The sequence below is a fragment of the Colobus angolensis genome, unplaced genomic scaffold, assembly GCF_000951035.1.
Source record: "Colobus angolensis palliatus isolate OR3802 unplaced genomic scaffold, Cang.pa_1.0 Scaffold273, whole genome shotgun sequence".
Taxonomy (NCBI): domain Eukaryota; kingdom Metazoa; phylum Chordata; class Mammalia; order Primates; family Cercopithecidae; genus Colobus; species Colobus angolensis.
In genome coordinates this window covers 1,588,914-1,658,245 of record NW_012115966.1, presented here as the reverse complement: position 1 = coordinate 1,658,245, position 69,332 = coordinate 1,588,914, and the positions used below count along the sequence as shown (strand labels likewise).

Here is a 69,332-nt window from a genome sequence, read left to right as displayed (position 1 = left end):
GCAATGTTTCTCAGGGCTGCTTCGAGCGGGATTAGGGGTGGTGTGGGAACCTAGAGTGGGAGAGATTAAGCTGAAGGAAGATTTTGTGGTAAGGGGCGATATTGTGGGGTTGTCAGAAGGAATATTTGTCCTATAGAATGATTGGTGATGGCCTGGATACAGTTTTATATGAATTGAGAAACTAAACAGAAGACACAAGGTCTGAATAAAGGAAGGAGAAAAACAGGTATTAAAGGACTAAGAATTGAGAGGACCCAGGATCCAATCAGAGTGCCTAAGGGAGTTTAGCATGATTATTTGCTTGGTTGGTGAGTTTTTGGGCTCTATCCTTGAGTTTTTTTATGTTGTCATACACCAGGCTAGATTGATTTAGGTAAAAACAACACTCTTCGTTTAAAAATATACAGAATCCCCTTTTTTAAGCAGTGAGTAAGTTGAGGCCTTGGTGATTTTGGAGGAAAGAGAAATGCAAAGCCAGCAATTGTTTGTTAAAGAAGGATTAGAAACAGCTAGGAGAGAGTGAGATTGATAGTGTGGTGGAGATAACTGGGGAGAGGTAAAGAGTGGCATAAGAACAGGAACAAGAATAAGAGTGAGTATAAAAGGAAAGAATAGGACTTCATCAGGGTGAAAGTATTGGAGTGTGCCTTGCAACTGAAGATCTGTCTACTTCAAGAGAGACTTAAGGGTGGTGGTTTGAGGTAAAACCAGGAGATATCATTTATGATGGTTTGGAGGAAAGGTGCAAACTGGCAGTGTAAACAAGGGCAGGGCATTTACAAGCAGTTGAGTATGGTAACTATGAATTTGCATGGAGAGAAGATAGTAGGGATGACAAGTTTTGGGGGCACAGTCCAAGTTGGGCTGGTGTCTGGAATGAAACTGGGGCCTAATAAAAAGGAGCATCCATATAGGAGCTTAAATGGGCTGTACCCTGTAGCATCCTGAGGACAGGTCCGAATTCTGAGAGGAGCAAGTGGTAAAAGTATTGTCCAGTCCTTTTTAAGTTGGAAGCTGAGCTTGGTAAGGTATGTCTTTAAAAGACCATTAGTCTGTTTTACCTTTCCTGAAGATTGAGGATGGTAAGGGGTATGAAGATTTCACTGAATACCAAGAGCCTGATCAACTTCTTGGGTGATTTGACTAATAAAGATTGGTTTGTTATTGGACTGTTTAGAGGTGGGAAGGCCAAACCTAGGAATTATATCTGACAGATGGGAAGATCTGACAGATGGGAAGAAATGACTGCAGTGGTCTTCTCAGACTCTGTGGGAAAGGCCTCTACCCATTCAATGAAAGTGTCTACCCAGACCAAGAGATATTTTAGTATCCTGACTTGGGGCATGTGAGTAAAGTCAATTTGCCAGTCCTGGGCAAGGGCAAATTCTCGACCTTGATGTGTAGGGCAGGGAGGAGTAAATTCCTGAGGAGTAGTACAATAGCAGATGGACCACTGAGAAGTGATTTTTTGAGGATAGATTTTTACGATGGAAAGGAAATGAGGGGTTTTAAGAGATGGGCTAGTGGCTTGTAACCTACATGGAAGAGGTTATGAAATGACAACAGAATAGAATGGGCCTGTGAGGCTGGAAGGAGACATTTTCCTTGGTCCAAGAACCATTTGCCTTCTGTGGGAAGAGATCGATAGGTGGAAGTTTCAAGGGGAGAGTAGGTGGGAGTGACTGATGAGAAAGAGAAAAACTGGCCATGAGGGACAGAAGTTAGGATGCTAGCTGTTTCTTTAGCTACCTTATCAGCATAAGTGCTGCCCTGAGCGATGGGATCTGATGCCTTTTGATGGCCCTTGCAGTGAATGCCTCCAGCTTCCTTTGGAAGTAAAGCGGCCTCGAGTTTTTTTAAAGAGGTATTAATGATGGAGGACCCTTGCATAGCAAAACCTCTTTCAGCCCATGTAACAGCATGGTGGTGCAGGATATGGAAGGCATATTTAGAATCAGTATAAATATTGATGTGTAGTACCTTTGCAAGAGTGAGGGCCCAATTCAGGCAATTAGTTTGACTTGCTGAGAGATAGTGGATGGGGGCAGAGTGGTAGCCTCAAGGATAGATGTGGAAGATTCTATAGCATAGCCTGCCTTTGCTGGTGAGTGGCAATTAGGCCTAGTGTAACTGCCATCAATAAACCAAGTGTGATCAGGGTGAGGAACAGGAAAGAAGGAAATATGGGGAAATGGAGTGAATGTCAGGTAGATCAGAGAGATACAGTCATGGGGGTCAGGTGTGGTATCAGGAATAACGTGGGAGCCAGCCTAAACAGTAAGGTCAAGTTGTTTGAACAGAAAGGCTACAGGGCATGGTCCTGGCTCTTGTGTAAGAATTCTGACTGCATAGCCCTGCACTTCGGCTGTGTGTAATGAGAAAGGGTTGGGATGAGTTAGGGAAAGCTAGTGTGGGAGCAGTTTCCAGGGCTGTTTTTAAGGAACAGAAAGAGGAGTGGGGAAATGATTTAGGATCTAAGGGGTCAGCTAGGTTTCCTTTTGTGAGTTTATATAATGGTTTAGTCAGGATGGTAAAACTAGGTATCCAAAGGTGAAAGTACCTAACCATGCCTAGGAAGGAAAGGAGTTGTTGCTTTGTAGAAGGGGTTGGAGTTTGGGAGATTAGTCGCACACAATCAGCAGGGAGAGCACGTGTGTTTTTCTGAAGAATTATATTGAGATAGGTAATGGATGAGGAAGAAATTTAGGCTTTGGAGGGGAATGCGTGATGACCTTTTGAGAATAGATGCTGGAGGAGCAGAAGGATGTTCTGTTGGGAAGATTTGCACGAGGGGCTATAAAGTAGAAGGTTGTTAAAATATTCAGTAAGATGAGAAGCAGATGGATAGAAAGAAAGTAAATAATGAGAAAGGGCTTTGCTGAAGTAACAGGGGCTGTCCATGAAGGCTTGTTGTGGCAGTACAGGCCAGGTAAGTTGCTAAGACTGATGGTGTCAGGGTCAGACTAAGTGAAAGCAAAGACAGGCTGGGATGAACGGTGTAAAGGAATAGTAAAGAAAGCATGTTTGAGATTTAGAACAGAGTAATGGGTTGTGGAGGGGTTGTGGAGGTAGGTATTGAGGCTAGGAGAGTATACGGGTTTGGCACTATGGGGTGGATAGGCAAGACAATTTGGTTGATAAGGTGCAGATCCTGAACTAACCTGTAAGACTTGTCTGGTTTTGGACAGGTAAAATGGGGGAATTGTAAAGACAGTTTATAGGCTTTAGAAGCCTGTGCTGTAGCAGGCAAGTGATAACAGGCTTTAACTTTTTTAAAGCCTGCTGTGGGGTGGGATATTCACGTTGAATGGGGTAAGGGTGATTAGGTTTTAATGGGATGATAAGAGGTGCCACCATGATCAGCCACCAAGGTAGGAGTAGATGTGTCTCATACTTGTGGATTAAGGTGGGGAGATACAAAAGGAGGATGTGAAGGAGGCTTTGAACTGGATAAAAGGGTGGCAGTGAGGTGTGGCTGTAGTCTAGGAATAGTCAGGGAAGCAGATAATTTAGTTAAAATGCCTAGACCTAACAAGGGAACTGGGCAGGTTGCGGTAACTAAAAAGGAGTGCATAAAAGAATACTGTCTAAGTTAGCTCCAGAGTTGGGGAGTTTTAAGAGGTTTAGAAACCTGGCCGTCAATATCTACAACAGTTATAGAGGCAAGGGAAACAGGCCCTTGAAAAGAAGGTAATGTGGAGTGTGAAGCCTCTTATTGATTAAGAAGGGGATGGACTTACCCTCCACTGTTAAGAAGTACCCAAAGTGTCCATGATGGCCCAGCAGGCTTCCGAGGTGATTGGGCAACATCAGTCTTCAGCTGCTAAGCTGAGAAGATCTGGGAAGGAGTCAGTCAGAGAGCCTTGGGCCAGAGTTCCAGGGGCTCTGGGAGTGTCTGCCAGGTGAGTTGGACAGTCCGATTTCCAGTGGGGTCCCGCACAGATGGGACATGGCTTAAGAGGAATCCCAGGTCATGTGCATTCCTTGACCCAGTGGCCAGATTTCCAGCACTTGAAGCAAGATCCTGGGGAAGGAGCTCCAGAAGGGAATGCCTGACTGCTGTGGCTTAGGCGTTTTGAAGTTCTTGTGTGCTAGTGATGTGGCTGGGGTTTCTCTCACAGCAGAGACAAGTAATTGCAACTCTTCTCTATTATTGTACACATTGAAAGTGAGGTGAATTAAGTCCTATTGTAGAGTTTGAGGGCTGGAATCTAATTTTTGGAGCTTTATTTAATGTCGGGAGCAGCCTGAGTAATAAAATGCATATTGAGAATAAGATGGCCTTCTGGCCCCTCTGGGGTATAGTGTCTAAGGGTTGTTGCCAAACAGGCTGTGAACTGGACTGGGCTTTTATATTTGATGAAAAAGAGCCTAAATGCTAACTGATTTGGGAGAGGTCGGATAAAGAAAAAGGAACATTAACTTCGACTATGCCTTCAACTCCAGCCACCTCTTTAAGAGGAAATTGTTGGGCAGGTGGGGGATAGCCATAGTCACAGAATGAAACTGAATGGACTGGGTGTGAGGAGGGGAGGTGATAAAAGGGTTATAGGGTGGAAGAGCAGAAGCTGAGGAAGAATTGGAGCCTGATTCAGCCTGGTGGGGAACGACCTGAGGAGGAGCAGTCTGGGGATGAGGGGAGATTTGGGAAGAGTTGCATTGGGAACAGATACTAGGGAGGGACCGATGTGTAAAAGAATGCCTGGACATCAGGCACCTCAGACCATTTGCCCATTTTGTGACAAGAATTATCTAGATCTTGTAGGATGGAGAAATTGAAAGTGCTGTTTTCTGGCTATTTGGAACCATTGTCGAGTTTGTATTGGGGTCAAGTGGTATTGCAGAAGAAAATAAAGGCATTTAGGTTTTAGGTCATATGTGAGTTGAAGAGGTTTTGAGTTTTTGAGAACACAAGCTAAGGGAGAAGAAGGAGGAATGGAGGGTGGAAGGTTGCCTATAGTGAAGGAGACAAACCTAGAGAAAGAGAGGGTAGAGACCCGGAGAGAAGAGGTGGAGGGTACTTGCCCCCCAGGGGAGGTGGTGCTTGCCACCCAGGGGAGGTGGTACTTGCCACCAAGGCAAAGGCTCAAGGCAGGCATACCCGTGGTGATCAGACACCTCTGAAACGTGGGTGAATAATCAGGCAGGCATCCCTGCAGTGATTCAACACCAAGGGAAGACTGTCTTCCCGAGTCCATGACTGGCAGCGGAGTTTTGGGTTCACAGATAAAACACATCTCCTTAGTTTACCAGAAAGGGAAAGGAACTGAAATTAAGGGAAGGGAGAGATTGAAGGGTGGTGCCAAAATCGAAAGGAGAAAGAGGTTGAGGGATAGTGAAAGAGGCTGGAGAAGAGAGTAAAAAGAGGCTGCTTACCCAATTTAAAATTGGTGAGATGTTCTTTGGGCTGGTTGGTCTGAGGAGCAGAGATCATAGTTGGATCTTTCTCATGGAGCAAAGAACAGGAGGACAGGGGACTGATCTCCCAAGGGAGGTCCCCCGATCCAAGTCACAGCTCCAAATGTCACATGCAACCATGTGAAGAGACCACCAAATAGGCTTTGTGTGAGCAATAAAGCTTTTTAATCGCCTGGGTGCAGGTGGGCTGAGTCTGAAAAGAGAGTCAACAAAGGGAGTTAGGAGTGGGACAGTTTTATAGGATTTGGGTAGATAGTGGAAAATTACAGTCAAAGGGTGTTGTTCACTTGTGAACAGGGGCGGGGATCATGAGGTGCTCAGCGGGGGAGCTTCTGAGCCAGGAGAGGGAATTTCACAAGGTAATGTCATCAGTTAAGGCAGGAACCAGCCATTTTCCCTTCTTTTGTAGTTCTTCAGTTGCCTCAGGCCATCTGGATGTGTATGTGCAGGCTTGGGCTCAGAGGCCTGACAGTTTAGATAGCTAAATGTACATCATGTGGTACAAAGAGAATGTACGGTGAGCTAGAGGAAAATTAAAAATGGATTTATTTGCCAATTGAACATAAAATTATAGAAACTTATCATTGGATTGTCTAAGGAGACCAATTTTATTTAGATAGGAACTATTTATTTTTTTTTTTAACTGGATCTCTGAGTTCTGGGCAGAACCCACACTGAATCCTGGGTCTTCAAAAAGGGAGAATTATTATGAGGCTAGAACATGCGATGCTTTTATAGTACACTTAAAATTTTTTTTTTAGTCAAAGACATATCTAAGTGTCTAAACTACATTCTTCCTTAACTCAAGAGTAGCCTCAGTTACAGTAAATATTTTAGTTAAAAAATCAGGTGAAACAAAATTCAGTCAACTCAGAAGAAAAAAACTTTTGCTCAAAAAATACAAGGTCCTAGAAGAGAAAAACAAAACAAAAAGGCCTTTAAAATACATATATGCACTCATGCACACATACACACACATATCTTGGATGATAGCTTTTAATTAAGCTGACATTTAACCATTAAGCTCCTTTTTAAAAAATATTTTTAAATCTCATTACTGTATTTCAGCTAGGACAAATTGCTGCTATTTCAGAAGTACCAAGTATCAAACCAGCAAGGGCTTGATTTAGGAACCAAATGTGTCACAGTAGAAAAAAAGAAGGCAGAACCTTAGCTATCGAACTGCAATGTGGGGGACAGCCAATTCTTTCAATTTGGCCTGGCTGGCAAAAAGGTGGCCTTGTTATGTAATAAAGTCCCTTTAGTAGTCAAAATAAAAAATCTTTCCTCTTTTTTTATTTCCTTTTATCTTTCCTGTTTTTTTGTTTCTTTTTGCTGGCCATTTTTCTACCCTCACCATATCTAACCATTTTTTTTTTGAGATGGAGTCTCACTCTGTTGCCAGACTGGAGTGCAGTGGCATGATCTCGGCTCACTGCAACCTCTGCCTCCCAGGTTCAAGCAATTCTCCTGCCTCAGCCTCCTGAGTAGCTAGGACTACAGGTGTGCACCACTACACCCAGGTAATTTTTGTATTTTTGGTAGAGATGGGGGTCTCACCATGTTGGCCAGGATGGTCTTGATCTCTTGACCTTGTGATCTGCCTGCCTCAGCCTCCCAAAGTGCTGGGATTATAGGTGTGAGTGATCATGCCTGGCCCATACCACCTTTGTGCGTGTGTATGGGTATTTTAGCCACTTCGGAGGCTTGTTACCCATATTTTGGAGTTTCCCTTTGGATTTGACCCAAGTCAGGATATGTGTTGGACCCAAAATGTGCTGCTTGCAGACCTAGCTTTTCAGGGCCATTACACCCTGAACCAGTTTGGTCTACCAAACTGTGTTGCAGCTACCTGGCACAGTGTGCCAGGGGCTCAAGGTGCGGGCAGGGTCAGCTCCTTATATGCACCTGCTGGCTGAGATTAGACCCTAAGTATGTTCTCCTGAGGAGAAAATCTATTTGAAGCCACTGCAGGTCTTAGGGAGTGTTTCTCCCAGATGCGCTTATATGATCTCAGTTGCCTGCGAATGCCCCGAAAGGCTAAGGGGAGCAAGGTGCTCTTATTTCTTCAGAATGGAAGATTCCACACTCATGAGCTACAGTATTTGAAGTTGGTCAAATCTGGTAAGGAAAGGACCGAGACACATATGAAAAAAAAAAAAAAAAAACAACAAGACAGAAACAAACAACAAAATAGTTAAGCAAAACTAACAATGATCACACAAATTATATGATTTCTGAATGCTCTAAGTGTAAGCAGAAATTAACACCAGCTGGTTGTTAATGCTAACTTTAGTCATTTAAAAATAATTTGCCAGACAGAATCCCAAACCAGTTTCTTACTTAATGATGTGTCTCAGGCTGTAGACTGCTGTCTACAATCCTAGAAGCAGGAAAAAGACTCATCTTCCCTGTTAGAAGCTAGCTCAAACTCCATTAAGGAGTTTCCTGCCTTCCATTATCATGGAAGCAGGAAAACTTGCCTTCCTTGTTGGAAGCAAGTAAAATTCCAAAGAAAAGAGGAGTTGTACAGGAAAATAAACTTTAGATCTCGACCAAATTTTTGGAAACCAGGGATTCTCTGCAGGGGATGCCCTCAGACCTCAGCAAATTGTCCTGTTGGTTTGAGCCATAAAGTTAGCTCATGCTGGTACCAAGCACCAATAGGAGATTTGTCAAAGGTCAGGGGCATCTCCACCCAGAATCTCTTCATGGTTACCAAAATGTAAACCCAGAAAATCTGAGACAGATCTCAGTTAATTTAGAAAGTCTATTTTGCCAAGGTTGAGGGTGTGTGTCTGTGACACAGCCTCAGGAAGCCCTGATGATATGTGCCCCAGGTGGTCAGGGCGCAGCTTAGTTTTACACATTTTAGGGCGACATGAGATGTTAATCAATATATGTAAGTTGTACATTGGTTCCGTCCAGAAAGGTGGGGACAACTCAAAGCAGAGGGGAGGGAGTTGGGCGTCCAGGTCACAGGTAAGTGAGAGACAAATGATTGCCTTCTTTTGAGTTTCTGATAGGCCTTTCCAAAGGAGGCAATCAGAATATGCATCTATTTCAATGAGCAGAGGGATGGCTTTGAATAGAATGGGAGGCAGGTTTACCCTAAGCAGTTTCCAGCTTGAATTTTCTTTTTAGCTTACTGATTTTGGGGGCCCAAGATACTTTCCTTTCACAAACTCATATAACCTACTCTCCAGCCTCAGTGTCTTGCTGATCCTCTGAGACCTCCCTGAACATGAACTTCAGTTCTGACTCCAAACACTTCTACCTGAACTCTCTCCGTTTTAAGAACGGGGCATTTTGTTTTTCTGAGTTCTCTCAGTCAAAACAAAGAGGAATTTTTTAAAGTTCCTTGAGGACATTAGGCACTTACGTATCAAGCAAACTCTTCTTTTTTTCTTCCAGTTCTCAGTAAATGACAGGAATCAGTGCATAGTTGTGAGTGCCTATTTTGTGTCAGACTCTGTGCAAGCACTAAATATAAAATTTTGCATAAGACATAGTCTCTGCTCTCAGACAACTTATAATTTAGCAGCAGAGACTAACATCTAAATGAACAATGAGTTGTGTGTTAAGTCCCGATCAAGGAAAGCATTGTACCCTGTGGGAACAAAAATTTAAAATACGTGCATTTAAATTAGCCTGTGGGAGGTAGAGAAATGTCAGTCAGGATAAACCAAAAAAGCTTAATACACGCTTTTTTCTTACTTACCCTTGATATCGGATGTGATCAACAGGGGCCCTGCTCTTTGTAGTCTGTTAGAGACCTAGGCTGATGGAGGCTTTAACATGGCACCTGCTCTGAGTCTAGACCACTGCGGTGGTCAGATACGGTGACTTACTCACTGGCTCTTAAAACTTCTACCTGGAAAATGTGTGTAATTTCTATTTGTGTTTAATTGGCCAAACAAGTCAGGAGACGACACTTAAGTTAAAGAGTGTCATGAAGCTTTCCCAATGGGAAAACAATCAGAAATCTTTGGTGACCATCACCACAGGGATTATCAGATGCGACTTCAAATCTGATTTGAAGGCTAAGGGAGGTGGGGGAAAAGCAAGAGGCAGAGGGGACAACATGTATTAAAGTGTGAAAATATAAAAGTGAATGTGGTGCTTTTTGGCAATTTATATTTATAAATTTATGTAACATTTATCTGTTTCAAGTGCTCTAAAATATATATATTTTTTGAGACAGAGTCTTGCTGTGTCAGCTAGGCTGGAGTGCAGTGGCATGATCTCGGCTCACAGCAATCTCTGCCTCCCAGATTCAAGTGATTCCCTTGTCTCAGCCTCCTGAGTAGCTGGGATTACAGGCATGCATCACCATGCCTAGCTAATTTTTTTTATTTCTAGTAGAGATGGGGTTTTGCCATGTTGACCAGGCTGGTCTTGAACCCCTGATCTTAAGTGATCCACCTGCCTCCACCTCCCAAAGTGCTGGGATTACAGGTGTGAGCCACCACACCTGGCCCAAGTGCTCTAGAAATATTGACTTCATTCTCATTGTAGCAGGACAAGCCGCAGACAAGAACCCCTCAGGCACTGAGTTGTAGAAGGAAAACGCTTTATTCAGTTGGGAGCATCAGCAGACTCATGTCTCCAAAAACCAAGCTCCTCGAGTGAGCAATTTCTGTCCCTTTTAAGGGTTTATGACTCTAAGGGGGTCTCTGTGAGAGGATCATGATCGATTGAGCAAGTAGGGGGTACGTGACTGGGGGCTGCATGTGCCGGTAATCAGAACAGAACAGAACAGGACAGGGATTTTCACAGTGCTTTTCCATACAATGTCTGGAATCTATAGATAACAGAACCAGTTAGGTCAGGGGTTAACTACCAGGCCCGGAATGCAGTGCCGGGCTGTCTGACTACTGATTTCTTTTCTGTCTTTTCTTTAAGGCAGAAACTTTTTCTTTGAGGCAGAAATTGGGCATAAGACAATATGAGGGGTGGTCTCCTCCCTTATTGCCCCATTTTGAGAACTTCACTCATTAGTGGGAGTTCTCACTTTCATCCTCATTACCCATGTCTTCTTGCAAGACAGATCAATAGTGATTCATATAGTACACTTGTGCTGAAGCATTTTGGTGGACTAAGGTAGTGATGAAGCTTTTCATCATTTGAAGAAGTACAGGTAGCAAACAAGGGAGCAGTAAAGAGGTTCCTATTACTATTATAACTCCTATTATAAGAGTTTTAAATCCTCCTAGTGCTGGGAACCATTTTCCAAACATGGTCCCAGGATCAAATCTATGCCACACTTGCACGGGCACATGTGCCAGGTTTGTCATATCTCTAACTATGTCTTCAACTACTTGACCTTGATCATCTATGTGTAGACAGCAATTAGTAAGGTTAAATTTCCCACAGACCCATCCTTCAGCTGCTAGCAAGTAGTCAAGAGACAATCTATTTTGATAGATAGCATTTCTCATCTGAGTTTCTTGCTGGGCCAGAATAGTCAAGGCTCTGCCAGTTTTATTAGTGATTATTTCTGAGACAGCTTGTAACTGTATGATTTGGTTGAGCATGTAAATGGGAGTCTGGTATCCCCAAGAGCCATCTTGTGCCCAAGTAGCAGGCCCATAATATTGTATGATTCTCTCAGGGGGACATTCATCATCTTTCCAATTTCCTATAGCTATGCTTTGCTTTTTGTGGGAAGCATAGACAGGGAAGCCCGGGAGCTCGCCTATTTTTATGGGCAGTAGGAAGAAAGATGGTTTAATAGTGCCAATAACACAACTACTTGCCCACTGGTCAGGTAATTTGGTGTAAGCTCTATGCCCACATATCCAGTATAATCCAGTGGGGGCTGTCCAGTCCCGACAGGACTCTGGGTGGGTCCACATGGTTTGCAACTTTGGGAATTTACTAAGCGGATCTCTTTCAGTGTGGTTTGAACTCCACCAAGGGGCTGTTTTTGTAGTACTATACAGTTTTTGCCCAAGGTAGCTGAGTCTTCCTACAGGAAGGGTGAAGTCCTTCCTCACCCTTGCAGTATTGTCTAATAATTGAGGTTTTTCAGGTCCCAGAAGTTGCCAGTCTCTTAATTTATTTTAAAAACAGTAGTCATAGGGGGCTCAGATGGATTATAGCACACATCAGGCTGGTCACTTCCTGGGCTACATACCTTGTATAGCATTATACAAGTAAGTTCCTTTTAGAGTCCCATTACACTTGTAATAACCATAAAATAATAGGACTGTAGCAACCTTTTGTTCTACCTCAATGACTTGATGTATATACTGGGAACAGTCCTCAGTCTGAGGAAGGTCAGTTGAAGTCCTTACTGTACAAGTCCAAATTTCAAGGAAAATGAATCCCATGATAATTCTTCTCATGCTTCAGCTGTGCATGGACCAGTCAGCTTCCAGGTGTGACTGGAGCGGGGCTTGTCATCCTCCTCAGAGTCACTTTGCAGGGGTTGTCCAGGCTCGGTTTTGCCTCCCAGGTTTCAGTGGCTACAGGTTTCACATAGCTGTGGTGGATCCAGGATGGGATTTTTTCTACCTTTACAGCCGTGGGGGTGGTCAGGATGATGGTTTGATGTCCTTTCCACCGTGGCCGCAAAGAGACTACATTCTAGTCCCTGGTCCACAGGTGATCACCTGGAGAGAAAGGGTGAACTGGGGAGAATAATCTAATGGGACCCCTCTCATTTACCCAAGTTGAGATTGTCTGTGTAAATTTTCCCAACGCCTGTAGCTGTCACTGTAACTCAATTTCACCTGACTCTCAGGGAGTGTCTGGAGTCCCCATAGTATAGAAGGAGGCCTATGATACAGTATTTCATAAGGTGAGTATCCTGTTTTCTTAGAAGGGGTGCATCTAATTTTAAACAATACCATAGGAAGGGCCTGTATCCATTTTAATCCTGTTTCCTGACATACTTTCCCTAAACTAATTTTGATGGTTTGATTCATTCGCTCCACCTTTCCGCAACTCTGAGGTCAGTAGGCAGCATGTAGCTTCCAAGTGATTCCTAATGCCTTTGCTGTCTTCTGTACCAAGTCAGCCACAAATGCTGGCCTGTTATCTGAGCCGATTCATAAGGGCATTCCAAACCTAGGAATAAGATCTTGAAGAAGCACACGAGTTGCTTTGTAGGCCTTTTCAGTTTGTGTTGGATAAGCCTCCACCCACCCAGAGTAAGTACACACAAGAACCAGCAAACACTTGTTACCTCCACATTTCAGCATTTCTGTGAAATCTACCTGAAGATCCTCAAAAGGAGCTGCTCCATAAGCTTGTATGCCGGGTGGAACAGTGGGACCTTGCCTCACATTGTGCTGTTGGCAAGTAATGCACCGCTGTGCTACTGCTTTGGCAAGGGCTGGCTAGTGTGAGACGTAGAAGTACCAGCCTAACAACTTTTCAACTGACTCTTGACCTAGATGAGTGGTTTCATGCACGGCCAGTATGATTGTGGTTCCCACCAACTGTGGCACAGCTACCCTCCCATCTAGCAGTCTGATCCATCCTTCTTTTATTACTTGGCCCACTTCTGCATGGAATGTCTTTTTCTTCCTTAGAATAGTTAGGTACCAGGTCAGGTGTTTGACGGAGTAAGGGGCCTGCTACTGATGCCCATTAAGGGGTAGATGCTGCTTTTCGAGCTTCTGAGTCAGTTCAAGAATTTCCTAAGGCCACTGAGGTGGAGTCTCGCTGAAGTCCCCTGCAGTGCATGACTGTCCACCTTCTGAGGTTTCCACACTGCCTCTAATAATTGTAGAATTTCTTGTTGATATTTTATGTCCTTTCCCCCAGAGTTTAACAGGCCCTTTTCCTTATATAATGCTCCATGCACTTGGAGGATTAGAAAGGCATATCGAGAGTCAGTGTAGATGTTTACAGTCTTACCTTCACTGAGTTCTAGAGCCTGAGTTAAAGCAATGAGCTCAGCCTTCTGGGGTGAAGTGCTCTGTGGCAATGGTTTGGCTTCAATGACAACATCCAAAGTTACCACCGCATATCCTGCACATCTTTCTCCTTGTGGGTTGATGAAGCTGCTCCTGTCCATGTATAACTCCCAGTCTACTGATGCCTATGGCTGGTCCCAAAGGTCGGGTCTGCTAGAATAAACTGAGTCCAACACTTCTACAGTTATGTTCGAACAGGCTCTCTGATACTGGAAGCAGAGTGGTGGGATTTAGGGTGTTACAGACTTCAGTGATTATGCGGGGATTTTCACATAGCAAGCTTTGGTACTTGGTTAATCTAGCATTTGTTAGGCAATGATGTCCTTTGGTATTCATCAAAGTTACCACAGCATGGGGGACTTTTATATTCAGGTTTTGCCCAAGGGTTAGCTTATCTACTTCTTGTGCTAACAGGGCCATCACTGCCAGGGCGCTTAGACATGGGGGCCAGCCTTTGGAAACCCCATCTAGTTGTTTTGAGAGACACACCACTGGCCTTGGCCAGGGCCCTACAGTCTGGGTTAAAACTCCAACTGCCATTTTTTTCTCTTTCTGACATATTGAGTGTAAAGGGCTTTGCCAAATCTGGTAGTCCTAGGGCTGGGGCCGACGTAAGTTTTTCCTTTAACTCACAAAAGCCTTGCTGTTGTAGAGGCCCCCATTCAAAGGGCTCCCAGTCACCCCCCTTTGTAACCCTGTACAAAGGCTTGGCTAGTACTGCAGTTTGGAATCCATAATCCACAAAACCTCACAGCTGCTAGGAATTCCCTTACTTGTCTTCTGGTTTTAGGTTCCAGTAGGCTGTAGGTGACCTGCTTTCTTTCTGACCCCAGGCTACACTCCCCTTTCCGAATAGTGAATCCGAGGTAGTGTACCTGCTATCTGCAGATCTGAGCTTTCTTCCTGGACACCTTATACCCACAGTCCTCCAGGCACCAAAGCAGGGCATCCATCCCTTTTGTGCACCCGACTGCCATGGAGTGTCCCAGCAGAAGGTCGTCCACTTACTGGAGCAAGACGCAGCCTAGGTCTTTAGCAGGCAACTTTTGCAGGTCTCAAGTCAGGGCCTCCCTGAAGATAGTAGGGGAGTTCTTGATCCCTTGGGGAAGCCAGGTCCAACTGTACTGAGTAGTGACACCTGACTCTGGATCTTCCCACTGAAACACAAACAGCTTCTGGCTCTGAGGAGCTAGTCTGATGCTAAAGAAGGCATCTTTTAAGTCCAGACAGGTAAACCAGCTGTCCTCAGTCAGCAGCAACCCTAACAATTCGTAAGGCTTAGGAACTGTTGGGTGCAGAGTCACTGTAGCTTGGTTGACCAAGCACAAGTCCTGTACTGGCCGTTAGTGCTTGGGGGACAGGCAGGAGTGGGGTGTTCCATGGAGACTGGCAAGGGACTATAATTCCAAAGGCTTTTAAGTGCCTGAGATGAACCTGGATTCCTTCTAGAGCTTCTCTGGGAACTGGATACTGCTTTTGTCTAATTGACTGGGCCCCAGGTTTAACTTCTATGAGTACGGGGACTTGGTTGACTGCCAGTCCCGGAGGATTATCCTCCACCCATACTCGGGGCCATCACTTAGCTAGAGCTGGTTTTATCTCTTGGCCTAGTTCGGTTAGAAAAAGTCTCCATTCTTTTTCCCGGGGGACCACAAGGGCCATGATAACTCCTATTTCTGGTAACTTTAGCTGTAAAGAGCCCTGTTTTGTAAAGGAGATGGTGGTTCTCAGCTTGCTAAGCAATTCATTTCCCAGCAAAGGCAAGGGACAGTCAGGCATGTATAAGAACTGGTGAACTATTTCATGTCCCCCCACCGAGCAGGTCCGCAGTAGACAGAAAGCCTGCTTAGTGGAAACTCCTGTTGCTTCGATTATATCTACAGTTTTCTTGGATAAGGGGGCAACCAGGATGGTCACTACTGAATGTTCAGCACCAGTATCAACCAAAAACTTAATGTCCTTGTTCCCAATTGTAATCCTGACCGTGGGCTCCTTGGGGGCACTTAAGTGTAGAGGACTACCTGCTCACAAATGAGATGTTCCTGATAAGTCCTGCTCTTGCAAACAAAGCAGGGCGTTCCTTCCCTGCAAACAGGGAGGACAAAAGAGCCAGCTGCAAACAGCAGACCCTGAGGGCTGGTTTATGTGTAAACATCTTGAAAATCCAGAAAATCAGGGAAAGGTCAGAAAAACAACAATGTGTCTTATGACTTGGCAACATTCCACAAATGACTGTATAAAATAAAGTAGAGCGTGTCGTTCGGGGCGGCCGCCATGTTTGTCTCGTCCTGTGTTGTCTTGTGTGTTCATTCCTTTGTTTAGGAAACACGCGGACCCAACACTTAAGCCCAGTCCCCTTCAGTCTAATAGCCCTTCAGCCAGATTGTACAAAACTCCCTTGTCTTTATCTGAGGTGTTTTGCTCAGAATCACCTTGCTTTTCCTTCAGTTGAGGACACTTATCTTTCCAATGTCCTATTTCCTTACAATAGGCACATTGGTTACAATGCAAGTGTGGGCTATTAGATTGCTTGTTCTTCCCAGAGTCCCTCTTTCCCTCTCCTTTTGGGGGGAATTCCCCTAATGGCCGTGGCCAGTAAGTCAGCGTTTCTCCTGGCCTGGCATTCACCTTCCTTCACGACTTTCTCTGCAGCTTATTGCATCTCTATTCACTAACATTTGATTGGCTATTTCCAGTAACTGTGGGGTATTCATACCCTCAAACCCAGCCTGTTTCTGCAATTTTCTCCTGCTGTCTTCCACGCTTTGACTAACTAAGGCCATGTTAATCATGAGCTGATTTTCAGGGCTATTTGGATCAAAAGGAGTGTACATATGGTAAGCCTCACACAGTCTTTCATAGAATTGCACTGGACTCTCTTTTCCTTGGATGACCTCAGAGACCTTATTTACATTTGTAGTCTTTTGAGCCCCTTTCTTTAGACCTTCTGTCAATGCCTCATGGTACCATCTTAGCCCCTCTATGTCTGGTCCCTCATTTGGGTCCCACTGGGGGTCTGTTCCTGGCAGCTGAATTCTTATATATTCTTGGGGGTTTTGGTAATCTGCTGAGACATGCTCCTGTAGCCACTTAGTTGACGCCTGGAGCACCCTTCACCTTTCATCTGTATTAAAGAGGTACATGAACAGCTGGTGGCAATCAGCCCAAGTAGGATTATGAGTCTGTATAATAGTTTAGAGCAAGTCAATTAAAGTTTGAGGCTTTTCAGTGTAAGATGGAGTATTATTTTTCCAATTGAGGTCAGCAGAGGAGAAAGGTTGATACACAAAGGCATGCCTTTCCACCAGGTATCTGTCCTCATCTACCCCAGTATATTGCTGTTCTCTCAGGGGCATTTGGATTCCACTTGGGCCATAAGTGAGCTGCCAAGGGAGGAGTTTCTCCCACGGCTTCACTTCCTCTTTTGTCTACTCTGGGTGGTCTAGGAGTGTGGATATCTGGTGGAGATGTAGGTACTGTGGAACCAGGAGTGGGAAGCCCTTGCTCTCGATAAGTAGGGGTCACTGCTGGTACCAATTCCTGCCATGATTCTTCTTTTGTGGTGTGTGTGGTGTGAGTATGGTGTTTAGTCTCAAGGAAATATGGGTCAGGCACAAAGTAAGCCCACCCCACTAGGAACTAAGTTGGTTCAGACAGGACTTTTGGCACTGACTTCCCTCAGCAGGTGGAGCGAGAACCTTCTTTAACTAACTGTCCCTTTGATACTAGTACTGCTGCTGCCTGTCCTCTTAAACACTGTGGGGGATCTAAAACTAGCTGTAACCAAGAATCTATATACGGGAACTGATCTGGGTGCCCTGGCTTACAGGTTACGCTGTGCAATGTCTTCGAGACAAGGGACCTGTCCAGGCTTCCTTCTGATGGCCAACTCACCTCTAATGCTAGCCAGTATATCTCACACAAAATTCTAAGTTTTCCTGGTGTCATAGTAACTCCATAGTCTCCCTTAAATTCCTTTTTGAAAATTTTCAACATAGTTCCTAGTGGGGTGGGCTTACTTTGTGCCTGACCCATGTTTCCTTGAGACAAAACACCACACTCACACCACATGCATACCACAAAACAAAGAATGGGTAAAGAGGAACACACACACTTTTACAGTTTACACCAAACCAGAATCAAAACCAAAATCAGAGTATCAAGAAATCCAAGTCAGGTCAAAACCAAAACCAAAGTATCAAGCAATCCAAGTCAAGTCAAAAACAAAAACCAACGTGCTGGTACAGGCACATCATGGGTGATCAGGCCACGCTTCCACTCAAATGGCGTGGGCAAGTTCCAAAGACCAGTCTTACCAAGTTTCAGATGTCTGGACCCCGAGTGCCAGTTCCTTCCCAGTGTTTAGCCACTGCGTTGATCCTCCATGGGGGCCTGTCATGTGCTTCTCTGGTGAGGTGTTCCACTGGGGCAATTTCCTGCCCTCAGGGAGCACTCTCAGGATCTGCATCTTTCAAGCTGGCTGGAGTTCCCCACAGGGATGCTCCACAGGGTAGCCTAAGCTGCCTAAGGAGCTGCCTCAACCATCCATCAATCACCTCAATTCCTGGTCAGAAAACAAAGAAATGTAGCAGGATGAGCTGCAGACAAGAACCCCTCAGACACCGAGTTGTGGAAGGAAAGGGCTTTATTCAGCTGGGAGCACTGGTGGACTCACGTCTCCAAAAACCAAGCTTCCCAAGTGAGCAATTCCTGTCCCTTTTAAGGGCTTACAACTGTAAGGGGGTCCATGTGAGAGGATAGTGATCGATCGAGCAAGCAGGGGGTATGTGACGTGACTGGGGGCTACAGGCACCAATAATCAGAACGGAAAAGAACAGCACAGGGATTTTCACATTGCTTTTCCATACAATGTCTGGACTCTATAGATAACAGAACTAGTTAGATCAGGGGTTGATCTTTAACTACCAGGCCTGGAATGCAGTGCCAGGCTGTCTGACTACTGATTTCATTTCTGTCTTTTCTTTAACTCCTACTTTTTCTTTGAGGCAGAAATTGGGCATAAGACAATATGAGGGGTGGTCTCCTCCCTTATCATAACAACCTTGTGAGAGAGGGTTCATTTAACAAAGAAGACATTGAGCACAGGAGGCCACCATTTACCTGGGGCAAAGCCAGGATCTGAACCCAGATGGCCTGGCTCTGGAGTCCATGCTCCTGAGCACCATATAGTGCTGCTCCCTTGGAAATTCATAAAGGGAGGACTGGACCCAGTGCTCCAGGGCAGCAGGGGGAGGGCACATGCCAAGGATGCCTCTGAAAAGGGAGCAGAGGTGAGGTTGTGAAGGTAAGCCTGAGAAGACAGTTCCCCACCCCGCCCTGAGGTCTTAGAAGCCACTAAACATCTTTAAGCAGGGGAGTGATGTGAACAAATTTACACATTAGAAAAATCACCCACTGAATTTTATTTCTTCCCTTCCCCCACCAACCATCTGAACTTCCTAAGTCCTCTTTTTCTGTGTGGCTCATTTGCTCCACCTGTACTGCAGTTGCAGGATAAGGAATGTGCAATTTCTATACACAGTCCAAGTGTTTTCATAAGTGCTTCTTAAACTGGCTTTAAAGGCAGATCTGTGTCCATGACTACACCTGTCCCTCTCTCCCTACAGTGAACAACTGAAACAGTGAAACAACTCTAAAACAAACTTTCCTTTAATCACATAAGCTATTTCTTTCTCAATTAGAAATGCCCAGTTGCTCAACCTGCAACAATGAATACAAATGAGTTTTCCTAACACTTTGGGGAACTGCTCCACCAAATCTAATGCACCTGTTTCAAGTTTTCTTTTAAGCCCTTCTGATGCTACTTGTATAAACCCATCACTATTGTGCCTCTGTGCTTTGGATGTGCTCCCAGCCACCCCCCTACATCTGCCACTTGCTTGAAGGCAGCCATTGTGACAGCATTCTTTTCTTGGCCCATATTAGAGTTAGAACTGGGAGCTTATTGAGAACTGGGGATCCACCTCTCTTGTGGAAAGGGTCTGTTCCTCTCAGTGTTCCCTGTTCCCTGCTTTCTGGGCCAGTAAGGTCCAGGTTTTACATAACTGTTGAGTGGATTTTCACTAACATAATAATTTAAAAAAATTGAAACATGTGATTTGCCTATGTGATCTATCTGGAATTCATGTGAAATACATTTCACCTGCAGACCTGAGTTTTTTAAACTTCTCCCTTGCAAATTGCTCATTCCCTACCTTGCTGCTTTCTCTTATTATCTGTCTTTCCCGGGATTTTTTTCTCATAGGACTGCAGGACCAATCTCCTGTTTCCTTCCTTCTTCTCTTGTGGTGAGCAGACTCTAAGATGGCCCTCATGATCCCACCTCCTAGTACTCATGCCCTTGAGTGTGGGTGGGGCCAGTGACTTGCTTCTAATAGAATAAGAACAGGTGATGGGATGTCACTGCTGTGATTAGATTACATAGGACTGTAGTGTTCCTTCTTCCAGGAGACGCCTTTACTAGCTTTGGTGAAATGGGTGGCCATGTTGAGGAGGCCCCTTTTGCAAGGAGCTGAAGGTGGCTCTAGCTGACAGCCAATGATAAGTGGAGGACCTCTGTCCCACAGGAAACAAAGAACTGATGCTATCAATAATTACACAAACTTGGAGGCAGATCTTTCCCCCACTGAGCCTGGGGGTGAGATCAAAGCTCTGGCTGACCCACTGAGTGTAGTTTTCAGATGAGACCCTGAGCAGAGGACCCAGTTCAGCTGTGCCCAGACTCCTAATCCACAAAACTTGGAGACCATAAACATGTATTGTTTTAGGCTGCTACATCTGTGGGAATAGTTTAGAAGTCTTCCTTTGCCCCTGGAGTATGCAAGGTTCAGGCTCTTGTCCCATGACCATGAAAAATTAGGCACATGGACGTGGAAAGTGAGTAGGGCAGAGTAGAATCTACTGGGAAAAAGGAAAGCTCTCAGCAAAGACAGGGGTCTTGAAAGCAGGTTGTCAGTAAGACATCTGTGTTCTGTGTCTTTTATGTGGCAGAAGCCAGGAAGTCTTCTGTGGGTTTTGCCCAGATGGGAGAGGTAACATTTTCTCCTTGGGGTACTACAGCTGCGCATGCCTAAGGTTTGCCAAAGTGACTCCATCTTGGTTATTACCCATGAGTGCCTAAGCAAAACCCATGGGGGTGCTAAAACCACAAGGCTAATGTCATGTTTAATGACATTATAATGAGCTGGGTTAAATTAGGGAAATTTAGGTTGATTTATTGTGCCTGCACCAAAGTTGGGATGGTCACTTCTGAGCGACATCCTAGCTTAAGGGTAAGTTCTTACATTTTTCCTGTTAACTGTAGAGGCAGTATAGGGGCTGTCCCACGGTTGTTCTTGTGAACATAATTCCTTTCTATCCCTTCTCCTGAGACCCTCCCTCTCTATGTGCCTATCCATCCCTTAACTACCTCCTCTCTCAATAGTGTTACACAGCAATAAATAATGCATTCCCTTTTTGATTTCTGGTCATAGCACCGATCTAGCCCCAGGGACATCCTCAATTTCTCTGGCCTCCCTTAAATACACAAGGCCTTTCCTTAAAGCATACCACTCTCTCACACTATGAAAATTATATCAATAGTTATCAGAATGAAAAACTTCTGAGCTTTATACTTCTTCTGGCCAAAGGCTCCCCACACCCAAGATACTGGCCTGAACACCTAATCCCTGCTCACAGGGGGTGGCAAAACATGGCAGTTGAATTGTCTGCTTAGCACCTTCTGTCTGTACTATTCCTCCTGACATCACCAGGTGTCCCTGCCATTTGGGCCCTCTGACCATCACTAGAGAGATCCTTGGCTTCTGGTCCATAGGGGATGACAATCTGGCCTATAGGCCTGTCTCTGAAGACTATTCGGACTCTGCTTTGTGAACGGAGAGTGGTGCCAAGTCATCTCCAAAGGAGTCAGTGTTTCTTAAGTTTGCTTTCTTTTCTTAAAACTAGTTTCTACTACACAAGCAATGCATGAGTACATTCTCTTAGTTAGGAAAGCAAGTCTTAGCCTTAACTTGGAAATGCCTGTGGGGAAAAGAAAGAGCGATCAGCCTGTTACTGTGTCTATATAGAAGGAAGTAGACATAAGAGACTCCATTTAGTTCTGTATTTGAGATGCTGTTAATCTGTGACCCTACCCCCAACTTTGTCCTTACAAGAGACATGTGGTGTGGTGACTCAAAGTTTAATGGATATTGGGCTGTACAGGATGTGTCTTTGTTAAACAAGTACCTGAAGGCAGCTTGCTGGCTAAAATTCCTGCCCCTCCCTGGGCAATGGAACATCTCCGGGTAAAACCCATTGTGTGCTTTATTTACTGAGTAAGGAGAAAACCACCTTTAGGAATAAGGTGGGGCTTGCTGGAGCAATAGTGCTAAAAGGTTTATGGAGATGTTCGCATATGCATCTCAAGGCACAGCATTTTCCTTTAAACTTATTCATGTTACAAGGATTTTTGTTCATATGTCTTACTGCTGATTTCCTCCCTACAATGATCCTATTTTCCAGCCACTCCCTTATCTTTTTGATGGTAAAGATAATTATCAATAGATACTAAGGGAACTCAGAGGCCGGTGCCGGCGTGGGTCCTCTGTAAGCTGAGCGCCGGTCCCCTTGGTCCCGCTTTTCTTTCTCTATACTTTGTCTCTGTGTATTATTTCCTTTTCTCAAGTCTCTTGTTCCACCTAACGAGAAGCACCCACAGGTGTGGAGGGGCAGGCCACCCCTTCAAATGCCCTTTACCTTCCACCATGGAGTCTGGGCCTTTATCCCACTTGCCTACAGTAAGCCTGTTATGAGTTTGGTGTTTCCCTCCAGACTCTTCTCTATGCCTGGAGATCTTTTTTATTTTTTTAAGAGATAGCGTCTTGCTCAGTCACCCAGGTTGGAGTGCAGTGGCAAGAACACAGCTCACTGCAGCTTCAAATTCCTGGGCTCAAGCGATCCTCCCACCTCAGCCTCCTGAGTAGCTGGGACTATGCATGAGCAACTGTGCCCGGCTAAAAAAATTTTTTTTGGGAGACAGGGGTCTCACTATGTTGCCCAGGCTGGTCTTAAACTCCTGGCCTCAAGTGATCCTCCCACCTCAGCCTCTGAAAGTGTGGTTATTACAGCTGTGAGCAACCACACCTGGCCTGTTTTGGGGATCTTTTCATGTTAGTTCACACAGTTCAGTCTCATTCTTCCACTGCCACGTGGTACTCCATAGTATTGACAGGTATTTACATGCTTTCTGCTCATCTGTCATTACAAACAATGCCACAGTGAACATCTTAGTATTTGCCTCTTTGAATGAGTTTTTTTTTTTTTTTTTTTGAGGCAGAGTCTCGCTCTGTAGCCAGGCTGGAGTGCAGTGGCGTGATCTCAGCTCACTGCAAACTCTACCTCCTGGATTCAAGCAATTCTCCTGCCTCAGCCTCCTGAGTAGCTGGGACTATAGGCACATGCCACTATGCCCAGCTAATTTTTGTATTTTTAGTAGAAATGGGGTTTCACCATGTTGGCCAGGATGGTCTCAATCTCTTGACCTCGTGATCCTCCCACCTCAGCCTCCCAAAGTGCTGGGATTACAGGTGTAAGCCACCAAGCCCAGCCATGGATGAGTTTTTATAGCATGGAATTGTTGGGTCATAAGATATGATTTAAATTTTAGCAGATGTTGCTAAATTGTCCTCCAAAGTAGCTATACTAATTTACAAGTTGACCAGCAGGAAATGCATATCACTTTCCCAAGCCTTGCCAACACTTTAGAAACTTTTTATTCATCGGATAGAAGGAAATATGGTTTCTCACTGTTGTAATTTATAGTTCCTTGCATTATAAGCATCTTTTAGATGTTTTTGGCCACATTTCTACTTTATAAATTATTCATTGATTTTGTCCATTTTTAAGAACTCAGTTGTCTTAATGATTTACAGGTCTTTATATAATCTTTATACTAGTGCTTTTTGTCTCGTCATTTATTGTGTGTGCCTTAGGAAAAGTTGTAGAATTTGACCCTATTCAATTGGTAAATCTTTCCTTTGTGATTTTGTTATTGTTTAAAAAAGTAAAAGAATAAAGAATGCTACTCCACAGGCAAAGCAGCCTATAGTTTTTTCTTTTTGTGTCTTTAAAGAAACTTCTCCTACCCCATGGTCACAAAAATTCTTACATTTTCATCAAATACTTCAACAGCTCTGTGTTTAATGTTGGGCCTTAAATTCCAGATTTTAGTGAATAGTGTCAAGTGGGGGTCTATTATTTTTAATGAGTAAGCAATTGTCCCAACTCTACTGGCCAGCCCACCAGTTTGAAATACTACCTTTATCACACTAAACTCCCATGTGTACACAGGATGGTTTTTGAACTCCAGTTAAGTCCATCAGCACCACAGTTTTACTTGTGTTATCCTCACCCAGTCTTCACAGGGACTCCAGTCCCATTTAACACACCTGCTCTCTCTAACTGTGCAATCTCTTTTTCTAGTACCCACTCTCAAGGCTTGGGCATGAACCTACAGCACTTGAACTCAGTTGGGGAGTAGGGGGATGCCAGTGTTGCAGTGATTCAATTCATATCTTGATGATTCTCCACATATTCTTTTTCCCTTTTAGCCTTTATACCCAAGAGAAATTCAGCTGGACACCAGTAACCTAAATGCTATTTATTGAAAAGAGCAAAGAAAAAGTGCTGACCCCTTAGGGACAGGATGAAACAAAACAAGCTCTGCAAGTCCACCTCCTGCTCAGCATACAGGCTTGTTGCCCCAGTGGGCCATCTTGTTGTTGATGGGCATCTTGAAGAACTGATCAGACTGTATATAGGCAGCGATTTTCTCCAAAGCCTGAAAGGAAAATACACCAAATCTTATAAAGACCCCAACCCAGTCCAATAGATGCATACCAAAACAGCAACATTCACATGTTGCCTATGTCTACCTCCTCCACTTTTTGTAGACAGTGCCTTCAAGGTGTAGAAGTCAGACTTTTCCCAAGACTTAAAGGTCTAGAGGTGTCCAACCATTGATCCCTTTAGGCAAAAGCCAGGCAAGAATCCACCACAACGGGATCCTACAGGGCCCAGGGAAGCCTGTGAGTGTTTTTATAAGAGAAAGGTGCAGGAAACATCACCTCAAAACGGCACATAAAAGCCTTCAGGTTTGGGAACTCATCCAGGCACTTGGGCTCAAATATACGGTTCTGATCCAAGATATCATAGGTGAGAAAATCCACAAAGGTGAGCTAGAAGAAAAGCAGTAAGATGCTTGGATCTGAGGAGTAGTAGCCTGCAGAGATAGAAGGTGTGCTCTTCTTTTCCCTTCTTCCTACCTTTTCCCCTGCAAACCATGAGAATTTCCCCAGAAACATGGAGAATTGTTTCAGTTGTCCAGGTAGCTCTTCCAAGTACTGAGGCTTCAGTTTTTCCTGAGAGGAAAAAACAGAATGAGGAATAGTGGTGATCACCTTTGTAGTTAATCAGGGCATAGGCCAGTGATGGACATTTAGTAGCCCCTTCTCTAGGTGGCTTCTCATTGCCTTCACTTGAGGATGGCAGGGTGGGAAGGAGGAGTTTGGAAAGAAGAGGCACCAGAACCAGAATTACACGACAAAACAAACCAAAAATTATAAGTTCTGTTTCTTATTCTAATAATCTGGGTTGGTGGGAAGGTAGCAGCAGCAGAATGGAACAGAGATAACCCTTGGGTTCCTAAATACCCCTTTTTCTGATACTCCATTCAGCAGATGTATGCTAAAGAAACTCACATGCTCAGAGCTGTAACAGAGCCTTATCAGTTGTGTGCGGAAATCCATTACTTGGTTCTCTACGATGTCCACTCGAATCTTTTCTTCCTCAGTCTCACCACCTGTAGGCCAAATGATAACAAATCACCCTTGGCATTGTCCACTCTCAGACAAACTACCAGCCTGGGGTCCCTCCCCAGCCCTACCCCACTCACACATGTTGTGCTTGCGAGCGATGTAGCGCAAGATGGCATTGCTCTGGGTGATCTTGTTCTTCCCATCCATGAGGTAGGGCAGCTGAAAGGAAAAGGACAGGCCAGATGAACAACCTACCTCTCTCTTGATTCCCTACCTCTCTCTCCTGGGGAAAAGTACACTTGCAGGGCAGTGAACAAGAAAGAGAAGATGCTGCGTTAGCAGAAAAAAGAAAATAAGTAGAAGGTAGCAACTGGGTTCACGAGATTCTAGACAGGGGTTCTTAAATTAGTGTGTGTATATGTGGGTGTATGTACATGCCATGGACCTTTTCTCAGAAAAAGTTGTTAAATGCATGAAGCAAAATAGATAATTTATACAATCAAAAAATATTTTTAAAAATTCAAATAGCGTAACATGCCTATTAATGCATTAAATAGTAAGCAGATGTAATGACTAACATAGTCTCAAAGTAAATAACATTATATGTATATATTTATTTACACGTATATAAATATCACTTAAAATATCTGCAATGCATTTAACAGAATATAAAACTACCTGATTTCAGGCTGGGCACAGTGGCTTACGCCTATAATCCCAACACTTTGGAAGGCCGAGGTGGGAGGATTGTTTGAGCCCAGGAGTTCAGGATCGGCCTGCGTAACATGGCAAAACCCCATCTCTAACAAAAATACGAAAATTAGATGGGCATGGTGGTCTGTGCCTGTAGTCCCAGCTCCTTGGGAGGCTGAGGTGGGAGGACTGCTTGAGCCTGGGACGTTGAGGCTGCAGTGAGCTGCGATTGTGCCACTGCACTCCAGCCTAAGCAACAGACACCCTGTCTCAAAACAAAAGAACAAAAAACACACACAAAAGAAAATACCTGATTTCTACTAGTGACAAAGTGACAGACATGGCTAATAACCAACGTCACTTATTGTCTCTCTTCACAATAAAAGGAAATCACTTTTGCTAGTGGTTAATGGGAATGAAAATACATATCCAGGCCGGGCGCGGTGGCTCAAACCTGTAATCCCAGCACTTTGGGAGGCCGAGATGGGCGGATCACGAGGTCAGGAGATCGAGACTATCCTGGCTAACCCGGTGAAATCCCGTCTCTACTAAAAAAAAATACAAAAAACTAGCCGGGCGAGGTGGCGGACGCCTGTAGTCCCAGCCACTCGGGAGGCTGAGGCAGGAGAATGGCGTGAACCCGGGAGGCGGAGCTTGCAATGAGCTGAGATCCGGCCACTGCACTCCAGCCCTGGCGACAGAGTGAGACTCCGTCTCAAAAAAAAAAAAAAAAAAAAAGAAAGAAAGAAAATACATATCCATCCAGTTCAAGGACCCCTGAATTCTATTTATTCTATCCAGGTTAAGATCCCTTATTTTGCATCCTTCCAGGCAGGAAAGAGGCAAGTTTGGATACACTTGAAGGCTTTCCCTTCTGCCTGACTTACATTAGGAAAGTCCAGGTCCAGCTTGAATTTGACATCCAGCCATTGGCTTCGATCATAGTCAGGAGCTGTAAGAGCCAGAATTAAGTGGGACCCAACCTCCTTAATACCTCACCTGACAAGAGCGAAAGATCTAAAGAAATGACTTGGTCCCCAATACCTCAAACTCCCGGGCCCCAAAAGCATAACCATTGAGCCTCTGAGCCCTATTTGGTTAAGCATTAAGATGCGGTTGGGCTATGTTAAAGAGAGAACCCCCAGTTCCAGATAAAGGATGTGTCGCTATTCATCCAGACTGGGGCAGACGTCCCACTCGGCCTTGGCGAGACGCCACCACCCTCTGGGCATAAGAAGACCTGGGCAGGTGGAGGGCCAGCTTGGCTACACGGGCACGCAGAGCGGCATTACCTTCACCACACGTGTATCGTTTCTCCTTGTAGGAGGTATCGGTGAACTCCAGGAGCAGGCGGATGGCGTGCGCCAGCTGGGGGAAACAGCGGTTCAGCGACTGCGCAGCTCCCACCCATTCCTAACGCCCGCCCGCTAACGTCCCCGGCTCCGGGGCTGCCGAGTCCCTGCATCCTGCCGGGGCGGTGGTTAAGCTAGCCCCCAAGCCCGGCCCCGGCGTGGTCTCCTCGGCCTCTCCCCACAGGGCCCGCCATCCCAGAGGCTGGGCAGGGGTCGACGTCTGTGACTCGGAAGCTCGAAAATGCTTCCGCGTAGAGCTGCTCCTACTGGAGACCGGGAACCCAGAGACCCGCCGTCTCCGCGTCCGTCTCTTTGACCGAGCGGTTCTACCGTTGAGACGGCACTCACCCCACGAACATCCCAGTACCCCAAAACCATAGACGACTCGCACGACATATTCAAGGATTTCCGAGCCTGGGCGGAAACCCTTCCGCGGGCCCAGCGCGAGTCCTGACTCCGCCTCCGCCCCGTTCTCCGTCCCCTCCCTCCGCGGCCCCACAGGGCCGTGCGCAGGCGCGACTTCTGTCGGTGTTGGGGTTCAGGGCCTCGCAACTCGAGGCGGGATACGGGCGGGAGCGCTGCAGGCGACCAAGCGGACCGGAGGTTGAGGCTCCTCCCTTCCCCACGGGTGGGAGCCAGACTTTATTCATTAATGGTGTCAGTGAAGACGCGAAAAGCAACACTAGCCAGGCAGTTGGGACTCTAGTTACCCAGGGAGAGCGAGATTCGCGCCGTTTTTACCGAGCCAGCCGGGGCTGGAATGAGGGATAGGGAGACTGGGGCAAGGCCGGAGAGTCGGACCAGCCTCTGACCACACAGAGCAGAGGATTCCCCACAGACCAAGCTCCCCTCTCTGTCAGTCAAGGACCTCTGCAACCTGACCCCAACATGCTTTTCCAGTCCTATCTCGCCGTCAGCCCGTCACAACTTCATAAGCCAGCCCAACCTAAAAATGCTTGCTGTTCCTTCTACACACACTTGCATTTCCCGCCTTGGAGTGTTTGCCCTGTGATCCTCCTGCCTGCAGCCTAATATCCACAGCCTATCCTTCCTCAGCAGCCTTGCTCAAATGTCTGCCTTCTTGAAGTCTTCTCAGAACCAACCTCTATCCTGGCCAGAAGAGGTCCCTTATCTTGAATGTTTCCTACCTTTGTTTTATAGGCTTAAGTAGTTTATAGTTTCCTTATTATAATTTCCTCCTTCTCCAACCCCTCCCCCTTCCTAATGCTCACGCATTTAGGGAAATTAATCTTGCCTGTTTGTGTAGCATGGACTGGAGGAGGAAAGGTACTACCATTTTTCGTTCACTCAATGTTTAACATGCCTGTTATGGACAGGCACTGTTTTAGGTACTGGGGATACAGAATTGAACTCAACAGACAGAATGCCTGCCCTCAGGAAGTTTACATTCTAATGGGGAATAAATAAACTAATATATAGTAAATATGTAGTAAGTCAGATGGTGATACACATCCTATAGAGAAAGATAAAATCGAGAAGAGGGGGGTCTCAGGATGGGAATTGGGGGAGTCCTAGTAGGAAGGGGATTTGTGTTTTTAAAGGATATGTTCATAGAAGGCCTCATGAAGAAGTTAATCTTTAAACAAAGACCTGAAGGAGGTGAGAGATCAAGCCACTCTGCTGTAGGGGCCACCATGGGCTGATATAAATATAAAACAGAATAATTGCTGTTCCTTTTACAAGCATGTTTGCTCTGCTCCTGCCTGCACCCTAATGTCCACGGCCTACCCTTCCTCAAGTAGCCTTGCTCAAAAGCTCACCTATTCCTTGAAGCCTTCTCAGAATCACCCTCTATCCTGGCCAGAAGAGCTCTCTCCATCTCTTATCTTGAATCACTTCCTACCTGCAGGAGGCAGGGAGAACTCCAGGAAAAGGGAAACAGCAAGTACAGGAGTGATCACTCTGTAGATTACGTTTGAAACCAGAGACTAAATGAGATCACCATGGGAGCATGAGTAGCAGAGATGAGGTCTAAGGGTTTGAGGTGCTCTGGCATATCAACATGTAAAGATTAGGGAAAAATGAGGGCGAACCAGCAAAGTAGTCTGAAAAGGAATGGCCAGGGAGGTAGGAGGAAAACAAAGGGCCTCGGAAGCCAAGTGAAGATGTTTAAAGGGAGAAGTGATCAACTGTGTCAAGTGTGGCTGACATCTTCAAGTAAGATGAAGATGGAGAATCAATGGTTGAATTTAGGAAAGTAGGGGTTTTGACCTTGACAGAGCAAGAGACCTGCAGGAGGCCCCTATAGTCATGGGAAGAATTAAGCTTCTGAATTTCAGCAGGGCCCATGCAAATGAAACGGGGCACAGATTTGTAGCAGGGTCAACTCGGGAGAGATAGGGTTCTAGTTGACTGTGGAGGAGTGACAGAGGAAGGAGTCCTGAGCAGCTCTGAGGGTTCTGGCCGGGCCTCCGCAGCACAGCCCTCAGGGCACTCTGAGCTCCTAGATCCCCTAGCTTGGGTGTGGGAAATCACATTTGCCCATCAGTTCAACTGAAGCAAGGTTGGGACTTTTAAAAAGGGCATTTTGCTAAACAGAAGAGAGGAAAAGAGTACAAACCACAGGGACAGGTGAAATTTATAATGCCTGTGCCTCTCATTCCCAAGAAAGCAAAAGGCCAGTCACAAATTCACCTGAGGTTTAAGATGAGCATTTATTGAGTACCTATCATATGCCAGGCAATATTTAAGTGTTTATGTATGTTAGCTAATTTATTCCAATTTAAGCTGCACAACAACTTTAGGAAGTAGGTGTTATGCCCATTTTCTAGAAGAAGAAACTTCCTGGAGCGGTTAGGGGAGTTGCTCCTCTAAGCTTGAGGTCCCACAGATGGTCTGGGATTCAGACCTAGATCTGTCTAATAACACAGTTGGTGCTAGTTTCCCTGCACTTGGCCATCTGAACAGACTCTCGCTGCATGGCAGTCTTCTTGGGAAGTCTGGGGAACACCAGGTGAAAACACTTTTTTCTGGTCATGAACAGTTTCCCTGCTTTTAGGCTCCTTTAGCTCTGGGAGGCAATGGAGGGTGATGGGTTAATACCTCCTCCCTCATCCCAAGAAATTAACTTTTCTGGGTAACTTTTGCCCTTGACAAGTCACACCCAAAGGGTCTCACCTTTTCTCTCTTTTGTGAGGGAAAATTGTTGCTTTCCTATTCTGTTAACAGCTATGAGAGATGATTTTCTGAGGCCAGGAACTTCAGGGAATGACATAGGCAGTCTAAAAATAGAGCAGTTTGGGGCCCAGACAATGTTAGGGTCATGGACAAATTCAGCTAAGAGAGATTTAAGGGACCATCTTAAGAACCCTCAAATCCATAAGTACTTTGGGCCTTATCTGTTGACTAAATCAATACAAGTATAGCTACTGGTATGTAGAGAGGGGACTCCTTTGAGGTTAAAGAAAGCTACTTTTACTAAAAAATATACAAAGCTATGGACAGTCCAGACTCTGCTTAACCGTTGAGAAAACAGGGTCCCCAAGAGTGGAATGACTTGCTGGAGTTCACCCAGCCAGCTGGTGCAACTGACCAAAGCCCACAGCTGTCGGTCCTTGTGCTCTTTGCTACTGTGAAGTGGTGTGCCTGCAGCTGTGCTGGGTGCCTTGGAATATACTGAGAGATGTGTGTGCGAAAAAGATGGTGAGCATAGCTTTATTTTGGAGTTTGTTTGGAAAGAGAGTCAGGAGAGCTTGGACCATGATTCTTAAATTCTGATTCCCGGCTCCAGGTTGCTGTGTGAATGTCCACTCACATTCAAGCAATCTGGCTCAGTGATGGATGTAGGCTTGCTGCCGTTTTCATGCCAAGTGTCCCAGCCCTTCCTGTCTCCCTGCCTTTGGTCTCCCTCAGGCCCAGAAGAAGCCGCAAGGGAGGCACATGACAAGCTTGAAGATGCTTTTGTTGAGAAGGAGGGGGACTGAACAGATTCTTGACAAGCCTAGGCATAAATGCTCCAGATTTGGGAAAGAGATAAAATAAATAGGTGGTTACTGGGGAGGCTCCAACACAGCCAGAAGGGGCACTGTTTACTTCAGCCTCTGGGCCTGTCCATTGTTTTTGCTGTATGAGCTGCGGTGTGGGGTTTGCTGTAAACTGGGATCCAGAAGAGGAATTCTCGGGGCTCTAATGGGTATCAGATCTGCCATCTTGCATCAGCAGGGCCTGGTTCTTGGAGGTATCTAAGCTGGTGCCTAAGGGCTTATCTGAGGAAAGAAAAAGATTCAGATGAGGCTGGTGGCGGGTGAGGGATCTGCAGAGCTTGTGCCACCAACAAGCTTGGAGCCTCAAGGTAAGCCTGAATGCATGAAGCTAAGCCCCTGGGGGAATATCGTGTGCCCAGCACCCGCCACACTCAGTTCTGCCCCAGGGCTGGGCCGGGAGGCCTGTCAACTTCGCACTCTCTCTCACCCGGGAGCACCAGACAGTCCCAATGGGTGTCAGGACCCCAGGGTGTCCTCACCCCCAGCATCCTTCTGACAGCCTCCAGCCGGGACAGGACTCGTGGGGCCTCCTGTGGACACAGCATCTGTAGCTCCCCAGGTCTCATGTGAAGTAGCTGGCTCCCCGTCAGGGACCCGAGTGTCCTCACCGTGCTGCGAACAAAACGGCAAAAGCCATCAGTGGTGCGCTGGAAGCACTCTAGGCCTGAGCATTTGGATAGAAAAGGGGCTCTTTGGGCTTGGAGGTTGGGGTTACAGAAAAATTCATGGAGTAGGCTGTCTGGGAGTGAAGGAGTACAGTCAGCATTTGGCTTCAGCCAATTTCAGAACTTCCAGGCTTGGAAGAAGTGCTCTGGGAGAGAATCTTCTGGCTGGGGAGGGGCGACTGAGCTGGCAGCTGGGGTTCTTCCCGAGTCCACTCCCCTGATCCTTGCTGCCTTTGCCACAGCAGGGTTCCCCACTTAATCTCTAGTCTAGGCTTGAACACGCCTCTGCTGTGTCCTCTAACTCAGCAGAGACAGTGCTGGGTGGGGGTCATGTACAATGTAGGCCAGGTTGTATGTTCTGGGTCTCTGGGTTTCCTTGGTTAGCCCTTTATAACGTTTCTCCCTCCACATCCGGTAGGGCCAGGCACTCACACAATGGAGAAGTTCTCTGCCTGCAGCCAGGCTGTGACCTCTTCAGGCCTCGAGCTAAGTCGAAGCATTGGAACCTAGAATCAGGGGGAACCAGGGGTCAGAGTCCATCTCATCTCACAGTCAACCACAGCCCCTAACATCTGGGTCCCTTCTCTAGGTTCCCATCAGATCAATTCTCTTACTCTGTGGCTTTCTGGTCTGGCAGGGAGCTGGTCTTATTCTCTGCTCTGGCCCCATGACAAAGTTGGCACACACTAAGCATGCAATAATATGGTTTAAATCAAACCAAGACTATCTCCTCCACTTGCCACTGAATCTTCCTCACCCCCACCTCCAACTCAGGACTTAGGGCTCTGGATAGTCCAGGCTGGGTAGTACCCGAGAGGGTGACCGGTCCTGGGTCCCAGAGGTCCCCGACTGTAGGGGCTCCAGGATGTTGCTGGGAATGTAGCCGCTCTGTCCCGCTTCGTTCTTCACCAGCCACCACCGCTTGCTATGATCCAGAACCTGCCAAGAGTCACCACCTCAGTCCCCTGAGCCTCTGTCCAGCCAGCCTGCCCTCCCCACACAAGGCTTTCTCCCTCCGGCCCTTTCCTACCCTCCTTCTCCCTCTCTAGGCCACCCACCTTGGTAGCCCCCTCCCTGGACCACCCACCCTTGGCTGCCTGTAGCTCCCACCAACCACCACCTCCTTTTCTAGCCTCTGGCCCAAGCCTCACCTCCAGCTCTTCTCCTTGGACCACAGTCAGTTCCCGTGGGTTCCTAGCTTCAAACTCATACAAGACTTGCATTTTCAGGGCTGACTGGACAGGTTTGGGGCTGGAGGGTCTGGAGTTGGGGTCCCCAGGCTGAGGGTCATCGTTGTGTGTCTTCTCCTGAGGAAAGTGTGAGGTGCTCCCTAACCTGTGACTTCCCTTCCTAAGAAACAGAGTCAGGATGGCTGGAGAATGGGGCCTCAGAAATTGAGCCTATATCCCAGCCCTGAGAGTCCCCCCAGGTATCTCCTGCCTGCAGCCTGATGGTGACTTTTGGGTTTCTTTAGAGTTTGCTGGCAGGTCAATGTTAGGTGGGGCTTGGAGTGGGGCTTTCTGCAGGCAGGAGGCATCTGAAATGTCCTTGATTTCTGAAGACATTTCCCGGAGTGGAATTTTCTACATCTGAGCTCTGCCCTAAGCACTTTATACTGGAGTTTAGGAGATCAGAAACATGTGTGGGTAGTATCATGAGAAGAAGCTATGGGAGCCTAGGAGGGTAGAACACTGTTTTTCTCCCAAGGTAGGAGAGGGATGTCCTTGTACATGGTTGTCTGGCTAAAAGAGACCCTGTTGGCTCTCTTGAGATGTAGAGAGCCAGAGATCCAAAGGAACAGCCCCGTCCCTCCCTCCCTAGGACCACACGGTCCCTACTAAGCCCAAAGCATACCGAGGGGAAACAGGGGCCTGGTATCCTAAGGGTGCCTGTAAGGGACAGAACAGAGAGTGAGTCAGAGAAGGAGGCAGCCAGCATAGTGGGATGGAGCTGGGGTATCTGACCACAGGCATAAGCAGCTCACACACAGCTGCCTCCTATCCCTTTTCCTGTCTCCTCCAGTATACAGATACAGGTGCCCACATGAACCCACCCACCCACCACTTGGAGATGGGGCCTCAGAAATTGAGCCTATGTCCCAGCCCTGAGAGTCTCCCCAAATATCTCCTGTTTGCAGTCTGGTGGTGACTTTGGAGTTTCCATGGAATTTGCTGGCTTGCCAGTGTTAGGTCACACCAGTTGTGTGACCATGGTTTGGATGGGGAGGGCAGAAACTAGCCAGGGACTAGGGCTGTGGCTAGGGCTCTGTGCCAAGCTCCCCTTACTTGGCTGGAGGGCTCTGGAAGTTGCCAGTCATCTGAAAATGTGGGTTGGTAGGGCAGCGGCTCATCGCCTGTCCAGTCGGCCCTGAAGAGAGAAACAAAGCTGAGTTCACATCCACTCTGTGAACTCTGATGCCAGGCTGTGGGATGTGGAGAGGGAGGGGATGACAGGGCCTAGCCTCAGGAATCTTTTGGTTAATAGGTGACATGGTCATGTGCACAGATGAAAGTCCCCGACACCCACAAAGGAGCAAACAGCTAAGCCTGGACACATCCCACGGAGCAGGTGTCTGGGGGCCAGCCTCACCTCTGCCCGTGAGGTAGAGATACACCACCTCCGAAAGAACATGATGGACGCTTCATTGCCCTGATTGGGTGTTTGGATTGAAGTAGTGGAACTACAAGAGCTTTTGGGCTGGTCAACACCCCAGGGGGCTCGTGCAGTATTTTTCTAGGCTGTTTTTAGTTTCCTGGCAGCAGATCCTTTTCTTTCTAGCTAAGTTGTTTGTGAATTTCTACCTTGTGAGTAGACTGCAGCTGAGCTGCTCCCATTGACTCTGGGATGGGCTGGTCCTTGCCTCTCAGCCTCCCCCTCTCCCACTGCACAGGGCCCAGGAGGACCATGCTGTTTGTGGCCTTCAGGCTTGCCTTGCTTGGAATATTTTCCTCTTGTCTGTCCAGGGAATGCCCATTCATTTCCTTGAAGAATTTCTCCTCCTTGCTTCACTGGGGCAGAAGTAAATATTCTGCTGAACTTGGTACATCCCTGGGTTATTGCTCTTCTCACACTCCATTGCTCATGATTCTTTTCTCTTTGTTTCTTACTATATATAGATCTCCCTGGGGGCTGTACCCCTAGTACAGTGGCTGATACACAGGAGGCAGCTATTAAGTGTTTATTCAACGGGAACAAAGGAATGATTCCCTCTTCTGAATCTTTTTAATTGGTTCCTTCTGTGCCTTAGAAACATGCTTGGGTCTTGACCCTAATACTACTCCTTATAAGCTGTCATCCTATTACTTTCTTCTTACCAAATTTTTTGAGAATATGCCTATATCCTCTGCCTATATATTCTTGTCTCTGTTGCTTTCATTATTCCTGCAACGTGGTTTCTACTTCTGCCATTACTTTATTGAAACCAGTCCATTTAAAATCCTGATTGACAAATCCAATGGCCTTGTATGGTCTCTGTCCTTCTGGATGACCACAACATTTAGTGTTACTTATAGCTTTGGGTCAATTTGCCAAAAATCAAGTTATCTAAATATAATTTGCCTGAAATTCAACTCTTTTGAGGGTTTTTACATTTCTCTAGGTATTCTATTTTCTATGTTTCTGTCTTTCATTTATTTCTGGTTATGTTAAGAAATTAGAAAACATCTAAGGGCACATCTGACTTAATATTACATTTAGAAGTATTCATCAATTGTACATAATTTTATGAATACTGAAGTCGTTTTGCATCTTTGTGGGTATTTGAAAAATAACATGTGCTAATCTGTTTTTCTAACGACTGAAATTGCAGAAGTAAGGCTGGGTTTTGAAATACAAAATGATGTGTTTGACATGATTATTCAATGTTCAAGTGGCTGAATGAAAGAATTTGAGGCCCTCTTGTTTGAGTCTATTGTAGAACCTCTGTTTTCCTCTCCTGCTAGTGCTAGACAGATACCAGAGCTATTCCCACAGACAGTGGGAGCCCAGCACAGCCCCAAGAGCTGTGAGACTGGCTTATTCAGGTACTCTTAGTCCCAGGGTTTTGGACAAGGGAACACTGGTATGAGATGGGAGGTCCAGAACTGATAAGTAATTTCATTTTAGTGACTGCACAGAGAGTGCATAAAAATAGATTGTTATGGGTGGAAACAACCCACGTGTCCATCAATGGATGAATGAACAAAATGTGTCATCGTCATAACAACGGGGTATTATTCAGCTATAAAGATGAAGGCAGTTCTGATAGATACTACAACATGGATGAATTGTGAAGACATTATTTTAAGTGAAACAAGCCACATACAGCAGGACGAATATTGTATGATTTCACTTATATGAGGTTCCTAGAACAGGCAACATATTTCTCATAGAGACAGAAAGTAGAATAGAGGTTTCCAAGGGCTGAGGAGTGGGTAATGGGGAATTATTGTTTAATGGGTACAGAATTTCTGTTTGGGATGATGAAAAAGTTCTTAAAATACTGTAGATAATGGTGCTGGTGGCACACATTGTTAATGAACGTAATGCCACTGAATTATACACTTAAAATGGTTAAAATGATAAAAATGGTTAATTTCATGCTGTGTATATTATACCATAATAAAAAATAGATAGTTTTGAACTATAATTCATGTCTTCAGACAAACTGGACACAAAATTTTGTAAATGGGGCTGAACTGAAAAGAACGGTCATGGTGGGGTGCGGTGGCTCATGCCTGTAATCTCAGCACTTTGGGAAGCCGAGGTGAGCGGATCCCTTGAGCTCAGGAGTTCAAGACCAGCCTGAGCAACATGGTGAAACCCCATCTCTACAAAAAAATACAAAAAATAGCCAGACGTGGTGGTGGCACACAGGTGGCACACCGTGGTCCCAGCTATTCAAGAAGGTGAGGTAGGAGGATTGCTGGAGCCAGGAGGTGGAGGCTGCAGTGAGATGAGATCATCACACCACTGCACTCCAGCCTGAGTGGCAGAGCGAGATCTTGTCTCAAACAAAATAAAAGTGGTTATTAGGCAAATAACTCCAAGGAAAGATTCATTTCCCTGTTGGCTTTTCTGCTTTTCTAAAGCCTTTTCTCTTGGTTTTCATCCCTCTGCTCTTCAGGTTCTCCTTAACTCTTCTGCCTTCTTAACCCTTTTTGCATTCGCCATGTAGAAGTTTGCCAAGGCCCTTGCCTCTCCTTTCATGGAGTAGAGCAAACTATGCTTGTCAAGGTATGTTCAGGGGCTCCCTCTGGAGTGCTCCCCAGTAGCTGTGCCTCCAGCCATCACTTCCGTGCATCCCCTCTCAGCTGCCCAGCCACCAGGCCTCTGCGGAACATTCCAAGAATGCCTCAGATCAGCGTGCCCAAGCTGGTTCCTCCCACTCCCCTGGCTCTCATCCGTTTGGCTTTTTGGTTTGTTTTGTTTTTTTGAGATGGAGTTTCCCTCCTGTTGCCTAGGCTGGAGTGCAGCGGGGCGATCTCAGCTCACTGCAACCTCCGCCTCCTGGGTTCAAGTGATTCCCCTGCCTCAGCCTCCCAAGTAGCTCCTCCAAGGCATGCACCACTACACCCAGCTAATTTTGTATATTTGGTAGAGATGGGGTTTCACCATGTTGGCCAGGATGGTCTCGAACTCCTGACCTCAGGTGATCCGCCCACCTCAGCCTCCTAGAGTGCTGGGATTACAGGCATGAGCCACCGCACTGGCCTCCTTTGCCTTTTTTGTCCAGCTGCCCATCTCACAGTTACCCCTGCAGGGAGTATCTCTTTCTTTCTTAACCCCTGGCTCATTGGTTGCCAAGTCTTACTGATATTACATTTGCAGCATCTCTTACATCAGTAATTCTTAAATCTGGGGCTGGATTGAGATAAAGTTTTCACTTTGTCCTTGACAAAAATGAGAAAATATTTTAGTAGAAGGTTGCCATCTCCCTTTTCTTGGGAAAAACTGTTCTTTTTTCTGAGATAACATGTTTCAGTAGTGGGTGATGGCAAATGTGCACTTTTCTTATGTTAATAAACTGTTTGCACATAGCCAAATAAGAAGTTGGGAGCTCTGTGTAGAGTCCCCCGAGTAGCTCTGAAACGTTTCTGGTTTGTGGCAACATAGAGCCTGGCCACCTCTGATGTCCTGCCTGATGCTTCCATGCCCCTGACCCCCAATTCAGTTCAGGCCTTGTCTTCACTCACCGGCTAGTGGTCCAGGCCAGGCCCAACCCCATCCAAAGTTTACTCTCAGGTGGGCTTAGACAGGACTGTAGCAGGTTGATGGCTTTAGGGGTGAGGAGGGGTGAGATCACTTGGGCTGCTAGGCCAGCCTCAGGGCACTTGGCCAGGATCTAGGGGAGAGATGGAAAATGTCAGGAAGCCTAGGCTCCCACAGGGCCCAGTGAGGGTGGGAAACGCCCAGAGTCCCTGGCTTCCCACTTTTGCAATGGTAGGATGTTAACTCTTGCAAGTGTCCCCATCTGCCTTGGGCCTGCTGCTCCTTCCTATCTCCCTTGGAGCCTTGGTGTCCTTGGCTCTCACCCCAGCCCATCTAGTTCCACCCTGGCCCCTGCTCCCCCGTCCCCCTCCACCAGCCTCCTTTCCTCCCTCTACTCTTTCTTGACTTCAGCCTGTCCCTCTTCACCACCCTGTCCTCCCTTGACTCACGAAGTTTAGGGATTTGAAGAGGATGTGCACGAGCTCAGGGGCACTTGTCTCCTGCAGCCAGGTGGCTAGCCTTCCCTGGGGACACAGGGCAATGCCTGTCACCACCCTTCACCCCACCCCATCTTCACCATTGCACCATAATTGTTTTATGCCTTGGCTAGAAGGCTGGCACTTCCCACAAGTCCCAAGAGAGGAGGGGAGGTTCTAGGGGGAGTAGATGGAGAAGAAAAAAGCTTGGGATGGTTGAGTCCAGAGAGCAGAGGATTAGTGGGGAGGAAGGGGAAGAGGAGAGGCCTGGTGAACTTGTGGGGAGCCACCTACCAGGAGGTTGAAGCTGTACTTGATTTTCTGGAAGCAGTCAATGTACTGTGCCTGGGTGAGACCTGGGAGAAGCGGCAAGGCAGTGGGCCACAGATCACCCCAAGACACCCCTCTTCCTCTCCCCTGGCCCTCAGTACTCACCTCCCTGGTCCTTGCTTTTTTTCCCAAATTTCTTCTTCTTCCTGCTGGTTTTTGCCTGGACCTTCTCCAGCTTTCCCATGAACAGCTCAATGTCCCTTAGGACATGGTTCAGCACTTCCTGGGCCCCAAACAACGCATGGCCTTGAATGGGCAGTTGGGCCTGCTCTAGACCTCCCAGCATGCCTCCCGCACCCCTCCCCACCACAAGCCCCAGCCTCAGGCCCGGCCTGGAGTATAAACAAGCTTCTCTGGCCTCCTGGCCCAGGCCCTGGTCATCCTGGGACCCTGGCCTCCTAGAAAAAGAGGGAGGGTTGGTGTCCTTCCTTTTCCCAGGCCCAGAAAGCCTCAGCAAACTCGAGACCACCTGCAGTTACCTCATCCCTCTCTGGGTCCTCAGGGGAAGAGGGCCGCCTTGGAGGAGGCAGAGTAAAGACACTTGGTTCTCGGGCACTGGGGTGGTGTGGCAGGGGCCTTGGGGATGGCGGGAGGCCTGCAATGTAAGGGGATCATGGATCTAGATCTTAGATCTTTGACTTTTTATCAAAACTTTCTCCTCCACCTGCCCCCATGCCTCAAACTTACTATGCTCTAGGGTCCTCTGGTGGGGCTGTTCTGGAGGGAGCCCCCGCTCCAGATAGAGTGCCTGCTCCATAGGGAGTGGCCTTTCCATAGGAGGCCCCCTCCATCTGTCCTGGCCTGGGTGAAGGCCTCCAAGTTGGGGTCTGCTGAGGACATGGTAGGGGTCACATCTTTGACAAGGTTCTTGGGAGAGACGCCCTCCCTACACTTCTGCTCCAGGACCCAGGGGCACCATCACCTCTCTCCGGGAGTCCTACCCCCTGCTCCCTGGTCTCCTTCTGGACCCACCCCTGACTCCACCCTGCCTCATCTGCCTACCCTCTGGGCCCTCTCGGGTCCCATCTCAGTCTCTAAGGACAATCTCTAGTGCCCCCTGGGCCCAGCCCCTTCCCTATGCCCACCTCTGTCCCAGCTCCTCCTCAGTCCAGGCCCAGGTTGGTTGGGCCACAACCTTCTGGGTTCCCCAAGATATGGGGTCAGGGTCTGGCCCCCGAGGCTGAGCTGGGAGGCCCCATAGGTGGGCTCGATCGAGGCTGCCTACCTTTGCTCCAGCTCTTCCTCCAGAGCCTTCTGCAAGCTGGTCCTCAGTCTCTCTGCCTGGGAAGCAGCAGTCAGGCAGGCTCAGTGTGTGTGTGTGCGTGTGTGTGTGTATGGTAGGGTGATAGTCAATGAACCCCACCCCTGACCAATCACCCCTGACCACTCACCCCCACTTCCTGGCACTGGAAGAGCAGAGTGCTGGTGTCTGGCAGGCCTGGCTCCTGCACGGTGATGGACAGGATGGAGTTGTAGGAACACGTGTTGAGCGCCACGTTCATGGCCTGGATGCTGTTCAGGCGGTAAGAGTCCAGCTCCTCCTGGGCCAGGTGGAGAGGTCAATTGTGAGGCCACCAAGAGCCAGGTGTGGCTTCTGGGAGCTCCTGACCAGCTCGTCCTAGCCCTTTGGTGACTTGGGGCTGGGGTGTCATCTACCTGACTCTTGTGCCTCTGTCCCCTGTCTCTTCCTAGGCCTGGGTGTGTGTTGTATTTGGGGAGGGTGGTTGCCCTTTGGGGCATGGAGGGTGGAGTTCAAGAGCTAGTGCTTGCTTCCCCACAGCCCACACTGGCTATGGCTGGGTTTGCTGGGAGGGCTGACCTTGGTCTCAATGTCCAGCAGCTGCAGCCAGCCATCCCTGACCTGCAGGATCAAGTCTTGGCTCCACACCCGGCCCTGCGCATCCATCTCGAACAGCTTCTGCAAGGCATCCTTGGGCTCCTGGACTCTCTGACTCCCCAGCTTGCATGTCATCAAGTGCTGCAGGGAGAGAGGCAGGACTGGGAGAAAGCTCAGAGAGGGGGACCACAGGCGTGCTGGGTAGAGAAAAGCAGAAGAGGAAGAAGACGTGTCCTTGGCCCCCTTGAGGTGGGAGGGTCTAGGCTTCAGATAAAGCAACTTTCCAGGGCCAATGTGAGGGCCAGTGTCGAAGCACTGGGGCCAGGGATGGGGACTCCAAGTCTGAGTCTGAGGGGCTGCAGGAGGGGTTTGAGGACTCTAGAGGAAGGACAGGCATGGCCTTTACTAGTCCAGGCCAGGTGAGGCAGCTGGGTGGTGGTGGATGTGCGATCCAGCCACCCAACAGATAGCTCCTCTGGAGGGGATACAGGACCCTCAGATTCTGTCCCTGGCTTCCTTTGTTCCCTTTGGGAACTCAGTCTCAGCCCAGTCTTCCTCCTCACTCACCCAGAACTCCTGTCTCTTTCTCCCTGGTTCATGCCTGGAGATATCCATCGTGATCTCAGTCTCCACTCAAGTCCTTGCCTACTGCTAGGCTGACCATTCAGGAGTTTTTTTGCTGTTATCCAATTTCCTTTAGGAGCCCCCTCCCTTCTGCCAGCCAAACACTGCCTTCACAAGGCCCCTTCCACCCAGGCTTCTTGTGGGGGGAAAATGCAGCCTGCCTCCTGCCCCTTAACCCCCAACCCCTGCCCAGGGCCCAGCTCCTCTCCCTGTGTTCACACTACCAGCATGTTCAGGGGACCCTGGCATCATGAGCAAACTCCATCCTCCTGAACATGTCTCCTCTTGCTCTGCCTGCTGGGCCTAAAATAAGCCTGTTCTCAGCCTTCACCCTACAGAGAAACTGAGTCCTCCTGGCCTCTCCTCAGCTGGCTGTGGGAGCCCTGCCTCTGCTGCCCTGTGGGACCTCCAGACCATCTCCCCAGCTCCCTCCCTGCTTGTTCTCCACTGGAGTCCTAACAATGGAGCTCTTCTACCCCAGAGCTCCAGCCTGACCCTGTGCCTGCACTCCCCACCACATCCTTATAGCCTGTGCTTCGCCTTCACCTTGGTGTCAACAGCCCTTCAGGCACCTAAATCTTGTAGTGCCTGCGTCATCCTCCCTGGCAGAGCCAGAGACTCCTTTCTAGCCTTGGAGCAGCCTTGGAGCTGCTCACACTCACCCTGGAGGCTTGGGCCGAGGTGGCTCCCCTCTCCAACAGTGGCCATTTCAATCCTCCACAGGGCCCAAAGACCCCACACACTGCCGCCTCCAGTCATGCAAGGTCTTGGGCAATGGAGCAGTGCCCTGGGGACTCGGGCAGCAGAGGTTTGGGAGACAGGTGAGGGTAGGTGGGTGGGTGGTTGCGAGTGCTTCCTATCCCATCCCGCTGCTAGTTCTTCCTGTCTGGGGACAGGACACTCATCCGCTTAACCTCCAGCCAGGCCTGCTTTGCCCACTCCGACCACCCCTCCTACTCCCCGACACTGAGCAGATGCTCTGGCAGGCTTGCTGGATCTGAATCCATGGGACATGGTTGGGACAGGCTGTTGGCTTCCAGGGCAGGGACTTGTGTGAGGTGTCCATGTTCTGGCAGGGCAATGGGCATACAGGAACACTTGGGTTTAGTTGGACACTGCCCAGGGCTGCAGAAGTACTCACCTCCACCCTGTGCTGCAGGAGGGTGGGCTCTGAGGTGAGGTTCTGGGAGTACTCCTTCCGGTGCACTACAGGGGCACAGAGCAAGTGGTGGGAAGCAGGCAGAAGAGTGAGGTGAGACTCAGGCAACTGCTGGGGGCAGTTGTTGTGAGGAAGAGGGAGTGGAGGATGGGACGTTGAGGGAGCTCAGTGGGAGGGCAGGGGAGAGGGGCCTGCCAGGAGCTTACAGTAAATGGCTCTGCTGCTGGGCCTTGACATGTTGACGTTGCTGAGGACGGCTCCCTAGAACCCAAAGTGAACCAGAGGCAGCCTTCAGAGCTGGGGAAAGGGGAACCAGGCACAGCAGGACAGGACAGTTGCTATTGCTCTGACTGGGGGCCTCTGGGACCAGATGCAAAGCCCCTGGCTCCAGGGGCCCTTTCCAGAGCCATCTGCAGCCAGTGTCCTCCACTGCGGAGCCCTCCATCTTGGCTGAGCCTGGAGGCCCTAGGCTGAGGGAAGGGAGGGCCAGGGAGGCCACAGCATGGCTGGGCCCCAGGGAAAGCTCCAGACCCCCCATTGTTTGGCCAATAAAGGTCATGCCAAGGAGCCCAGGAAACCTGGATGGATAGGGACCTGTGTTCAGATCCTATTTTGGGCCTGGGTGTGAAAGATGCTGGATGAGCAGAGGGTTCTGTAGCTGACTCTGCCAGAGGAGGCCCTCTTGTTCAACCCTGTTACAGTTCTGCAAACTGAGAGGATACTGATACTGGCTCTTCAGCTGTAGACCCTCTGGGAAGACTGCATGCATGCGTGTGTGTACTTATGATGGCACTGCAGGACTCGCCAGTGAGCTGACCTCCATGAGTGGCTCCCCAGGCCTCCTGGCTTTTTGCTTTTTGTACTCTGTATCCTCTGCCCAGGTCCTCTCCTGGCCCCAACCCTTTAAATTCCAGCTGCACTGGAATGCTGCACTGGACCTTGTACATTTCTCTCCAGCAACGATAGTCATATCAGCCACCACGGTGCTGTGAGCCTGGTGCCAAGCCCCTTACCAACATCCTATCAGTTCCTCCTCACTGCCGTCCACTTGTACTTACTTGGTGCCGTGTGCCTAGCACTATTTTAACAGCTTTATCTTCAGTCACTCTAATCCTCAAAACAACCTCACAAGGCATGTACTGGTATTGTCCCCATTTATCATATGAGGACTCTGAGGCTCAAAGATGGTAACAGGCCTGAGGTCGCAAACGAGTGTTTAATAGAGAGCAAACCCAGATCTGTCTGACTGCAAGCTTCATGTTTTAGTGGTTTGTAAACATGCCTCTGCCACTGGGCCGTGCGCAGTCACGGAGGGAGTCTAGAGAGCATACATGTTGAAATGGAGTGGAATTAAATGTGGTGTGTGTGTGCCGGCTGGGAGTGGGGTTAGTCTGTGCGGGTCAAGGGTATGTGTTAATCTGAATGAGGTTTGTGGGTATTCACATGTCTACATGGTACACCTCAGTTGTGCAGAAGTACTGGGATACCCCGAGTAACATGTAAGAGAGCAACCCACACCCTTGTTTATTAGGACTGTTATGAAAACGACGTAGGATCTGATAAGATGACTCAGTGTTGAAGGAAATAAACTGCCAGTGAACAATAAAGGGAATGTGGAAGGGACGGCTGAATCTCTGGTTTCCTTGTTTGAGAGGACCCCTTTTCTCTCCAGGGGTAAGGCGGGGCTAGAAGCCTGCTCCCCTTTCCCAGCGTCCCCCAACCCCCATTGTAACACTTCCTGCTTCTCCATGCTCTCCATGCAGAAGAGGAAGTGAGGTCTGGCCCTGGGCAGCCCCACTCCCTACTCCCTCAGCACCAGGGTGGGCCCTGTAGGGCCCTGTGGGTAGGTAGGTCAAGGTGGGGAAACAGCTGCCTCCAAAGATTCCCTACCCCAGGAAGGGAAGAGGGGGCTGGCTTGGCCTGCCTTGCCCCTTAGGGGTAGGGGAGCTGTGACAGCCCAGTTTCCCCCTTTAAGCCCTAGATGTAGGGGTTTGGAGCAGGGAAGGCCATCACCTCCCAGACGCTGGGGCAAGCATCCCAGAGGTCCTTCTGGAACCTGGACCTTGCTCTGCTTTCCAGCCCACCAACCAGCTGCTGAGTCCCAAGCCCCTCCTCGGGCTTGATCCCCTGGGCTGCAGCTGGGAACAGGCTGGAGACCTGGCCTGGGAAGCCACTAAGTTGCCCCCACCTGCCCTGGGATCCTCTGTGACTGGGCTGGGCCCCGATCTTCCCTGGGGGCCAGGCTCTTACCTGGGTGCCAGTGAAGATCAGGTGCCTGGTCCTCCTAGGGGGCTGGTCTTGGAGCAGGTGGTCCGGTGCTGGTGGCAGAAGGACAGCGGCTTCTCTGATAGTGGCCACAGGCAGAGCCTGCCTTTGATGAGGTTACAGAGGCAGCCACGCCTGTGTTCTTTGGACTCTGGCGGGGTAGGGAGGCCTCCTGGCCACTAACCACTCAGCATCAACCTGGACCTGCGGCAGTGTCTGTGCTGACAGGTGTCCCCAGCTTAGCTAGAGGCTACTGCTTCCCTGTTTCCCCACTTCTAGCCTTGGGGTGTGGCCCCCTCTTCCCTCTGCCTTTTGGGTGCCTACTCTGGGGAACAGGTCAGCATCAGGCACTGGCCTGGGACCGGAAGGAGAGAGCATGCATGGCCCAGAGTCTGGGTTCCGTGGTGAGGGCACAGGCTGGCAGGAGGGGGACTCCAGGCTTGGGGGAAGCTGTGGGCTGGTGTGTGTGCTGTGCCTGAGCATGGGTGGCACCCATAGGTGTGTGATCCTGTGTGCCTGGGTGGTGCCTGTGAGCAAGACATGGATCTTTTCAGAGAAGATGGGAACTGCGGCACAGAGCCACGTGGGGCATTACATGGAGGGCTGAGATTCCCTCCGGCAGGGCCCTCATTCTGTCCCTACTGCTGTCCCTTCCAGCAGGAACCCCTGTACCAGCCCATTCTTGCTCTTCTACTCTCTTTCCTTCTCTACCCCATCTTGTGCCCAGACCCCTGGTGGATACCTAGCCGGCTTCAGCAAAGATGGGAAACGGAGACCTGCGTCTATCTCTAGTCGTGAACCTGCCCACTTCCCGCACTTCATGGTATTGAAAACTCTTTGTTGGCACTCAGGGTGGGCCAGGCTCCCACGCCCTCTGGGAACTCAGTCTAACCAGTGAGGTCAGATGTAAACAGAAACCAGGGAGCAGGGCAGGAGGGGAGGCAGGGGCAGGGGAGTGTCGGTGAGCCTCGGACCGTTGTGAGCAGAGCACAGGGCCCCAGTGCTGGGCCCTGTGATGGAGTGTGCTGTGGAGTCTGAGGGCTGGAGCACTCCCATCTTTAGCTTCCCTGGAACTATCCCAGGAGATCTCAGCCTTCTCTCCCATTACCACCCAACCAACGCTGCCCTGGATGGCCTGGAGTCCATGGGTCAGTTCCTAGGGAGATGCCTTCCCTGCCTGGGCTGTGTGTGTCCCTGGGAGAGTCCAGCAGGTAGCCAGCTGCTGGGGCCCAGGGATCAGATACCTGTGAGGCCAGCGCCCAGCCATGGCCCCATGGGAAGCAGTCCTGGGGTTCTGTTCCCTGGGTCTCCATCTCGTGGCCATTCACTTTCTTTTGGTATACCACAGCCTGTACCCCCGTTGCCTCCCCCAGCTCCATGAAGGCCACAGTCATATTTCACCCCAGCCCTAGCTTGGGGTTCAGGCAACACCTCATTTCTGCCCAGCTCAGGCCAGGCCCATCCTTCCCACAGGCCCCTCCTCAAGTCAGTGTGAGCACAGCAGGGACTCCCATGGGGGCCCTGGGTCAGGATGGGCAGGGGCAGAAAAACAATGAGTGGCATTTGCAGCACCTCGCTGTCTGCAGTGCCCTTTAGGGCTGCCCCTGGGAGCAGTGTGGGTCTCCTCAGACAGAAACCCTTTGTGGCCTGGGTGGGTCTGAGGCCTGGGGCCAGGTATTGGGGACTTCTGCTTCTGTGGAGCCCCCTCAGGGAAGAGGGAGAGGCCAAGCTTCCCATACCTGGGGACTTGGGGCCATAACTAAAGCTTCTGCACAAACCTCTGGGTGCCACAGCAGTTCTTCTGCAAAGGAGTTCCAGCTGAGGCACCAGGAAGCAGGACTCGAATCGCATATCCTTGAAATTGTGGGGTTAAAAGGCTGTGGGACCACATTCGTTCATTCATTCCACAGCTTCCTGTAGAATTGAGGGCTTTCTGCCTGCTAGCACTGTGAGAGGTGCTAGGATCCCTCTGGAGGGCTTACAGGCACCTTGGAATTCAAGCTGAGTTCATTACTTCTCAGCAAACAATCTCCCCTCTCATGCTCCCATCTCAGGGAAGGCACCAGCCACCAACCATGTGTTCCAGCAGGGAGCTGGAGTCCTCCCTGAGTCCTCCCTCAATCCTCACACCCGATGGACTACCCTTCCTAGCGGTCCCAGCTCTGTGGCAAGCCCTAAGGGTCCCCCCTCCTCTCCACCCCACTGCGACTGTCTTCCTCAGACCCCATCACACCTTCTGTCTTTGACCATGTGGCAGGTCTCCTCACCCACGCCCTCGCCTCACTCTTGTTCTCATTGATCCTTCCCGGTTGCTGGTAGGGAAGCTTTCTTAACTGGAGATTTGATTGTCCACTCCTCTGCCTAAAACCCCTCACTGACTTCCCACTGCTCACAGGACAAAACCTAAACTCCTTCTCAGGACAGTTGAAGTCCTTGATGAACTCAAGTCTCCTGCTTCTGAGTCTGGCCTTATCTTCCCCCCAACTCCCTGCCCCTTGTACTTTATACTCAGCTTGGGGCATGGCTTGTAATTCCTTGAAGAGTCACGCCCTGGTACCTGGCTAGCCACTGTTCTGTGTCTGGAATGCCCTGGGGGAAACACTATGCCTTTATGTCTCCGGTAAGCCTCCTTCAGAAGCCTTCCCACTGCCCAGGGCTGGTGGAGCTGGCCCGTGGCTTCCAGACGCCTTGTACATGTGTCCCTCTGTTACTGCATGTATCACATTGAAGCGGATACCCCCATGAGACTGGAGTCCCTGTGGGGAAAAGAAAGAGACATCAGACTGTTACTGTGCCTATGTAGAAAAGGAAGACAAAAGAAACTCCATTTTGATCTGTACAAAGAAAAATTGTTCTGTTTTGAGATGTTATTAATCTGTAAATTTAGCCCCAACCCTGCGCTCACAGAAACATGTGCTGTATTGAATCAAGGTTTAAGGGATTTAGGGCTGTGCAGGATGTGCCTTGTTAACAATATGTCTGCAGACAGTATGCCTGGTAAAAGTCATCGCCATTCTCCATTCTCTATTAACCAGGGACACAGTGCACTGCGGAAAGCCGCAGAGACCTCTGCCCAAGAAAGCCTGGGTATTGTCCAAGGTTTCCCCCCTCTGAGACAGCCTGAGATATGGCCTCGTGGGAAGGGAAAGACCTGACCGTCCCCCAGCCCGACACCCGTAAAGGGTCTGTACTGAGGAGGATTAGTAAAAGAGGAAGGCCTCTTTGCAGTTGAGATAAGAGGAAGGTCTCTATTTCCTGCATGCCCCTGGGAACAGAATGTCTCGGTGTAAAGCTGAAGTCGTTCTATTCTGAGATAGGAGAAAACGACCCTGTGGCTGGAGGCGAGATACGCTGGCAGCAATACTGCTCGGTTACTCTTTGCTACACTGAGATGTTTGGGTAAAGAGAAACATAAATCTAGCCTACGTGAACATCTGGGCACAGTACCTTCCCTTGAACTTATTTGTGACACAGATTCCTTTACTCACATGTTTTCCTGCTGACCTTCTCCCTACTATCACCCTGTTCATTCTGCTCTCCTGCCGCGCTCCCCTTGCCGAGATAGTGAAAATAGTAATCAATAAATATTGAGGAAACTTGAAGACCACCACCAGTGCAGGTCCTCACATGCTGAATGTGCCGGTTCCCTGGGCCTGCTGTTCTTTCTCTATACTTTGTCTCTGTGTCTTATTTCTTTTCTCAGTCTCTCATCCCACCTGATGAGAAATACCCACAGGTGTGGAGGGGCAGGCCCCCTTCAGGTCCCTGAGGACCCAGATTGTTTTCTGCCACTGTCTAGAGGAGAGAAAGCCTTGTAAACAAATGCACTGTAGTATGCAGGCATAAAGAACCCTACTCAGCTTGGGGGTGTCGGGGAGGACTTCTCAGACGAAGGAATGCAAGGGCTGGCCCTTCAAGGACACACAGGAGTTCAGCCAAGAGGTGAAGTGGGCTGGGAATTGCAGGCAGAGGGATTGCAGTCCTACTGGATGAAGCGGCCTGGGGAGAAGATGGGTATGGTGTAAACTGTGTGTATGCACGTGTGTGTGTGCATGTACATGTGTGTGTAGAAGGGAGGTGGTGGCAGATGACAGCGTATGTATGCCCTCATCACCTGGTGGTGAGTAGAGCCATTGAATGGTTTTGCATGGAGATGCAACAAGAAGGCTGCTGGGTCTTCTGTCTTCTGGAAGACCCTGCTGCTTGCTGGTTCTCAACATATACAGAGAAAGGCTTCTGTGGGGTGGGGTGCCGGATGGACCCAGGTGCACAGGCTTTAGGCTAAGGGGCCAAGGAACCCCTCCCACCACCCTAGCCTGGGCCAGGAAGCAGGGTGGGTTCCTTGGAAGCTCCAGAGCAGGCCCTGGTCAGAGCTGGGAAACTCTGGAGGGCTCTGGGGAAAAGAGCTCCATGTTCATGGATGACCATGCAGGAGGTAGGGCAGGGCTCTGGTATTCAGAGGTGAATGGGTGCCGCCTCAACTGCAGAAGCAGACCCCAGAGCAGGCTCCAGCCAGAACCTCTTGCTGATGGACTGCATGGATGAGGCGCAGCCTCAATGTCAATCGGGCTGATTGACAACCCATCTTCTCCCCAGGCTGCTTCATCCAGTAGGACTGCAATCCCTCTGCCTGCAATTCCTTGCCCACTTCACCCCTTGACTGAACTCCTGTGTGTCCTTTAAGGGCCAGTCCTTGCATTCCCTGAGTCATGGTGGTCCTGTCCAGGGACTGACACCTGGCCCTGGGGCTGCTGGGGAATCGCAGAGACAGCCCCCATCCCTGCCCCTGCTTTCCCCAGCCCTGGCATTGGGTAAGTGGCTTCTATGAGCCAGATGGAGAAATAAACAAGAGAGATGCTGTCCCTCCCTCTGGAGCTAATGTGCCGAGGTAGAAGAAACAAATGCATCTGAAGATAATCAGGGTCCTGACAAGTGACACAAGAGAAATAAAGAGACTGAAGTGGACGACAGCATGGGGGTGGGAGGGTGTTTTGGAAGCACGATGTCGAAGAAAGCTTCTCTGAGGAGGGGAGCTTCAAGCTGAGCCAGGGATGGGAAGGAGCCTGGGAGAGGGACCATCTATGTAAAGGGCTTGCAACTGGGAAGGAACGAGCTGGCAGAGGGGTGACCGAGATGGGGTGGACAGGGCCAGAGCACACAGGGCTCTGTAGACCATGGCCAGGAGCCTGGCTTTTATTCCAAGGGCAGTTAGAAGGCACGGAGGGGTTTTAAGCAGAGGAGTGGCATGATTGGATTTGTGTCCTAGTCACAACTCTGGCTGGAGTGGGGAGAATGGGCTATGGTGGGAGTGGGGACAGACTCAGGGAGACCACAGGCAGCTGCTGCAGGGAGGGCGGTGGGGCCTGGACACAGCAGGGCCATGAGGATGGAGACTTCGGTTGCAGGTGGAATGGATGGGACATGCTATGGATTAGAATGGGGGTTGAGAGGGGAAAGAGGACCTATTAGGACCCAGGTTTTTGGCTTGGACAACTGGGTGGGTTATGGTGACATCTGGTGAGATGGAGAAACCGAAGACGAAAGGGATTGGGAGGTGAGGGGAGATGAGGAGTTTCTGTTCCATTCTGCATGGCCTTAGTTTGAGAGGCGTTTTGGGCCTCTGGGTGCAAGTAGCAGGAAGGCAAGGGCAGGTGTGAGTCAGAAGCTCAGCAGAGCGGGATGACTACCTGCAGGCATTCAGAAGCATGTGGAGAAAGATGATTCAATGATGCAGGGAACATTTGCAGTGTAGAAAACAGTAGATACTTGGCAGCTGTAAATACATGAATAACATTCAGAGACCTAAGACTCACGAGACCACATGGGCAAAAGTGTATAGATAAAGAGAAGTGGGCTCATGACTCAACCTAGGTGCTCCAACATTAAGAGATTGGGAAGGACGAGGGGAGACCAAGGGGCCGCCAGTGAGCAGCAAGGAGAGCCGGGAAAAGAGAGTGTTTCAGGAAGGAGAGGTGGACATCTGGGCCAGGTGCTGCTGGGAGATGGAGGTATGGCTACCATCTGTGTGTTTGTGGTAGGGGCTGGAGCCAGTTGGGGACGGCTGAAGAGTGTGAGGGCGAGGAGGTGGGCTGTGAGTGAGTTGCTGAGTGTAGACAGAGGGCATGGGAGGCTTTGCTGGGGATGGGATGGTGGGCCAGGGATGAGATACCAGACACTTGTTCAGATGTGTTCAGGATGGAAGACATCTGGGCATAATGGCTAGTGGGAACAACACGCTACTGCAGGGACAGATGAGACAACAGAGATCCTGGGTGCATGGCAGGAGGGCAGTCTCTGTAGGAGGGCAGGGGAGAAGGCGGGCTTGTCTCTGGAGCCTCTGGTCAGGCCTGGGCTAGACTCTGCCATGCTGCCCACCCGTCCACCTGCCTGCCCTGCCCGATAAAGGCAGACGAAGCGCGAGTGGGTGATTTGAAGGCAGGTAGGTGATTTGTAGCCCCACAATTACAAGAGGCCCAGTGGCTTGAGTTTGCAGGAAAGAAGGCCAGGCCTCACGTGCTTCTGGAAGCTGCTCTGTCTGGGGACGGACTGGGGTTGGGATCTCAGACCCGCCCCCATTTTCCTAGCTCTCCTGGGTGCCTCCGTTTGTTTAAACCCCAAACCTGAAGCCAGTGCTCAGGGCTCTGAATTCTCCTGCCTTTTCCTCATTGCCCTGGCAGCTGGTGTCGGTCCAGATGTCTCTCGGTTCCCGATTCTGGGCCTTGGTTCTGCACCTCTCCAGCCCTGGATCCCCTTGGTGACTCCTACACACGCCCCCTCCTTCTTTCCCTCTCTTCTGCATCCCATCCTATCCAGGTAGGCAGTCCCAGGAGCCTGGATTACCCTGGCCCCACTGCCCTGACAGCCCTGGAGGAAGGGACCTCAAGGACATCTGGAAAGCCCTTCACCAGAGGCCAGCCTTGGGCTGGGATTCAGAGCAAGCTTCTCAGGAGAGCTGGGCTGGAGAGGAGGAGAGGAACCCAGGGCCAGGCTGGGAGGTGGCTGCTGAGGAAAGAGCAGCCTCTGGGAAACGTAAGCCCTTGGGGATCTCAGGGGAGGGGCTTAGTTGGGCCCAGCTCAGTCTGTGGGGCAAGTGGGGAGAGACAGGGAGAGGCAGTCCTATCACCATGCAGGACCATGCCCTGGGCCCCCTTCCAGGAGCTAGTGGCACTGAGTCTTCTTCCTGGGCCGGGCCTGGCCAGCAGCCATGGGTATGGAGGGGAGAGGGCCTGACCAACGCTGCCCGCTCCCTCAGACACTTCTGCTCCTGCCCCTACTTTAAACCACTTCCCAAGACCAACAGTGCGGCCATTCAGATCCATGTGGTGAAGGGATGTTCAGTGATGTAGAAAAGCTCCCCATTAGCAGTAGATGAAAAAGACAAGTTACAAAATGTAGACCTTAGTTTTGTGAAACAAGCAAACACACGAACAAATAGGGAAATTGAAATCATATAAAATGAAACAGAAAAATCTAAATGAAACCTGTAATCATAGACATCTAAACAGGAAACATTGCAATTATGTAAATACCCAAACATAGAAATGTTCATGATGTAGTATATGGTGAAACAAGCTTCTTACAAGTTGATAATACTCAATTTTGTTAAGAAAAATTGTAATGAAAATCTAAACAGAAAATGTTAACCTTGTAAATATAAATATTTATCCAGCAGTTGCTCAATGACAGACACCCATCTAAGTCTTTATATCAAATGCTCACAACCGCCCTTTGAGATAGGCACTGTTATTTTCACCTCCAGTTTACATATGAAGAAACTGAGGCACATAGATGCACAGAGAGGATAAGTAACTTGTCCCGGATCACACAGCCAGAAAATAGCAGGCCTGTGGTTTGCACCCAAGCCGCCTGTCTTGAAGAAGAGACACGAGCAGAAAGAATATTCGTTATCTTTAGTCGTGTGTCTGTGTTGGGATGAGGGGACTTCTTTGTGGTTTTACTTTCTTTGTGCTTTTCTATATTTTCCAACTCTTCCCCAAAGACCATGTTATGCTATTTTTGTAATCAGTGCATCTCCATTCCCACGTCACCCCACACAAAATAAATGGTAATTTTTCAAGTAAGAAAACAAGACAAAAATGTCCCAGAAAGGAACTCCTTCTGCAGCCCTGGGACTCTGTCCTGCTCCCGAGGGGTTGTCAAAGGGTAAGAACAGTGGCCCCAGGACTGGGAAGGCCAGTAGGAGGGCTCAGCTCCCCTCTGTCTGATGTGTGGCCTCTTTGTGGTCCCAGAGGCTCTGGGCTATGTCCCTGAGGAATTCCTAGGTCTCAGGCCAGAGCCAGGCCTCATCCCGGTTGGTACTGAGTTTTCCTAGCCTTCCTGAGCTTCGAGGAGGTGTGTATCTGCATGTGTGTGTGTGAGTGTGTGTGTGCGCATTTGTGTGTGTAGGCATGTGCACAAAGCCAGCATGGAGGAGTCTGGGAGCCCCTCCTTGGTTTCTTGGCACCACACCCCACACATATTCCCAGGTCAGCACAAAGCAAGACTCCCTCTGCAGGATTCAGCTGTCGAGGAACCCTGCTAGGGACCAGAAGCTCACCACCTCCCCAGCAATGCAGGCCATGGAGAGTGCTCTCCATCGCGCAGAGGAAGCGGCTCAGCGTCACGAACACAGGGTGTGAATCCTATCTCTGGCTCTTAGCCATGTGGCCTTGGAACCTGAGTTCTCTGAACTTCAGGTTCATCATTTGTCAAAAGGGCTGATGATGACTGCATGGTTTACATAAGACAACTTGGTCACACATCTGGAGCAGGGGAGGGGCTCCATAAACAGGCTCCTGAAAGTCGACCTCCCTGTAAAGCCTTCCTCTGCTGCCAGCCATCCCTGTGATGCTGCCCAGAATAGATCTGATCCCTCTGAGGCACCTCTTCCCCAGGCAGGCTTTCCCCGGCTCTTCTGCCACCCTGGATAGCAGGCTGCCCAGGCTCACTGCATCTTCATCTCTCTAGAGTAGTTTCTCAAATGCCTGGCTCCATGGGACTGCCTGGGAAGCCTGGTTGAAAATGCAAAGTTCTAGACTCGATCCGTGGAGAGTCTGATTTCGGAGTTCCAGGAAGGAGCTCCAGAATCTAAATTTTTATAATCTCCCAGTGGTTCTAATGGGAGCCCGTGCTCTACCCCCTTCCAGTTGGTAATGTCCTGCCTTAAGTGTCACCCAGAAGTGACCAGTGCCAAGCTGCCGCCCAACCAACTTGAACCTGAGAAGTCATCCCTGCAGCTGCCCCTGTTCTCCCCACCCAGCCTCCTAGGTGCCCCAGGGGTGTGCGGTGTCACAGCCAGGCGGTGTCACTCCAGAGACTCTTGCTCTACAGTGCTCTTTCTGAAAGTGGGCAGCAGCTGGAGCCAGGAGCCCTGGCCTCCCCCACTCTGCCCCGCAGTGGATTCTGTGCCAGGAATATGTGTCCATATAGAGGCCTATGCAGACAGCCCAAAGGGCTCCCAGAAGGAGCTGGTGAGCTTGGCCTGTGACTCTGCTGACCTTCCTATCAGGCTGAAGGGGTCCCGCCCTGTGAAGAACATAGGCCACCAAAGATCTTGCCCTGAGAGGCCTACCCAGAATTCCAGAAGTGTCCCCAGTGGAAGTAGGCAACTGTGGAACAGTGGGCAGGGGACTGCCCCTCCGCCAGTGATCTGAGATCCAGAGGCCCTCAGAGAAAATGCTGGGCCTCTCTAGCCCCGAGGCAGCTGGGAGACCATGGGGAGGGCAGTGACCTCTGTGATTCAAAGCAGGCATCCACTGTGTCTGGCCCTTCCATCCTCTCAGAATGTGGCCCTCTGGACTGGAGGGGGACAAAGGAGACCCACCATCCCTCAATTCCCAATACCCTGAGGCCATCCCTCAGACAGGGTGCTCACAGACAGCCAAGGCAGGCCCTGTCTCAACTGGCCAGCTCTGACAATTAGAACATTCTTCCTTAGGCCAAGCGCAGACCTGTATTCCTGGAGCATCCCCGCAATGTGCCCCTCTCTGATGGTAAGCCCTTCAGATATTTAGAGATGGTATCACACCCTCCTGGAGCCGCCCAGAGCACCATCAGAGCCAGAGCCCCCTGGGTTCAAATTAAACTCTTGGAACCTCAGTTTCTTCATCTATGAGATAGAGACAACCATGGCCTCTATTTATGGAACGCGTGACCTGGCCAGGCATTGCACTAAGCATGTCACGTGCCCAGCACATAGCTGTTTATTAAGGCTTCCAGATCCTTGGCCACACCAGTGGCACGGGTTCCTGGCTGTCTGCGGAGAGGTGCGGGCTCCCTCTGCTGGAAATGGTGAATCACAGTCAGGACGGGAGAGGACAATGTAGAACTGCAATCTAGGTGGGAGGGACCTCAGAGACGACGTGACCCAACTTGGTGTTTTACAGATGAGGAAACTGAGGCCAAGGGTGGCCGCCTCACTGCATGACCTTTTTGAAGTGTGCCTGTGTGGGTCCCAGATTGGGGCACTCTCTCCCGCCCCCCAACCACGCGCTGCAGAGAGGAGCTGGGCAGTTTGGTTCTAATGGGCTCCCTGACTTCTGAACCTCACTTTCCTTTCCAACCCACCTCATCCCTCTGGGACTACTCGGTGGAGTGGTGGGAAGGACACTGCCAGGATGCAGGCCCAGGGCAGGGGCAGAGGCTCCAGCTGTGCACTTCCTTCCCCCAGCAAGCTGCAGTTCCAGGGAAGGTCCTGAGGGCAAGGCAGGAGGTCAGGAGGGCGGGGGATCAGGAGGGCTGGGCTATGGTGTCCATCTACCCACACCATGCCTGGGAAGGACAGAGCCCATAGAGCTGGGGTCTCCCAGCCGGTGCCATTCAGGGAAGCAAAAGGGAGCTGCACAGACGTCTGGGTCCAGCCTGCATTTGCTCATCCAGCTCGTAATATGACTGATGGATAGAGAGGTCCAAAGGGACTTCCAGGGGGGACACTGGCAGACTTGGAAGATTCTGGAAACTTATAGCTTCTCCGTGCTTGTTGTTCACAGTAGTAGCTCTCTGCTAGGAGCTATGTGATGTGCTTTATGGTTATTATTTTTGTTTTCTTTTTTGAGACAGTGTCTTGCTCTGTCACCCAAGCTGGAGTGCAGTGACATGATCACGGCTCCCTGCAGCCTCCAACTCCTGGGCTCAAGTGATCCTTCCACCTCAGCTTCCTGCGTAGTTAGGACTAGAGGGGTGTACCACCACACCCAGCTAATTTTAAACTTTTTTTGTAGAGACAGGATCTTGCTATGTTGCTTAGGCTAGTCTTGAACTCCTGGCCTCAAACGATCCTCCTGCCTTGGTCTCCTAAACTGGTCCATTTTATGATTGGGGAAACTGAGGCTTGGAAATGTAAAGAAATGGTCAGGTATTTAGAGGAGCTGGCATGAACCCATGTCCTCTGACGTGAATGGCTTTCCACTAACTGCATTGCCTCTCATCTGTTCTTGTCTCTGTACCCTCAGTGAATAGCCATGGAGCTCCTAGAAAGAATGCGAGCTTTCACTTGACCTCCCTTCTCTCCCTTGCCTACTGCCCCTCAGCGAGTGCTTCGGCTACAGTCTGGGAGCCGAAGATGCCTGTGTTGATGCCTCCAACACCCTGTCTCTGCATCTCTAATCCAGCTACATGACAATCTCTTGCCCACCTTTGGCCAATGTCCCTAAGACATTTCAAGTGCATCATGCTGCAGACTGGGGCTGCTGTCTCCACAACACCGCACTTCCCGTGTCCCCATCTCAGTCCTTGGTCCCTCTATCCACTCCCCACACGCAGCCATTGAGTCCTCTATTTTTCTTCCTTAAATCTCCAGAATGTGCTGACTGTTTTACTTCTCTGTTGTTATTGCTTTAATTCAGACCCCCCACCACAATCCTTTGCTCCTTATTCCCCCACACCCTCCCGAGCCTTTCCCGCCATCTCCTTTCCAGGGGATACTCCCTTCTGATCTCTCTCCAGCTTTGCCGAACAGAGTTTTCTAAAATTCCGATCTGCACATGTCACTCCCTGGCTTATAAAAGTTGCTGCCATGCTTTAAAAGAAAATCATACACCTTGACTTTGCACATGGCATTTGAGCTCTGCCTCTGCTGCCTTACCAGGTCTCACCCTTCTGCTGCAAACCCACATGCAAAGACAACCCAAAGCTCCTTGAAGGCACCTGCAGCACTTTGCCTCTCCACACCTTGCTGCTGCACTGGCCTTCCTGCTTTCTTTGCTTGGCCAAAGCCTCATCTTCCCTCCTATCTCACCTCAATCATCTCTGCCTCTGGAAGGATTCCTGGATTCGCCTCACTCCTCAGCTGTTTGGGGGTTGTGATCTGAGATAGCACACCTCTTCTTATATCTCTGTCCAAAACCTTAATGTAAGACATTGGTGAATACCTTAATTTTCTCTTCCACTAAATGATGTTACTTTGAGCAGGTTTTATGTTTTTTGTATGTGATACCCGCAGTCAGGCCAGTGCCTGGCACCTAATAGGTGATTGCTGATTGAGTACATAAATAAACAAATGAATGAAGAGAGTAGAAAGGAAACAGAAGTTAGGAGAGCAGAAGTGGCTGGGAATGGAGACAGTGGCCTGGAAACCTGGAGGAGGGCTCAGCATCCCTTAGACACAAATTTCTCTCCTACCTGGCTGCACATTATGGGGACTCTCCACTCTTTCCTGCCTCTCCCTGGCAGACTAGTGACTCCTGGACATCAGTACTGGGAGGGCAAGGGGCCTGGAGGCTGGTCAGAGACCCACACAGAGACCATCCTTCTCCCTTCCCAAGGAACGCTGCCAGCCTCTGCAAGAAGACTACCCAAAGGCTGGTGACTGGCATGGAAATGTGAGTGCTGGAATGTGATCACCTTTCCTGCCCAGCACTGATTATGCACCAGCTGTGTTCTGGGGCCTGTACTGAAACTCTGAGGTTGTGCACATTCCAATGTGACACCATCCTTTGGCTTAGTTTCAGATGAGACTAAGCTGGACACAAACCACAGGTGGCTGGAGTGAACTCTGGGCAATGAGTGTCAGGGGACAAGGGTGAGGATGCCAGGGCTGCGCAGTCAGCAAGGAGGTGAAACTTGGACTGGGTCTTGAAGCAGAGTGGAAAAGCAAGGGCGTTGCTGGCAGGAGGGATGACCTGTATAGAGGCTGGAGGTCAGGACACAGGGACAAAGAACAGCTGGTTTACTTGGATCTGAGGCTTTGGGATGGAGTGGTAGGTAGGAAATAGATTTGGAAAGAGGCATTGGAACCGGGTCCTGGGGGAATTTGCTAAGCCAAAGAGTTTGAACTTGAACCAGAACGATGAAATAGGGGGCTGGGGTGGATCCCACGGGGCCAGTCAGGCAGCCCCTGGCTGCTGCTTCTCTGCCTCTCCAGTTAAGGAGCCATTCCCTACAGTGGCCAGCAGGGGGCAGGACAAGCTCACGTTCCCTTAGCCCAGGCCTTCCCGGCAGGGCTGTGTCCAGGGAGAGACCTGGGTTGGGTGTCTCTTGGAGAGTGGGGAGGAGCACCAGGCACAGAGGAAACAGGCCAGCTGTGCATAGATGGGGGACCGGGGGAGGTCTGTGGCCACTGAAGCTGCATGGTCTGGTGACCTGACCTGGACAGCCCTGGGGTGAGCATACACCCTTCCCTGGCACTAGTGCAGCTTTCCAACTGTGCCCCCTTGCCTTTGCTTTTCCCAGCCCCTCCTTCCCAGTAGAAGAACCCTTGTCACCATGAGGTGAATTGGGCCTTCCGGCACCCCAGCTCCTTTAGAATCAAACCAAATCCAGGAATGTGGCTAAAGAGAGTCTCTTTCCTCTGCTCACTCCCTTCCCTAGAGAGGAGGAGGAAAGGTTGTCGGGCTGATAACAAGGTATGCATGTTGGTACTTGACTGGCATTATTCAGCAGCTCCTGTGCTAAGAACAGGGACATGAAGACAGAAGTGCATCAGGCCAAGGCACCATTACACTCAGGGTCCCCAGGCCACAGAGTAAACAACTCCGTGACTCAGCTGGCAATGGCTGGAAGGTGCTATGATCACAGTGCCGTGGACGCCCCGAGGAGGAGGGAACACCCCTGAACAGTGTGGGCTGCAGAGGCTTTGACGAAGCTGCTGCTGGATCTAGGCCTTGAAATGTGGGTAGGATTTTACCAGATGGGGAAGAAGAAGGGGCATCTCCATGCAGGAACCAGCGTGAGCAAAGGCACAGGAGTGGGGCTGTGTTTAGACAGTATCGGTGAAAAGATACAGCTCTATATGCTTTTCCATGACCACTTGTGTTATGGCAAACATTGTGCTATGATATTTATATTATTTCCAATTTTCAAATCAACCCTTAAGGTGCTATGATCGCCTCTTTACAGATAAAGCGTCTGAGGGTCAGAGAAGTGGCATGAGAGCCCTGGTAAAGAGCATAGAAGCTGACGTGCTAGTCCCGGTCCATGTGACCCCACTCTGCCTCCGAAAGATGGAAGTTAAGGAGTGTGCAGGGCAGGGGTGGGTGGGAAGGGCTGATGCTGCCACAAAGACCAGCAAAGTCCTTCTCTCCCAGGGGACTCTACCCTTGGCCCCAGCATCTCTGGCCAGGCTGTAAGATCTTCTGGTCAGAAACCTTTTCTCAAACAGCTATTTGCCTTTTCACTTTTCCTTTTAGGAAGAAGTTCTTATGCAAATTTCATTCTTGTGGGTCAGAGATTTTGTCTAGTTCTGGGTCACTGACGAAAGTGGGGCCCTGAAATAGGATGAAAGGAGGAGGGGCTGGGCCAGACCCCCAGGGGGCATCATCCTGCCCTTGCAAGCCTTGTGCTGGTATTTAAAGGTTGGCTTCCAGCCAAGTGCATTGGCTCACGCCTGTAATTCCAGCATTTTGGGAGGCTGAGGCATGAGGATTGTTTGAGGTCAAGAGTTTGAGACTAGCCAACGAAGAGAGACACTGTATCTACAAAAAGAAAAAAAATTAGCTGGACGTGGTGGTGCATATGCTTGTAGTCCCAGCTACTCAGGATGAGGTGGGAGGATCACTTGAGCCCAGGAGTTTGAGGCTGCAGTGAGTTGTGATCATGCCACTGCACTCCAGCCTGGGGGACAGCAAAGGACCCTGTCTCTAAAACAGATACATAAATAAAAACAAAGGTTGTCTTCTTTTCCCACTCTCCATTTGTCTCCTCTGTCTGGGTGGGATGGAGTAGCTGAGAGGGCAGACCTCCTGCCATGAACTTCCTCTTCCAGATGGAAGAGAGGCCTGCTCCTCCAGGGCTCCCCTCCTCTGCAAAATATCCTCTGAACCACCTCCCTTCCCTGGTCTCAGTAAAGCCATTCCCACATCTTCCAGTGGTCCCTGCGTTAGTCTGTTGAGGCTGCTATAGCAAAATAGCATAAACTGGGTAATATATAAACAACAGAAATTTGTTTCTCACAGTTCTGGCGACTGGGCAGTCCAAAATGAAGATACCGGTAGATCTGGAGTCTGGTGGGGGCCTATTATCTAGTTCTTAGAAGGCACTTTCTCACTGTGTCCTCACATGGTGGAATGGCAACACAGCTCTTTGGCATCTCTTTTATAAGGGCACTAATCCCTTTTATCAGAGCACTTACTCACCTCACAAAGGTCCCATGCCTAATATCATTGCCTTGGGGTTAAGTTTTTTTTTTTTTTTTTTTTGAGACGAAGTCTTGCTCTGTCGCCCAGGCTGGAGTGCAGTGGCACAATCTCACTGCAAGCTCTGCCTCGTGGGTTCCCGCCGTTCTCTTGCCTCAGCCTCCCGAGTAGCTGGGACTACAGACACCTGCCACCACACCCGGCTAATTTTTTTTTTTTTTGTATTTTTAGTAGAGACGGGGTTTCACTGTGTTAGCCAGGATGGGGGGTTAAGGTTTTAACATATGAATTTTGGGGAGACACAAACATTCAGACCATAGCATTCTGCCCTGGCCTGCCAAAATTTATGTCCTTCTCACATGCAAAATATACTGATTTCATTTCAATAGTCCCAAATGTCTTAACTCATCCTAGCATCAACTTTAAAGTTTAAATCCAAAGTCTCATGTAACTATCATCTAAAACAGATATAAGTGAGACTCAAGGTATGATTCATCCTGAGGCAAATTTCTCTCCAGCTATGAACCTGTGAAATCAAGCAAGTTATATGTACTCAAAATACAATCGGGGAGACAGGTGGAGGATAGACATTTCCATTCTGAAAGGGAGCAATAGGAAGGAAAGAAGGGGTACCAGGTCCCAACCAAATCCAAACCCAACAGGGCAAACAACATGAAATCTGAAGGCTGGAGAATAATCTCTGGCTGATGCTCTGCCCTCTGGACACTGGGGTGGGGGTTGGGCCCTCAGAGCTCCAGGTGGCCCTGCCCCCATAGCTTTGCTGGGCACTGCCTATGTTCCATCTCTCACAGGTTATAGTTGGGTGCCTGTGGCTCACTCAGGCTGGAATTGCACGCTGGTGGGTCTGTGGTCTGGGATCTTGGTGTTGGCCCAACCTCATGGCTCCATTAGATATTGTCCTGGTGGGGACTCTCTGTAGAGGCCCCACCCTTGCCATACCTCTCTGCCTGGGTCACATAACTGAGGCTCCTGGAGGCTCCAATCTTCAGGATCTAGGTGAAGGTAGCCACGCCCCCATAGCTCATGCACATTGAGAGGGATGGCACTTCACGGAGCTGCCAAGGTTTATCACCTGTGCCCTCCAGAGGGGTGGCCACCTTGGCTTGTGTTGTACCTAGGCCCGCTGAAGCCATACCTGGGGTGTCCAACTAGTACTGTGCTAAAGTGCAGGGAGTGGAGCCTGGAAATCATTCTGTCCCCCAGGCCCTTGCACTCTGAGCCTGTGATGGGAGGGACAATTCAGATAGTCTCCAAAATGTTTGGGGGACAGCCTTCCATTGCCTTCATCAATAGCACCTGGCTTCCCTTGAGATGGCCCATCCATCCCAATCCTTTTCTCAAATCACTATGGGGCCACATTCTTGGTGTTTTCTCTGAACACACTTTCTCATTCTTTTCAATATGGGTAGGTTGAGAATTTTCCAAAATGTAAAATTCTGCTTCCCTTTTGATTAACAATTCTATCTTCAGATCATCTCTCTCTTCTCAAATGTTACTATAAGCACTCAAGAGAAGCCAAGCTGCACCTTCAACACTGCTTAGAAATTTATTCATTCAAATATCCCATTGCATCGCTCATAAATTCTACCTTCCACAAAAGCACAATGATGCAAACATAATGCTGCCAAGTTCTTTACTACTTTCTAATAAGGATCGTCTTTCCTCTAGTTTTCAATAAAACATTCCTCATTTCTGAGACCTTATCAGAATGGCTTTTATCATCCATATTTCTACCAATAGACTGTTCATGACCACTTAGGTAACCTCTAAGAAGACTGAGGCTTTCTCTACAACTCTTCACACCAGAACTGCTCTTAACAGTCCATTCATGGCAATGGTTAGGTATTTTCTAGAATGCACTTCCAAACTCCTTCAGCCCCTACCCATTACGCAGTTCCAAAGCCACTTCTACATTTTAGGTATTTTTTACAGTAGCATCCCACTCCTGGTACTGATTTTCTGTTTTAGTCCATTCAGGCTGCTATAACAAAATGCTATAGACTAGGTAGCTCATAAACCACAGAAATTTATTTCACAGTCCTGGAGGCTAGGAAGTCCACAAGCAAGGCCCTGGCAGATTTGGTGTCTGGTGAGGAAATGCTTTCTTGTTCATAGATGGTGCCTTCTCGGTGTGTTCTCACATGGTCAAAGGGCAAGACAGCACTCTGAGGTCTCTTTTATATGGTCACTAATCACCTCACCAAGGCCCCACCACCTAATGCCATCATCTTGGGCATTGGGAATTTAACATACGGATTTTGGGGGTAGGAGGACGCAAACATTTACACCAAAGCTGACACCTTCTCAGCAATCATCCAGTCCTTTTAAATTGGGACACTCACCTTTTTCTTGCCAGCAGTCATTTTAAAAAAGCAATTTAAAATAATGAAAATTATAGTAAATACCATAATAGCAGAGAAGGATATGTAAAAATTAAAAATGTTCTACCCATCACCCTTTTCCCTTGCCTCATCTTATTCCCCAAGGAACCACTCTTTACAATTTCTTATTTATCCCTAAGATATTTCTATATATAGAGAGAAGCATATATAGCTACAAGTCACTGTATGTGCTTTGTAAAAAATATATACAAGTGGGATCATATCATAACCATAATGGAACCATGTTATTTGGCAGCTTGCTTTTTTCACTTAATGTCAGAACTTGGACCTCTTTTTCATGTTGATATCTGTAGATCTACTCATTTATTTCTTAGTGACTATAAAAAGTTCATTGTAAAGATATGACTGACCAGTTCCTTTTTAAATGGAGATTTATGCTGCTTAGGTTTTGCTAAGGTAAACAGTTCTAAGATGAACAACTATGTTTGTAGATTAATTGCCAGCTGACTAATAATGTGTGTGTTTAAAATGTGAACATGTGTTCCCAGATTGACTTTCAAAAACACTGTAACAATTTACAGTTCCACTAACAGTGTATGAAAGTGTCCATTTCCTTATATTTGCACCAACATTAATACTATCAAACTTTCAAATCTTTGCTAATTTGACAGATGAAAAATGGTAAAAATTTTTAAATTTTGAAAATGTAAATGCCTTTAAAAGTGAGGGTGAGCATTTTAAAAAATATATCTTGGCTATTTAAACTTCTTTTTCTTTCTTTTTTGTGAAACCCATGTGCAGAGGGATTTTTTGAGATGGCTAATCTTTTTCTCATTGATTTGTAGAAGCTCTTTGTGTATTAAGGAAATGTGTCTAAAATTCATTTTCTTAGCTCTTTCATTACAAATTCTATGTTTGAAAAGGTTTTGTTAAGTAGCAGTTGCCAAGTTACTAGTTCTTTTTCTGTTTTCTCCATCTGATCCATGTATACTTAACCTCAAATATTTATCTGCTCAGATAGCCAATGTTTTTGCATTGAGTTGATGTAATTCCAGCCAAAAGCAAAGCATTGGAATTTTTGTTAATCCCAGAAATCTCACCATGGCTAAATGTAGAGTATCCATTGGTTTTCTGAAATATTTTAAGTGGTTCAAGGAACCCTAGAGGCCTGGGGCCCTGGAGTGGGAGCTACAGCCTCTGATTTAGCCCTTTAGCTAGCACTTCCTTGGGCCAGCCCAGCTCACTTGAGCCAGCAGTGTGGTCAGCACCTGTGTGCACCCCACTGTCCAGCTGTGGATTCTTCTGTTCTGGTGAATGGGCTGGGTGTTTGCATATTTTCCCCTTTGTTTATAGGCATTTATAGGTGTGGGTCCCTTTTCCCTTTAGCAGATGGTCCCTGAGGCAGTACTGAACCTGCCCTAGGCCAGGCCCAGTGGGACTTCACTGGGGGTTAAGGAGGAGATGGAGGAGTACGGTGTGGGGCGGACAGAATGGGGCTCACCCTTAGAGGCTCTCAGCTGGCCCCCACCCCCGCTTCACATGGTGAAACCCTGTCTCTACTAAAAAAATACAAAAAATTAGCTGGGCATGGTGGCGGCGCCTGTAGTCCCAGCTACTCAGGAAGCTGAGGCAGGAGAATGGCATAAACCCAGGAGGTGGAGCTTGCAGTGAGCTGAGATCCGGCCACTTCACTCCAGCCTGGGCAACAGAGCAAGGCTCCGTCTCAAAAAAAAAAAAAAAAAGAATTGCTTAAATTCTGATACCCGGATTTAAGCATGTGAACACATGATGAGACTTTTAAACATGCAATTAAAGCTATTCATCAGAATTTGTTATACTACCAACATTACAGTTACTTTGGAGCGTAAGTCAAATGATTTAAAGTAATCCTATAACATACCTAAGCCTCCTTCAGCCTCCCTACTTCCCTGAAGAAATGTTGCCAGACCCATGTTCTATTCCCTTGAGGGTAGGTGTAGGCCTCCAGGCAGGTTGGGAGGGGGTCTGCAGAGCCCCACATTGGAGAGTGGAGGGCTGGACACCACTCTCCAAATATGGGCCTGTGTGTCCTAAGTAGGAGTTAGAAGCATAGATGGGCGGTGGGGAGGGGGTGTCCTGGGGAAGGGAGGTAGCTTTCAGGCTTCTGGACACTCACCCCCAATCTAAAAGCAGCTTCACTTTGTTCGGGAATGTGTGTGGGGTGAGGGTGGTAGTGCTGAGCTTGCAGGTGTTGGGGTGGGAGGAGAGGAAGAGAGGCCGGAAACCTGCCCCTGATTCCTGACCTGTCTGAGCCTCTGCAGCTGACTTAGAGGCTTCCAGGTTTGTTTGTTGTTTTAACCCAGGGCTGCCTTTTAAGAGACTGCCACATTCCTAAGGGATTGGCAAGTGAAGGTGATGAATGGGGTTGGCAGGAGGCAGAGTCTGAGGAAGTCAACAAGAACTCCAAGTTGACACCGGGGAGCCCAGGTTCCCAGTGCTGTGGCCAGGCATCCTGTCGGAGGACTGGTACCCCCGCTGACCCTAGTGGGTGGGGAAGGAGACCTTGGGCTCTGAAAAATCCCCTTGTCTCTTCCCATGAATGTCCTCCAGCCTTTCTGGTTTGCCCTGTTCTCTGCTTTGGGGCACAGCTCTCCTGCCTCACTGGGGCAACCTGAGCCTGGGAGTCGGCACAGCAAGGGTAAGGGCTGAGGCTGGCAGACCTGGGTCTGTCCCCTGGAAATATGCCTTGGTGGCAAATGACTCCCCAGAGATGCCTGAGCTTTTTCTTTTCTTTCTTTCTTTTTTTTCTTTGTTTTGTAATTAGTATATTAAGGAGATGATACATTTCAAGAATTGCGGCCGGGCGCGGTGGCTCAAGCCTGTAATCCCAGCACTTTGGGAGGCCGAGATGGGTGGATCACGAGGTCATGAGATTGAGACCATCCTGGCTAACATGGTGAAACCCTGTCTCTACTAAAAAAATACAAAAAATTAGCCGGGCCTGGTGGCGGCGCCTGTAGTCCCAGCTACTCAGGAAGCTGAGGCAGGAGAATGGCATAAACCCGGGAGGTGGAGCTTGCAGTGAGCTGAGATCCGGCCCCTTCACTCCAGCCTGGGCAACAGAGCAAGGCTCTGTCTCAAAAAAAAAAAAAAAAAAGAATTGCTTAAATTCTGATACCCGGATTTAAGCATGTGAACACATGATGAGACTTTTAAACATGCAATTAAAGCTATTCATCAGAATTTGTTATACTACCAACATTACAGTTACTTTGGAGTGTAAGTCAAATGATTTAAAGTAATCCTATAACATACCTAAGGAACACCTTCCTATATTACGCATGCAAATTACTTCTCCATGTAAAGGTCTTTTCACTTTAATTTCTATGTTACTTTTTCTTTAAAGCAAGGCTGGTGAGATGACACAGACAGTGCCTACTCTGACTTCCATGAAACCTTGTTTCATTGGCTCCATTTGCCTCGCCTGAGCCCAAATGGAGTCTCTGAGAAGGGAGCGAGAAAGAGCTGCTGCTTCTTCCAAATGTTCTGCTTTGGTCTGCAGGAAAATTGTCTCACTAAATACACAAATCTATCTTGACAATGCAATTGAATGGCCCTCCCATGTACAGTTCGATGCAATAGGTGTATTATTCCCGTTTCCTCTATCCTGGGCCCTGGCAAAGCCATCCCAGCCAGACTGAGGGAACACCAGTCCTGATATTTGGGACATGGTAGTGAAGAATGTGGCTTCTGAGCCAGGCGGATGAAGGGCAGACTTGGCCACACACAGAAGCTGACTTCATGGACTGGTTCCCCATCTGTAAGTGGGAACCGCTCTGCTCAGGCCGCTGCAGAGAGGAAGTCCCAGCAGGTATATGAGTGCTGCAGTCAGGAGCGGCTCAGTCCCTATGCTCTCACTCTCCTGGAGGCCCTTCTCTCGCCTCCTCTGGGAGCTAAGTCCTTCCAGCCAGGCCTGACCATCAGGCCCCTCTAGATATGACTTGGCTGACCTTCTTTCCCCTCCATAAAATACTTGGGTCTTGAAGTCCCTTTCAGCTCTGAAGTTTGATCACTGACTCAGGCCTGGGTTGTCCGACTTCATAGTTTTGCAGGCTGGATTCAAGGAGTAGGCTTATGCCGAGAACTCAGGACACAGTTGTCTCGATAGGACAGGGGTCGGGAAAGGCTTGGAACATGGAAGAGGCATGGACCTCCTGCTGGGAGTGAGAGAGAAGGAGGTGCTTGATGGTAGTTGACATGGTGTGTGTGTGTGTGTGTGAAGTGAGAAGTAGTCTTTCAAAATAACAGTTGTCTCGTTTTCTCATTTTTCTAGAGCTGGCTGGATTGAAGCAGGGTTTGTCTTAGGACTGCCAGGAGCATGTGTGTGTGTGTGTTTGTTTGTGTGTGCTGAGGGTAGATGTGACAAAATGTAGCCGTTGAGAAGGCCATAAAACAAAGGCTTCTCAATTTCTCTGGGGTTATTTATGGATATTTTATGCCTCTGCCATCCACAAAACCAAGGGCATCTATTCAATTCATTCTTTCAAGGAATGTATTGAGCTGGGCCCAGGAGGTCGTACTCTACATCCAGAGGCTGGCCCTGTGCTGGGTACCAGAGATAAAGTAAGAATAAGACGTGACTCCATGCCCCCCTGAGCCCACGGCCCCGTGGTGCAATGCAGAGTGTGGGGAGTCCTATGCCTGGGTGGCTGTGGGGTTGGGGGCTGTAGTGGCCCAGAGAGGAGCTTCAGGAGGCTCCACTGCTAAGGAGGGCTTGAGCTTGCACCAAAGACCAGGTAGGCACCAGTGCAGTCCCCACAGTGGGGACAGGTACCACCAGCCACGGTGCTGCTGGTGCAAACATTCAGAGGCATAAAAGAACACTGGTGATTGGAGACCCAGATATAGCATGGGGTAGCCAGAACCTTGGGGACAAGGACAGTGGGGAGAGATGAGAAGCTTATCCTGAGGGTCACCACCGAAACCTTGGGGGCCTGGCTGAGGAGTTTGGATTTTAGCCTGTAGGCAGGGGTCCCAAACTCAGCTGTCTGCAGGAACCAGACTAGGAGGAGAGGCATGAAGATGCCAGTGCAGAAAGAGGTTACCCTGGGGAAGGCAGGCCTTGTCCCCTCTGTTCAGTCATTGTCCCAGGTTGGGGGGCAGGCCCAGAGTAATATGTCACCTAACTAACTCTTACAGAGAAGCTGGCAGTCTGGGTTTTTACATGGGCACATTTATTTTTAAACGTTAGCAATTAATTCAAATTTAATACATAACGAAACAAAACACATGGCTCAGGCCCACCAGGAAAGGTCTGGGTGTCTCATTTGGTGCCCAGGCCCTGTGTGGCCACTGCCTGTGATGGTGGGGGATGTGTCCACAGCTTCCAAGTGGGAGTGGGTGGGTTAGAGTTTGCTTCCTGTGGTGGACGTTCTGAGGAAGGCTGTACAGACAGCTGGATGGACAGAGCTGGAGTGACCAGTACAGAAGTTATGGAAAAATCTCATTCTTCATTCATTCATTTAACAAGTGTTTATTGAGCATGTGCTGTGTGCCAGGCACTGTGCTAAGCAGGTGCTATTAAGGGACATCCAGCCTCTTTCCAACCCACAGATCAAGGTCCAGGCTAATTCTGCCATGCCTTCCCAGGCCTCCTGTCCTTTCTTCCCAGGCTCTGAGGCTACACTTCTCAGTCCCAGGCCAAATCTGCTCTCTGCAGGGCCTCCTGAACTCCAACACAGCCTTTTTTCTGGGTTTTGCCCCACTCTCCAGTCATGCTGTGTCCTCTACTTCTCTGGCGTTTATTGCTCCTTATAGCTCTGCCCTCTGCACACCCATCCTTCAGCGCCTGGGTGTGGCAGAAGAGGAGCTCTCCTCTCCCCAGCTCTCCTGCTCTTGTCATCAGCAGGAAATTCACAGAGCTTTTACTCTGGATCCAAACAAACACTCATGTGTTCATGCACCTAGCTGAGAGCCCAACCTGGGTCTGGGCTGGCCTGGGAGCCCCGCGGGATACAAGGGTCTTTGTCCTCAAGGCACTCCCAGGTATAGGGAATAAGCCCTGTCTACCACCAAGAGCAAGACCACTCAATACCCGATGGATAGTCCCCATGAGCCAGTGGGGGCCGTGGAAACATAGAGACCCAATTCTTAGTGCTGGGTGCTTAACTTTTATGGGCTCATGGGTGCTTCACCACCGCCCATTAAAGCCAGCTCTATTATGGTACTATTTCACATTTGAGGAGACTGAGGCTCAGAGAGTTGACTAAACTGTCTGAGATTGCTTAACTGTCAGAGGCAGCACGTTGGTTTGACCCTGGGGTGGTTGACTGCAAGCCCACTTAGTGCACGGCCATTTCAGGAGTAGGGTGTGAGAACTGGCAGGGATGGGGGGTAGTGGCTGGGGCACACCCCCAGTGGGCATCTTCCTGGACTTTCTCCAGGATGGGGAGTGATTCTGCACTGGCTGATGGGGGTGTGATGGGCCTGGCTGCTGGTATGTGGCCCCGTGGCACCCCGACCCTCTGCTGGGCTCTCATCCAGCCCCCTCTCTGGTCTCTGACTCTGTGGCACGTGCCTCTCTTCTCCCAGTTTATCCCCCCTCCTCCTCCTCCTAGACAAAGGTAGCCTGATACTGTGAGTCAGCTTGGATTGGGAGCCAAGGT

At 48.9% G+C, this 69,332-nt stretch overlaps 2 protein-coding genes and 1 long non-coding RNA gene across 7 annotated transcripts; all 3 read right to left on the bottom strand.

Moving 5' to 3' along the window:
- Window positions 1-20,239: 20,239 nt before the first annotated feature.
- On the bottom strand, window positions 20,240-22,535 carry LOC105516055. The gene is made up of 2 exons (XR_001002432.1): window positions 22,097-22,535; window positions 20,240-21,386 (listed from the first exon to the last, which is right to left on the bottom strand). It is a non-coding gene; the product is annotated as an uncharacterized LOC105516055 (long non-coding RNA).
- A 989-nt stretch (window positions 22,536-23,524) lies between these two features.
- GSTM3 (glutathione S-transferase mu 3 (brain)) lies at window positions 23,525-27,624 on the bottom strand. 2 transcript variants are annotated; one of them, XM_011948091.1, is made up of 8 exons: window positions 27,556-27,624; window positions 27,148-27,223; window positions 26,743-26,807; window positions 25,300-25,381; window positions 25,106-25,206; window positions 24,671-24,766; window positions 24,473-24,583; window positions 23,525-24,186 (listed from the first exon to the last, which is right to left on the bottom strand). In XM_011948091.1, the coding sequence occupies exons 1-8, from the start codon at window positions 27,601-27,603 to the stop codon at window positions 24,088-24,090; spliced, it is 678 nt and encodes a 225-aa protein (XP_011803481.1). In that variant the 5' UTR covers window positions 27,604-27,624; the 3' UTR covers window positions 23,525-24,087. The 2 variants fall into 2 exon arrangements, with proteins under 2 accessions (XP_011803481.1, XP_011803482.1); XM_011948092.1 differs by lacking the exon at window positions 27,148-27,223 and having other exon boundaries at window positions 27,556-27,617.
- A 3,486-nt stretch (window positions 27,625-31,110) lies between these two features.
- EPS8L3 (EPS8-like 3) lies at window positions 31,111-44,946 on the bottom strand. Of its 4 annotated transcripts, none has more exons than XM_011948093.1 (19): window positions 44,742-44,946; window positions 42,698-42,752; window positions 42,474-42,538; window positions 40,691-40,849; window positions 40,263-40,412; window positions 40,097-40,152; window positions 39,559-39,701; window positions 39,351-39,466; window positions 38,977-39,094; window positions 38,836-38,897; window positions 38,515-38,589; window positions 38,050-38,198; window positions 34,162-34,243; window positions 33,731-33,765; window positions 33,028-33,226; window positions 32,687-32,815; window positions 32,309-32,382; window positions 31,691-31,823; window positions 31,111-31,433 (listed from the first exon to the last, which is right to left on the bottom strand). In XM_011948093.1, exons 2-19 carry the CDS (start codon window positions 42,726-42,728, stop codon window positions 31,422-31,424), a joined length of 1,788 nt encoding a protein of 595 aa, XP_011803483.1. In that variant the 5' UTR covers window positions 42,729-42,752; window positions 44,742-44,946; the 3' UTR covers window positions 31,111-31,421. The 4 variants fall into 4 exon arrangements, with proteins under 4 accessions (XP_011803483.1, XP_011803484.1, XP_011803485.1 ...); XM_011948094.1 differs by having other exon boundaries at window positions 39,559-39,698; XM_011948095.1 differs by having other exon boundaries at window positions 33,028-33,136; window positions 39,559-39,698.
- Window positions 44,947-69,332: the final 24,386 nt, after the last annotated feature.

Bases quoted from the DNA above. Each gene is read 5' to 3' on its own strand.
- GSTM3 (XM_011948091.1), bottom strand. From the start codon at position 27,603: ATGTCGTGCGAGTCGTCTATGGTTTTGGGGTACTGGGATGTTCGTGGG. The intron at 25,382-26,742 runs GTAAGTCAGGCA...TTTTCCTTTCAG, and splicing joins TGGACCTGGACTTTCCTAAT to CTGCCCTACCTCATGGATGG. The intron at 24,584-24,670 runs GTAGGAAGAAGG...CTTTTCTTCTAG, and splicing joins CATGGTTTGCAGGGGAAAAG to CTCACCTTTGTGGATTTTCT.
- EPS8L3 (XM_011948093.1), bottom strand. From the start codon at position 42,728: ATGTCAAGGCCCAGCAGCAGAGCCATTTACT. The intron at 40,153-40,262 runs GTGAGTGGTCAG...GCTGCTTCCCAG, and splicing joins TCCAGTGCCAGGAAGTGGGG to GCAGAGAGACTGAGGACCAG. The intron at 34,244-38,049 runs GTGAGTGAAGAC...TTCTCTCTTCAG, and splicing joins CTGGCCTGGACCACTAGCCG to GGCCGACTGGACAGGCGATG.